This window comes from Dermacentor variabilis, chromosome 11 (assembly GCF_050947875.1).
Source record: "Dermacentor variabilis isolate Ectoservices chromosome 11, ASM5094787v1, whole genome shotgun sequence".
Taxonomy (NCBI): Eukaryota; Metazoa; Arthropoda; class Arachnida; order Ixodida; family Ixodidae; genus Dermacentor; species Dermacentor variabilis.
Genome location: NC_134578.1, coordinates 29950521 through 30011560, shown reverse-complemented (window position 1 = coordinate 30011560; position 61040 = coordinate 29950521). Strand labels below are relative to the sequence as shown.

At 44.5% G+C, this 61040-nt stretch overlaps 3 protein-coding genes across 6 annotated transcripts in view; all 3 read left to right on the top strand.

The window, feature by feature from the left end:
- The first annotated feature begins 3844 nt into the window (after positions 1 to 3844).
- On the top strand, positions 3845 to 11591 carry LOC142564501 (uncharacterized). Its single transcript, XM_075675520.1, has 3 exons — positions 3845 to 4029; positions 7665 to 8776; positions 11431 to 11591. Exons 1-2 carry the CDS (start codon positions 3945 to 3947, stop codon positions 8741 to 8743), a joined length of 1164 nt encoding a protein of 387 aa, XP_075531635.1. The 5' UTR covers positions 3845 to 3944; the 3' UTR covers positions 8744 to 8776; positions 11431 to 11591.
- An 8159-nt stretch (positions 11592 to 19750) lies between these two features.
- LOC142563941 (uncharacterized) lies at positions 19751 to 49281 on the top strand. Of its 4 annotated transcripts, none has more exons than XM_075674686.1 (13): positions 19751 to 19929; positions 22361 to 22516; positions 26066 to 26182; positions 28045 to 28188; positions 28995 to 29075; positions 29727 to 29810; positions 30042 to 30161; positions 32496 to 32786; positions 33996 to 34082; positions 39264 to 39374; positions 39935 to 40078; positions 46755 to 47076; positions 48520 to 49281. In XM_075674686.1, exons 1-13 carry the CDS (start codon positions 19842 to 19844, stop codon positions 48983 to 48985), a joined length of 2211 nt encoding a protein of 736 aa, XP_075530801.1. In that variant the 5' UTR covers positions 19751 to 19841; the 3' UTR covers positions 48986 to 49281. The 4 variants fall into 4 exon arrangements, with proteins under 4 accessions (XP_075530801.1, XP_075530800.1, XP_075530803.1 ...); XM_075674685.1 differs by having other exon boundaries at positions 32484 to 32786; XM_075674688.1 differs by lacking the exon at positions 28045 to 28188 and having other exon boundaries at positions 19752 to 19929; positions 32484 to 32786.
- Positions 49282 to 57976: 8695 nt separating this feature from the next.
- The window catches only part of LOC142563942 (zonadhesin-like), a 9567-nt gene continuing 6503 nt past the window's right edge, over positions 57977 to 61040 (top strand). The window contains exon 1 of the mRNA XM_075674689.1: positions 57977 to 58118. The gene's annotated coding sequence lies outside the window, so the exon portion shown is untranslated. The remainder of the gene's footprint in view (positions 58119 to 61040) is intronic.

The window sequence follows — 61040 nt, the reverse complement described above, 5'->3', positions numbered from 1 at the left end:
GCGGCACTTATACGCCAACGTTCTGTATTGCACAGTGGGTGGCGCAATATGCGAGTTGTGGAAGGCAATGTAATGCGAAGTATCGCTCCACAGACACAATCACCAAATAAAACATGAAAATACTGGTCATTTTGAACACAAGTACTTGGAAGGAAATTACCAAAGCGTCCACAAGAGGACGTTCACAGAATTGATTTAGACACTCAAATTGTCGTATACATGTTTCCGGCGTTTCGAAAATCCCCCCTGCCGCAAAATCTATTAACCATTCTCCCTGTATATCATCACAATAACACTTGAAGGCTGAAAATAATATCACCCGCAATGAACATGAAATGTGTTTAACAAATTTTCATCAATCACAATACTGATAGACAAGTTCTTGCTGCGCTCCGGAAAGTACTGGTTGAGGCGTATTTCCAGAAGAGTAGAATGAAAAAATGTACACTGCTTAGTACATTCATTTTGTACAAAATGTGCAATAACAATAGATACATACGTCTCTAACAGCCCAGTGTGGGCACACAGATATTTAAGATGTATACACATTTATGTATATAGTGTAAACAACCAGTCAGGTCAGAAAGAGATGAGCACTATCACCTTGTAGCAGCTTTGTTATTTCTATAGTGGCTGCGTAAAACAACAATTAGTGCAAACATTAAGGTTCACCGATAAGCTCCCAAAAAACGACTGCGCTTTAACGATTTTTCTGCGAACCTTAGAATGTGCTAATGAACCCTGAAGTGCACATACTGTCAGCGTAAACTGTCGCTTGATTTTTTCTTCAACCTTTTCCCTAGCAAAGTTTAGCCACATGGACTTCTTTCTGGTTATATTCTCTGACTTGCTCGATTTAGCTCGCTCTCTCTCTCGCTAACTGACTATCGATTTACTAAAGTCTGGCGATCGAAAAGCTGCGCCTCTTTTGGAAGGCATCACGCATCGAAGTGATAACTTGTAGACTTTTACTTGTAAGCTAGCTGTTGGGTGCGTACATGGTATCATGTGGTTTTAGGTTAATCTTGTCAAGACTGTGAGACACGAATAAATTCTTTCATGATGCCGGTCTGACAAGTCAGTTTCTCTGTCGGAGACTTTAGGCGGCTCGAGCCACTGCAACTTGGCGGAACATGAATGTGCTTCAATACTATGTGGTCCTGAAGTAGCGTAAACTTGGTATCATAGTCCTAAATTTATATTCAAAAGAAAGCAGGTGCATTGAGGAATAGCAAACTTAGGTACCATATTTGCCTCTCAGGATCGTTTACAAGAAGAAAAAAATTGCTCGCGAAAGAAGTTTCATTGCTGGCTTGCAAGTATCATGTAGGGTGCTTTTTCTAGCGGCACCAATGTTCTAAAACTTTTCTGTAGCAGATAGTCCAGTTGTAATCCTTGAGCTACATTTCTTGATGAGGTGGTCATTACTTCTTCGAGAAATCAAAACGTTTAATTGAATTGTCAACACAATTACTCTCAGTATTTTCTAAAAGTCTTACTTTTTGGTGCATATTTCAAACTACGAATTGTAGCTAGGGAGTATGCAGGGCATATCGACATGGAATGAATTCTGAGGGATGCACCAATTTCCAGATATGTGTCGTTAAAATTGCGGTAAAAACGAAGTGTTGTTCTGTTATCATAAGAAAACGATGTTTAAAACACTGAAGCCCAACAGTATCTGAAACGCTAACGCATTTCGTCGGACCATTTGAAAATTCATATCTCGAAACTGCTGGAGTTCTGTGAATTTGTTCCAAGTGGATGCAGCTTACGAGCTCACTGTCTACAACTCGCAACTTAATAATATGCTGTAAAGTAAAAAATAAAAGGTGAAAAACTGCCGTTAATCGGGGCCGCAAAACAAGAAAGCCTGGTATATGTGGCAGGACCATTTATGTGACCACTCTTGTGCAAATAGAAAAGCTGCCACGCACGGTCTTGCAAAAAAGAACTTTGAGAAATTGCAGTCTACTTGCACAGTAGTGGTTATGGTAAAAAAGAAGTGGACACCAACCACATAATTTTAAGAGTTTTCTAAGAGAACAAAAAAGGATGTTTTGTTAAATGCAGTTACATTTTCGTGTTTCCCGTCGTTCCACAATGTATGTAGTGAATTCGTAAATGTGCTGAAACACTAAAACAGCGCAAACGCCAGGCTCCGGGAAAATATTGGACAGATAACTCTTTATAATTACAACGTCGACAATTCGAAACTATGCACATGAAGCACAAGTGATGCGGCCAGTAAGCGGCACAACATTAATCGACTGGTGGCAGCGTCGTCTTGAGCTTCACGAAGCTCAGGTGGCTTCCCGTATGCACAGTTTAGGGTAGCCGAACAGGTGCCGCCAAATTAACCTCCCTGGCCAACCAAGAAACAGGCGGTGGCCTGCCGCATCCTGCAGAGAAACATGTATCCTAACAGGGTGGCCTACAGCAGATTATATCCAGGGCAATGCAATGATCAATGTAAATTATGTAAGGGTAGAGATACATATTAGGAGCATGCCACAAATTTTATGGGCATGCTGGAAGGTGGCTCCTGGTGAGGGCGGCAAAATTTGAAACCGGCAGCAGAGGGGGACTTTGCTGCTCAGCTCAGACCAGCGAGACCAGGCCTGGGCCGTCCAGCTAGTCGAGGCAGCCGCTGAGACCCAAGGGATCTCAGACACAGGGAAACTGTGTCTGCCCCCGTGATCCCTGGCACCAGTAAAAGTTGACTCTTGCTCTCTCTATCCACCTGACATCAGCTATATTGAAATCTTGCAGTCTTTTGCTTGTAAGTTATTGTTGTAAACATGGGCTAAAGTTTTTCTGTAATAAACAAGACATCAGCGTAGACTATAAGCGGTGCTGTACTTTTCGCCCAAATAAAACGATCCTCAATAAACTAGAACTCAGCTGCATCTCCATTAAAAGCCTACTTCATTCAAAATGAGCTAACTACTGGAATGAACACAACTGAGCTTACATTTTAATTTTCTGTAGTTAAAATTATTTTATACGGATGGACATTTGACAGACATTGAAACAATTTTTGTGCTTCTTTTTAACCGGTGCAGCAACTCTTAGGACAGCGATTGTAGTCATCTTTTCATGTGGCCCCCCATATATATTTCGATAAACCTATACAAAAATGCCAGAAAAAAGAAACAGGCGCTGGCCTTCATCACCTGAAATTTCCTGTATTTTCTAAAGTCACATCACGTCCGACATCGCCCCCCCCCCCACGAACTTAAGCCAGTTTGGCTTAATGGAAACACCACAAGATTTTTCGGCAACACCACAATATTTTCCTGCAATCTGCCGTCAAGATGTTTTATTCGATAAGCAAATGGGGGCTCTTTCATAAAATGGTACACAGAAGGAGCTGGCAAAGCCTTTCTCTTCATACTGCTACTGACGGCAACAATGGCGCACCTGCTGCAATACTCATAACAGTAGAATTGAAAGGAGGCTTTGAAAAAACAATAAAGAGATTGATCACTATGCAGGTTTTGTACGTGTCAACATCGAATACACGCTCCGGCAAGCGGACGCTGTTCTGTCAACAAGGCTGCACAGATAAAGAAAAAGTCGTTTTGTGGCAAGTGCAGTTCTCTACTGGAGGGTCCGATGACATGGCTACAGTTGTTAGTGTAGACTGTTACCATTCCCCCCGAGGATTCTTTATACTAACGACGAGGAAAAATAGCGTGACGTTGGCGCATACTCAGGTACCGCTGCTGACGTCCTCAGAATTGTCATCCATTATATCCTCCTTCACAACGACAATAGCCCGACGCACTGCCTTCGTCCGACCCTGACTCGCTTTATCCCATTGTTGAGGAGTCCGTCATCGACATTTTGTGGCATTCGCGTGACAGGCTCGATGTAGACCTTGGAACGACTAGTGCTTCTCATTCGTCTTTGAGAAACAGCAGGACTGTGCTGATCATGGAATGAAGGCGCCAGGCAGGAGGATGAGGAGAACTGTCGATTTGAAGGTTCTCCTGGTGCTAGCGGCTCTGGCGGAGTTGAGCCATGGTAAGCTGAGACCTGAGCGTGCTACGCGAGCCTGTCTATAGGCACTCGCATTTTGTAGCAGATAAGCATTGCGCTCAACCATGAGGTTCTGAAGTTGCGCGTACATGGGGTCCGAGAAAGTGTGTAGCACAAAGTGCAAACTCAGTGGGGTCTTTAATGTTAAAGGTCAAAATTTTCGTGCGTCATCGTACTAATATATACCGCAAATCTCAATCGACATTCCTTAAACGCATCAAAGGGACTTTGCTCCGAGAAGTTTATCAAGCAAGACACAAATAATTGATTTTTTAATGTCATTGTAGTATTTGTCATGTATATTTATGTCTGTTGACTTGTGTAAATCTTGCGTTACAAATAAATTTTATGCCCACCGCGGCAACGCAGTGCCTATGGCGCTGAGCTGTGGAGCTCCTGGTGGCCGGATAGAATCCCGGTTACGGGGACCGCATTTCGTACTTGGTGAAATGCAATAACACTCGCGGGTGCTTAGATATGCGTTCACTTTATTAAACCACAGGTGGCTAAAGTTATTTCGGACCGCCTTTTACCACAGGCAAGATATGTGTTGGGAAATATTAGACATACTCTAAATACAAGGACACGAAATAGCGGTTAATTCGTTAGTGGCTAAATCCTAATTTCATTATTCCAATTACGTTATCGTCATGATGTAAATGTTCGGATGTCGCACGCCTTCATATTGGCACTGCAATGAATCATAAACATAAAAGTGGAACCGTGGAACACCCGAGGCAGCACGGGCCCAGTGCCTTAATCTAAACCGGAAGCTACTATATAAGTTCATTGACGAATTTCTTTCGATGAATTATTGTTTAAAGCCGATGACGCTGGAGCCTGATATGTTCCGTTTTATCAATGCTCAATCGTGTGCTCCACAATTAATTCTTCTTAAAGAAGTATGCCCGTTGCGTAAGAAAAAAGCTATGTTAAACTACGAAAAGCCACTTCTTTTCTTTCTCATGATCATCAGCCTAATTTTATGTCCCCTGCATTGCGAAGGCCTCTCCTAGTGATCTCCAGTCGCCCATGTCTAGAGCTGTCTGGCTTTAAGTTGAGTATGTAAATTTCCTACGTTACAAATTGTCAACCATCCTAGACTGCAATTCCGCTTTCCTAGGCGCCCTTTCTGTAACTAAAGCAGCTCACAGGCCCAACGCATTACATGGGCTGCCCAGCACCACATTCTAATGTTAATGCCTACTAGAATATAGGCTACGACAGTTTGCTCTCTGACCCACGTCGTCGTCTTTTTCTCTCATGAGCATTGCGCTTGACATTTTTCGTTTATATCCACTGTTTCGCGGTCTTTCGCTTCTCAAGTTTCTTTGTTAACCTCCAATATTCTGTCCAATACGTTAGTACCGTGTAGAATGCAATGAGTGTACATTTTCCTTTTGAAAGGTTGCAGTAAGCTGCCGCCCATAATTACATAATACCTGCCATACGCGCTCCAACCTATTGTTATTCGTCTGCAAATCTCCTTCTCATGATCAGTGCCCCCTGTTAGCAATTGGCCCAGATAAATGTACTCTTGCACCGACTATGAAAATGAAATTTCGTATGCCTCACAAGTTCAAAGGAAGCCACACGAGCATGGTGCACCGGATTCGCCTTGGTAGCGCATTCATCAACCGTTACAGACATATGATAGGCGCCAGTGATGCGAGCCCAAACTGTGAATACTGTGAGGTGCCAGAAACACTTGAAGATATATTTTGGGTGTGTCCCGCGTACGTGCAAGAACGAAATCAACTGGTCTCTTGCATTGCAAAGATCCATATTATGCCACTATCAGACGAGTTTCTTTTAGGTCCTTGGCCTAATGCAAACAGCGCAGCCGTGGTAACAAGTGCCGCTATCGGGCTTTTTTCCAAGCCACTGGGCTGGAGGCACGGCTTTAGAGATGCTACAACTCTGTGAATTTGTGTATACAAATCTCTTTCTTATACCATCATCATAATTCATCAGCCCTTTCCCTCCCCATCCCTTTTCCCCAGTGCAGAGTTGCAGGCCAGAGTAAGTTATAGCTCAGGCCAACCTCTCCGCCTTTCTGTAACTAAATTCCTTCTCTCTCTCTCTGCACCGACTATAGAGGCGCACTGTCAATGGAAAATTATTGTGCGCTTTTGCGGCGATTGTAAATAACCTTTTTATTCTGCACAATGACCTGCAACCCTACTCGATCCGTCCCTTAGGTAAATTCATCAATAATTTGTTGCGATTAATCCTCATCGTTGCTGAATAGGCCAACATCACCTGCAAACCGTTGCTTCAAGTATATTTGCCGTTGATAATGACTCGTAATTCTAACCAGCCTAGTAGCTTGAATGCTTCCTCTAAGCATGCAATTCTCTCTCTCTCCTAATCATGCGGTGAATAGCCTTAGAGGAATCGTGTCTCTTGTCCTGACCCCTACTTGAAAAGGATTTCCCACTTTTCATACAGAAGCCCATATATGATTATGCCACCCTTACATTGCTCGGTTTTGTAACATGTGGTTTCATTTTATTAGCAGCATTACGCCAGGCGTGATCCGACTGACATCAGGAACCGCGAAGAAAAGTGTTCTTGTTCGGAAAGTTGGTTGACATTTGGAAGAACCGTCGTACCCACATTAATAGATGAACACAAGGTGCTGTATCATCTTCTGTGCCTTGTTTTGTCTAATATGCGCGACCACGCATCATCTCGTTACACTAATTTCGTTACAACGCAACGCTATCTACCTCGTGGCTCAAGAGAATAAATGGACCGGATAATTTTGGTCTCTATACGGTGGGAGATGACGGCAGATTTACGGATACACTGTACAAATTCAGAGGTTTTATACGCAGAGACAAGAACACTGGTACTGCAGCATCGCGTTCAGCCATTGGAATTAGTGTGCAGCGAAGTATTAAGAAAAAGCTTCCGCAGCTTCAGAATTTCGTATTTCTAGAAGTACCGTTCAACAATTATGGCACTACGTAGCTGCTTGCTGCAGCAACCAGCAGATAAGTCGCCCATAAATTCTCTTCAACCGAAGCAGGAATTCAGTCCCTAACTATTCCAAAGCTTCTTGCTTTAAATTTATTACGTGCTTATCTTCTTCCGGCCACGGAGGCTATTTCCAAAATAAACCCTTCAGAGATGTTTCTTGTATTTCCTGACCAGGTGATCATTTCATCTATACAATGTTTATGTTCTGAGTGATTTCCACAGTAAATTCCACTTCCATTTCATGACAAGAAAGTAAAAAAGATGAAACACGAAAAGCCCTTTCTGGAAGTATCAAATTACGATGTATATAAAAACGCATTCTTTTAAAAGAACGCCCGTTTGGTTCTACAAGAATATTGGACAAAAAAAGAGCATTGGAAAATTTGACACGTGGTTTGCAAGGTGTAATTATTGAGCTGTGTGCGGTCGTTTCAGAAAAAAAAATGAAGTACATGAGAATCGAATAGCGGCTCAGGGAGCTATACTCGACATTGATGCACATGGTTACATTAGTACGAGAGGTCACTGAATTGCACGATTGTTCTGGCCGCTGGGCGATCGAGCCCTTCCGCAAGCTAAGGGTGAAGCTATTGTATAGCGGAGCGTCGTCACTCTCGCTTAACCTAATTTTGCAGGGGCCCACAGCACCAGCAGCTATGGGACGTCGGATGGGTCCCTGACCATGGCACGGTTGCGTCGATCTGTGTTTGACCAGCCAGCTGTCCTCCACAACCGAGTAAAAAGAGAGGCGAGAAAAATTAGAGGCGAAAAAGGACCTTGGGGTTTTCATACACTTTACATAGGAGACGAAGAAGGTGACGAAGACGAGGATGAAGCAGAAGAAGCCCCAGTGAAGAAAGCGGCGACTACGACGACGACCACGACTACAACAACTGCTAGGCCCACTCGTCGCCGTGGTGATGACAGCGATGAGGAAGAAGAGGAGGAACGACAGAGGAAGCGTTCGAAGAAGCGTCCGAAGAAGCGGAAACACACCAGCAGTGAAGAGAGCACTGAACGCCGCGGTAGTAGACGCCGGGGTTCACGGCGCCGCGAAGAATCGGAAGAGGATTCATCGGAACGAAGAAGACGCAGGAAGAAGAAGCAGAAGAAAGAGAGCGAGGAAGAGAGCCCCAACAAACGTGGCTCTCAGGTGGGTCGTCCTAACGGAGGTGCGCCAGCGGGAAAAACTTTTAATCCCAAGAGCACTTCCGGAATGAGCGTGACCGGCTTCCATCCTTTGTATATCGGCGGCGAGGAGGGTGAAGAGGATGAAGAGGAGGAAGGGGCTCCGAAAAAACGCGGCAGCGGAGGCGGTGGCCGTAAGAGAGAGGAAGAGGGCTCTGATGAGGGTGGCCGGCGAAAACGTCCCGATCGCAGAAGAAAGGAGTCGGAGGAAGAAGAAAGCGGAGAAAAGAGAAGACGCCGCAAGAAAGGCGGCAGGGGTTCCTCAGAGGAAGAACAAGAGGGCGCTAAAAAGAAGAAGTCTCGTGGCGGAGGTGCTGGAAGAGGAGGTGGTGGCGGCGGCGGTGGCGGTGGTGGCGGAGGCGGCGGCGGAGGTGGTGGCGGAGGTGGCGGTAGAGCCGTCCCCAAGGGTGGTAGCCCCCCTGCAGGCGCAGGTGGTATCAAAGGTTATGGCAGAGGTTTCGGTCGTGCCACGGCTTCCGCAGAGAACGATGACAAGGAAGATGAGGACGACGACATGGGCTTCTAGGCCAGAACAGCACAGAAACGCAATGGAAAGGAGGTGATGTCTAGAGTTATCTAATTTGTCGTGGCCTTGTTCATTGTGAAGTTTTACATTTAGGTGATGCTAAATGAACACAAAATCAGGATTGTCGTAAACACCTCTAAAAACCCACCCTGTAATACTTCAGAAAGTGGTTTACTTATGGTTCATTTGCTCGCATCAATGCTAGCAATTAGCTAGATACAATATACAGAAAAAAATATTGCGGACTAGAATCACGCATTCAGGTAAATGCCATGGGCCACCAAATCAAGATTACAGTGTTAGATTTAGATGAATAAGGCAGCCACGCAAAGAAAAAAATCGAGTTATAACACTTGTAAGAATCATGTCTGCAAATACATCCGCGCAAAATACGTGGTGATATAGTAGGAAACAAAGTGCAGCACGATAGGCACAAGGAAACAGACAATTATGTGCATTTGAGGAGAAAGACTTAGAGCACCTTGATATAAATATAGCGAAAATGGTAACCTCATAGAAAGTTCATAAAACACATAGCAGTGAATGGTGCAGTTTCGAAACCATAATAATTGCACACATGTGACAACATACTGCTCTCATATGAAAAAATGAGGGCTGTGAGTGGGAGCACCACAGCTTTATTCTTCTGTTGAAAAAAAACGTGCATTATGAATGACTCCAAACGATACAAAAATAATGTAGTTTTGAAATGACTTGCCCATGGGCAAAATGCGACAATCATGGAGCAAGCGGGGATCACTAAAATAGCATGAGCTGCATGTCATAATTTGACTATCCTGCCTCTAGTCGTGCTTTTGGTTCTGTGAATGTGAGGAAAAATAAGTGAGTATTTTTTATTGGAGCGCAGGGATCGTGTCGGCGCGATGTCGCGGTGGCATGTATTGCACGATGATTTCTTCGATTTAAATTCTTAATATTATAGTTTGCGGGTTTAAACGTGTAAACGTTTGCAGGTTCGTTGCCTGTGCTATCTCTTGTTTATTTCAAACAAAATTGAAGGAGAAACTGCTACTTAGCTTTAATTCCGTGCCAAGATCTGGAGTGGCGAAAGACAATAAATTATTGGCGTGACGCAGTTGTGTGAATTGGCTCATTAAAAATTCTTAACATGGGTCTTTTTCTTCAAAGCTTTGGGCACTGCCGCGCTTGTTCCACAACTTTTATTTGTCGAATAACAAAATTAAGCCTAATAAATCGAACACTTTCGAATGCTCCTAAATACTCGGATCTAGGTGCAAATATCAGTTCCCAATATTACTGTTGAGGAAGCACTATTACCTTGATTGATTTATGTCAATGCTTTTTTTTTCTCGCTTCTGCTATAATGTGCAAATTATGGTGACTTATTCAACAATACAATGCATATTCATAGGCATTTTCATTTTCATTTTCATTATTTTATGCCTTTTTCAAGCAGCCTTGGCGAAATTCGCTTTAACGTGATCTGGACTGCTCACACAAATATGTGTTTATTATTATTAGAAATCAAAAAATCTTAAAATGCGTGCTAGTTACACGGGAAGTGTAATGTACCAGTTAGGTGAATTAGAATGCTGAATCTAGAATCTAGTTGCACGTCTTCATGCCACTATAGCTTGCTGTGGAACTCGGTTCTCCGGGAAAATCTAAATTTAATTTTTTTAGTTTTTATTCGTTTTGCCCTCGAAGACCCACAGTGATTCCAAACTGGAGCGATGAAACAGACAGCCCAACAGTGAAAGACTGCTAATAAAGCAAACAACATAGCATACCATAACTGATAGTTGTACTTGTTTAGTAGTGTATACTAAGAGTATAGCTATTACATGAGAAAAAAATTCATTTTGTCTTCAGTTTAATAAAATAACAAAGGCTGCAAGTCTTTATTAGGTATAACTGTTGCGCCAGTTCATGGCACATACGTCAGTCGGATGAAGCAGAAGGTGGGCGTGAAGATTATGTAAACGTCGTGTAGGGTATAATAACATACAGTAAGACAAACCATAAAGACACAAGGTTAGGTTTCGCGATAGCAAATTTGCTTTGATGTCAGACACTGCACATTGAAACTCAACAAATTAGACAAACCCATGATCCCTTTTAAAAAAATTGCAAGGTAACCTCGAGTAAACTTTAAAACATATACAGTACTGGTGAAATAGAACAATGTATTTGTTCTAGCTATGACCTTAGCTAATGATGCAGAGCTTTGTTGGATGATGTAGAAGACCGGTAGTATACTCAAACGTTTTGTATGCAATAAAGTAGGTTTCTTCATTTAGCAAGATAAGCCTTCATTATGAAGGGAACTGACAAATTGGCACATATGCGAGATATGTCCATAAAACAAGGTAAACAGAGTCGTAATGCATCACATTAAAATGGCAGACTGGGTGTTAGTAAACTGGCATTTATACCTCAGACAAAAATGTGATTGCTTCTTGTAAGTTCCCACAGAAGCATTCTACCTAATTTTATTGCATTTTCTTCTGACTAACTTTCCTCAAACATTTTCGTCAAGAATTACATGCTGCCTTCACCCCATAATGCTTCGCAGGTTGCTTCCTCTTTTGCCCTCATTGTATTGTTCTAGAATGCCCTGGCGTAAAATTTTACGGCAGACCTGAATTGAAAAGGCAGCACCAGATAAACTTCCTTATTCTCTCTTTTTTCCTATCTTGTTACAGAGGAAGAGCAACATTATTACAAGCTATGGTGTTCCACCTATTGACAAGCTTCCCACATCGCTTGATCGATCCGTCGAGTTACGCAGTTAACAATAAGATTTGGTTACGCTCTTACGGACGTATGGAATGTCTTATGTCAATAAAGAGCGAAAGCGATCGAATACCCTGAGTGGATTCTCTTCAGATACAGAAAGTACGTGGCATTGTGCACCACGCGCGAATCTTATCGGTGCATACAAACGAACGACAATCATGGTCCAATAAGCCTACTTCAGGAGGAACGATCCATGTGATCGTCACATCCAAAGCCTTGATCAACATAAAGCTTGACCAGTAGTCGGACTAAGATATTTCTCGCTGTCGTATTTACTGCGACAACCTTTAGCATTGGTGGTGATTTTTGGCCACTTTTCTTATTTGCATTATTCCTTGGCATGCTAGTTACATCATTATATATATTATTATTGAATCATATGAGAACTAGTTATCATCCATGCTGTTCGTGAAGCTACTGCACAAGATGACGTTTCCTGGATTTAGGATAACGGCTTTGAATTGGGCCTTCAGTGGTTTGGGGTTGATGGAAATCGAGTGCGACTAAGAGATGCGGCCTTAAAATTCATTACAAATTCTCGCATCTTTAGGGTGCCTTTGAGACTTATGCCTTAGTCGAACAGCAAACCGTCCCTTATGATCACACCCTTCGGTATGACGTCGCATTATTAGCAGACCACCAAAGTTGCATACGTACACAATGTCATCAGCTACAACGTCAAAATTACGACAGGGCAGACTTGAGCGGCGAGAAAGGTCCACCACAGTGTCGTGAGCCTTGTCACTGTGTCCTTAGGTGGGGTTCACAGGGTTCTGCCCCAGCGTTACGGACCTTACCTCGGAAGCAAGAACTATAAGAGGAATACAATCAGCATTGTCGCGTTTCAGAACGACGGGCATCCGTGAATGACATATTTTCTAGAGATTTTGACGAAGTTCACGCAAACTAACTCATGGAACTAGGTCATCTTTATGCTAATATTGTCGCGCCCCTACTGAACTTTCCATTTTATTATTAAGATCGTAGGACCAATGGTAGGCATGACACGCCAGCATTGCTCCTCTGGCCGTGATTACCACCTTGTTTTTCAATTACCGATTTTCTATTGAAGCACGAACGCTCACCACAAAACGGTGTTTCAGCGAAAATGTGATTACATTCGTTCGCTGACCTACTTCTTTAGTAGGGAAAGTTTAAGAGAAATTATATTCTACTGAAAAGGTAAGTGCTGTCCTTTTTTCTACCGGACTAACCTGTCGAGAAAATAAATTTTTGATAAAGCAGCTGGGGACACTCGCATTGTCTCACACAAACAATCGTTGAAATGCAGAGGCACGCCACCTGCATTGCAAGCCGTTCCACGAGTACTTGCTCATGCACGTGAATAAAAATAATCTTTGAAAACTGCAACGGACAACTGCGCTGACATACATGACATGATAGCAATGATATAAGATCCATCACTTTTCTTTTTATTCATTGCATTAGGGTATAATAGGTAGTCACGTGTGTACATTTCTTGCATAATCAATTTCACCATATGGAATCGGAAAATTTTTTTAAATGACAAGACAACCCTACTGAAGAACAAACCCGTACTCGCCGTAACACGTATACCCAATTGCATCGTAATACATATGAAAAAAAAAGGTTTTGATGCAGGAATCTGTTTCCTATCGGATTATTGTATATGTGGGTTAGGGAGTGCGTGGTTTTTTTTATAGAGAAGTGCTGTTGCAAAAAGGACTGCACATCTCAATAGTCTATAGGCGGGCCACGAGAGTTACAAAATCTGTTTAGGAACGAGGAAAGTTTCTTTTTGGAGGTCAGCTTGTAGACAGAGTAACACGTGACCTTCTCTCAGTCTTCTGAGCGCAAGACATCCGGGTTCTATGCAGAGATCTCAGTTCCCCTAGACGTGCCCTCCTTAACTCCTTGCGGCTCTGCACCGCGAAGCTTTAATTTTTTGTAACGGCACCAAGTATGATCAAGTGCTTAGAGCCTCTTTTCTTGTCCTAGGCTTAGTGTTCTTGCAGCATTGAAGAGGGACGGCGGAGGAGATAAAAAAATAACATGTTTTAATCATCACCACAATGTACGTGCAGTTCAGTCAGGCGCACTACATTACTTAGTGCAATATGCTGCATGTACTGGAGTAATGTTTGGGAGTTGTTACGCGGAAAGTTGATGCGCAATATGGAGAGGAGGGTGAGGATTACTTGGGTCATATTTTTGGCAGAGCATTCTAGGTGGTGAATAGACAAATGAAAATGCAGCGGCTGCAAATAAGCGTTATTAAGCATATGGTTTACACAAGCACCAAATGCAAAAGTCATTTATTTGCAGGCACTAGCTCAAAAGCATTCCAGGTCCTATGATTATCCAGTAAATACCATTCAGAATCAGAATCAGAATCAGAATCAGAATCAGAATCGGTTTTTATTGAGATCATTAGAATGATTACAAGTTGTTAATATTCAGGAGGAGGTCCCGGAGTCAAAGACTGCAATGGGACCTCCTTTACAAAGTAAACGTAATAAAACAAAAGTACAGCAGTTTTCAACAAATTGTTAAAAAATTACAGGTTTTAGTATGAATACCATGATTGAAGAATTACATATGCATAAATGTCATGAAAAAAAGCTCTGTAACACAATCTCGTTGACAACTGATGAAGTAACTGCGTAGATGACGTGACGAACACAGTAGAATTTGTTAACTCGAATGTATATGTGATGCAAAAACAGAAACCTAACGGTATGGCAATGAAAATGAAATGAAGGGACCTAACTATGAGCAAATACCACTCCGACCTCACCAACCTCCCAAGTCGCACCCTACATTAATAGTAAACTTTAGCTCGGGTCCAGCTCTGATGCCGCCTATTAAGATGCATGTAAAAGGTCGAGACGCATTTTTCTACGATAACCACTTGGCAGATGTTAATGAAATTTGTTGCATTTGAAAGAGAAATTTAAAATTTTAGTGACTACTCAAAGCAGAATTTCTATACAAGGCATCAATTTTTTATGTTATTTAAGCATTGGTATGGTTGTGAAAATAGTAGCACTAAGTTTAGAATTTCGTAGCTCTGCGCCAAGAATATATATCGTAGTTCACCAAGCTGCACCCGTTACAGCATCCGATGCGGATAAATTTTATATGCCAATTTATATCTTATGGGAAAATGTTCGACTGTATACAAGTGATTTCCAAAACATACTAACATATTACTGGCGTAATTAAGAACCATCTATAATAATCAATTTTATCCTGTTTAGTTCTACTGATAAATGCGATTGACAGAATTTTGATTTGTTTTTATTGTTGAATTACATTGTTGTAAAGTTCATATTCTTGCTTCCTTTGTAAATTTTAGATTTTCAATAACTTTAATATACAATTGATGGTCTAAATAAAAATATTTGCTAACAGCAGTCACCTAGTATTACCTTTCTTATTGAAGTGGTACAGATATGGCGCTAAAGCTTCACCTAAATCAGAGAGCACACCACGATCTTATGGAGGACACAAACTAGTACACTGAGAAGTCGCATCCGACTGTACCGCTATAAAGGACGACCAGGGACTCGCCCTGAGGACCCCTAGTGGAAAGGCTATCCAGACCAACACCACATACTATGGGTATGTCATCCCCCACCCACTACCCTCCCACCTGGCTCCAGCCTCAATTTCCCCGTGTCCTGGACAAGCACATCCTCGCTGAGGCATAGCATACCCAGTGGTACCAGGTGAATGGCGTCCAGAAGTGCCTGGAAATGTTCACCAGCGGAGCGCTGGAGTGGTCTCCCTAACCTAACGACTCCTCTTTATATGAATAAAGTTTTCGTTCATTCATTCACCCTAAGTGTCACTGATTAACACTGAAAGCGACTCTGGCCCAACCTATTCAGTAATTGTCAACAGTGACGACGCTACAGAGACGTCGTTAAGTCGCGCAAAAACATGTCTGCATTACCAATGTCGCCAGCTTTCAGCTCAAAATGAGTCGCATAGCTTCGACATCGCCCCGTGGCGAAGAGGCGTGTAGAAAAAACAATGCATGCCTTAGCTACCCATGTGCAACACACGGACTTTCGTGAAATGCCAGAAGCCTCTCCATTTGATTTTCGTCTTGAAGTGAATCGAGGCTGCGTGTGCTGTAGTGCGCATGACTCGCAGCAGATGGCGCCCGAGTCCCGTTCGCTTCATGCTGATCGACAAGAACAAGCGAGCGACAGCCAATGAAATAATTTTGGAGGTTTCGATAATTGCTGGAGGATAAAGAAGCATTCCAAAATTTTCATGGCAATGTAGTAGGCGGGAACATTATGCGAGTATAAGAATCATGCGAGTAGCTACGGTAAATGATTATGTTGCAAAGAAACGAGAAAATCTGGCTTGCAATATTACTAAGCCTTGCGAAACTTTTGGGTGTTTTTGCTCTAAGGGATTTGGCAGCAAGACGAATGATCAACAGGCACATTACGAACCGCCGACTCTGCAGACGCGCCTTGTCATATGTAATTTTGTAAGTACGCAAACTACTTTGACTCAAATAAAATTTCAGGCTATATATCAACCATACACCTAATTCTTCTGTGCCAGAGTATTCACCAGTATTATTGCTCTGTTCAGTGAGCTCAGGCAACATATGAACGTGAATTACTCGTGCCTAAATTAAATTTATTACACGCTCAGAAATACATGAAAGAAAAAATGTGGCTGTCTAATTGGAACACCTAATGAGGGCCATACATATATTTATATGGAGGGTGATTTCTTCTTTCGTACCTAACTTTCGTTCATAACTTGCACATATTCGTTTTTCAGATTTCACTACATGCACAGTCGTCTATCCCGAAACTAGTAATGAATTTCTCTGGCTTAATTGTGCTCTCCGACTTTACGGGTCATCTTAGCGAATTTTCCCCGCTGTTCAGTGCTTTCAATATTTAAGTATGAGCGATTGCCATAAAAGACCAGGCAACTTCTATGCAAAATTTCTTTTTCACATTTGGTTTAAGCGATAGAGGAAGTACAATCTGCGCGAACAAGTTTATATATTTGTAATACACAACATTTTGTTCAGTTTTTAATCACTTCATTCAGGTATATGCAGTTGCAGAGAACCTCTCAAGACAGCTCGTTTTGTCTGACCCTTCTAGAGTGCACATGTTCCTATATCTTCTTCGTCAAAGTGACAAACAGTTACGGACCCGCCGTAGCTGCTTAGTGGCTATGGCGTTGGGCCGCTAAGCACGAGGTTGCGGGATCGAATCCCGGCCACGGCGGACGCATTTCGAAGCGCACGAAATGCGAAAACGCCCGTGTGCTTGGTTTAGGTGCAAGTGAAAGAAACCGAGGTGGTTCAAATTTCCGGAGTGTCCCACTACGGCGTGCCCCATAATCAGATCGTGGTTATGGCATGTAAAACCCCATAATATATCTGCAACCAGCTATACAGTTTAGCCTTCAGGGGGGCTAGCCTCTACACAATGACCAGGCCTGCATGTGACGTAGCTGATATTGTGCTGGGTGCACTTGCAAGACTGGGACTATAATAATATTTGGGGTTTTACGTGCCAAAACCACTTTCTGATTATGAGGCACGCCGTAGTGGAGGACTCCGGAAATTTTGACCACCTGGGGTTCTTTAACGTGCACCTAAATCTAAGCAAACGGGTGTTTTCGCATTTGGCCCCCATCGAAATGCGGCTGCCGTGGCCGGGATTCGATCCCGCGACCTCGTGCTCAGGAGCCCAACACCATAGCCACTGAGCAACCACTGAGCCACTGAGCAAGTGAGGGAAACAAACGTACAGGCGAGAGAGCTCTAGCAGCTGAATTTTATTTGAAATTTAATGTGATCATAAATACATTGCCTTACAGCCACATGACGGACATTTTACTACCGAGTTTTAGAAGGAAATAATCTTTTTCAGCAACACTGATTGTGTACTGACACACTAGGAAGCTTCGCTGATTATAGCAAGTGCTTCTATAATTTCTCAATAACTTCTGTTCCTGTTAATTGCAGCTGGTTATGATGCAGCCTAAAGAAAAGCAGGTAGAAACCTTCATCATTGCTATGTGTACTTAGCACTGTCAACTGATTACAATACCTATGATTGCTCCACGTTTGGCTATTTTTCACAGTGCTGTGTAATCAGCCCCCCACAAACGTAAACGAACGCGAGAAACTATACAGGCAAGAACCATATTCCCGTGAAGGTTCCAAGTGCACTTTCACTTTCGCTATATCCTTCCGAGCCTCTACCAAAAAATGTTTGTCACTAAATCACTTTTTTTATAATTTTTTGTGGATTTTTAGTCAATTCGCACAAATACTACAATTGTGTTAAACGTACCGAATATCAGCGCTCAACAACCCAATGCATTTATGGAATATTTTGACTGCACCGAAACATGTAAAAAAGATTTCAGATAACTAGAAAGCACCCCATCGCAAGTAGAATAAGATATACTCATACTTTAGGAAAATTAATGCAGTGATTAAAATGGCAACTAGTGCAGCCGCAACAAGTAAGCAGAAAGTCCAACTTAAGTAAAATAAAAAGCCCTAACGAAGCAGTTATTAGATCGTTGCATGTGAAAGCGCATTACCTCGCGAAGCAACAATGCAAGCGATTATTGGAAGATTTTACTTGAGTACTTGTCACAAGGAGCAGAAAGGATAGATCGCATGGCTCAGACATACAGTCGACTAGTTCATACGACCCTTGTGGTATCGTTAGGCTTGGTTGAGTTATTCAAGAAGACGAATTAACGAACGGCGCCAAAATGAACTAATTAAAATAAAATTAAATTCTGCTTGATGAAGTGTGTCATCGTCAACTGAACACAACAATAAAGTATTAGAATACTCATAGACCTACATGCCGTCGTCAGACCTTGACACACAGACCGGAGCACTTTCGATGGCGCTGACAAAATCCTCAAAGGAGGCATCGCCCAATGCACAGCGAATATTGTCATAATCAATGTAGGACAGACTGCCGTCATCACCACCATCCCTTCGGGGGAGGCGTAGCGCCATTTGCTAAATTTTGTTTTCAAGGTTTCAGTAGACGGCGCATGCATGTATGCAGGGGATGCCGGCGGACTTCGTATTCCGGCTAAATGAGTTAGTTTTCCGCGCCAATGTGTGGTTCCTCGCCGGGACGTTCTAGCGTGTTCCGATTAGGAGATGAGTCGAATTAACCGAGATCAAACTAAAGGAGCCCAATATGGTCATCTTTCATTTTTGTTGATCTTATTACCAGTGGGAATTTTATGCGTGCCATTTTATACTTTAAGCAATGGCTACGTTGTCATATTTTTTATGCAATGTGTGCGTACGCGTGCGTGAATCCCAGGGGAAATGTACGTGGCGCTCGTAGGCTAGAATTATTTGTAAGAGAAAATTCCAGCCAATCCTGATGCTGGGCCCATTATTAGTGAAGGCAACCGGCCAGTGGTGAAGATCACTTATGAAAGAAAAGATTTTGGAATAGGGCCCTAGTTTTAAATAATTTTATTGCGTGAGAAACTCCTCCATACAAAACATAAAGTGTGGTTCTGATTAGACACTACACGCCAAAACCAGTGTGCCTAATACTAAGTGAAAATAACTTTTAAATAACCACGCTGACAACTGATGCAGTTTTGATTGACATTATGAAATCGTGTACCACAGGTCTATTCCTATTCACAACAGATAGCGAAGATATGTTGGCGCGGTAATTGTTGCGCAGGTGGTTTTCATCAACCTGCCGGAAGTATAGAACTGTGAAATTCATAAAAATGTGTCGTAGATTGCTCAGTTAGTCGGAACACGCAACTATCGAAGTGGTAATGGGATAGCTATAAATAAAAGTTCCTGTGAAGGAATTCTCACCACGACATGCAAGCTCTCACTATCGAAGAAAGAGCTGATTTTATGATTGTCGGCGGGTTTTTTTACTCAAATTTCCTCTGAGATACTTATAATGACAGCGTAACGTCGGCCCAATGTACACAACACATAGGTTGCTCTTATACAGCTTGTGCTGAACAGCCATTCGAGTCTGAAAGTTTTGCCACCAAGAAACAGGCACTGCGCCTTGCGTGTTGAGCAGAATCATCAAAGATGCAGGTATGTGTTTTCTCAGTCGGAAGGAGTCCATTTCTTTCCTGCGGCTCGTTTTGATGATGACAATAGGGAGCGAAGACATGGTTGACCTTGGCTGGCGCTAGACATTGTGAAGGGAGTGCTCAGGCCTGCCCTTCATGCGTCAACACACAGCGTTCTGCACAAAGGAGTGCCTGCTAGGCCTGCAACAGAGGGTCCGCTCCCGTTGCATGAGGCTTCACGATGCAACTAGCCCCGGACGAAATGATAAAATCCTCAGCTCTGTGCGCTTTTGTGTTTTTGACGATATCTTTGACAAGACATTGTTATGGTAAGTGCTGCATGTGCGCGCGAATTCGATTTCACGCCTACAGTTAAAGTACTAACGTGCCGCCGTGGGCTGTATATTTTCTGAAACCACTGCGCAAGGCATAATTCTCGAAATCGATCTTTTTGTACGCGCGCATGTTTATATTTAGGTTTTTGCCCAAAGCCAGTATTTTGGTGAAGTTGTACATGTAATGCGCTTCAGAAATCGGTTTTCTTTCGTGAAATATCGAGCGAACTCTGAGAAATGCTAGATGAGGGTATCAACGTACGTGAAAATGAACGCGGTTCATGATTTTATTAAATTTGGTGCGAAATCTGCAACAACTGCCAATTAGGGAGGTCATCTAAATCAGGCACGCTGTAAAACTGTGTCTATATTTATTTTGGTCATGTAGCCACACCCGCTGATGGAGATTTCGCCAGTGTGAACTGTTGTTCTTGCGCCTTGGCAACAAAGACTAAGAAAATGCTTTTTTACATAAATTTTTTGAGGGTGCATTGAAATTTCTGCCTAGAAGATAGCATCTATTATTGAAAGGTAATTTTTATATCTTAAGTAAGAAAAAAGTCAATTGTACGTGCTGATTCAACGAAACTCGTTATTCAAAACAATTTCTATGTAGGCAACTATTAACCTCTCTGATCATTTCGCGAGAATCACGGCGATTTGAGCAAGTCGCAAGAATTAAAATGTCCTTAAGACCCGAAGCGACAGATTGATGCGAAATGACGCCTTTCTTTTTTAAACGACTCTTAGCAGCTTGAGATTTTCAATGATCAATTCAGGCACATGTGCTTTCAAAGCTTACATGGTGTGTTTTGCTAGAAACGGGGCTTCTCTCTCCGTTGCTATCATGCCAACCAGCTGCACTGTTTATCACGTAGAAAGGCAGCTGAATGTTCCAGAACCTCACATCAGCTATAGCTGTGAATTCGTTACGCTATTTTTGTTCCAGCGCTGCCACGCGAAGTCAAGCACACACGCAGCAGCTAAGCCTAACTGTGGGCTAGGGGAGCAGCGGCTTACAAACCACGAGTTTCGAGCGATTTATAAAAAAAGAATAGCTGCCAATGAGTGCGCTTCTGCTTGGTCCTTGTGATGTAGAAGAGCTAGTGATAAAATGCTGAGAACATTTATGAGAATTTCTTGGGCACGACATGTAGTGTATAAATTTTACGTGACATCGCTGTGGGCTCATATGTGGATGACAAAGTGGCACCGCGTTTGCGGCACAGGAGCAGTGGAAAAGCATATTTCACGATGGCGTCTAAATCAAGCTTATTATACCTTGTTAAGAACAGCCAGCTGCAGTGCAAGTTTTGCCAACCAGTTGCGACTGTGGAGGCAACATTCCGGGAGCGTCACCGCACACCTCTAGCCACGGCGTGACTAAGTCGACTGTGTGTGAACAACAATACGTGCGTCCTCGACTCTCTGTCGCTGGAGCCGAGTTTGATGAAGTCGCTATTGTAAGTAAACGGGCTCGACGGACCAGCTATTGTTACTGAGCCGCGGGAACGTCTACTCACACCCCCTCCCACGCGCCGACCAAGACGCCAGACAATAGGCAACCGGCGGGCGCGCTGCAGTTCGGGGAATAAATGCCCCTACGGTGCCGGGTCGTCTCCCCTGCGGTGCCTGGTCAACTCGCCTACGGTGATCAGACGGCCGTTTCCGTCACCTGGGTATCGGGGGAGGACCGAATGTTTAAAAACCGCTCTTGTGCGGCTGCTCAGTACACTCTCTCTCAAGGAGTCATGTTATACTGACGTACTTTCTCAAACAGTCATGTTAGACTGATATAAATACTGTATATAAACCCATATTCCTCGTTCTCGATGAGAAGCAGTCCTTCCCTTCATCAACGTCCTCAGCGTGGATAAGTTGGACGACGGCATGGGCCAGCTACCTTCTAATTCATGCCCGACTCCAATCTTGACAACGGATCAGGAGCGATGGGATTGAACCCCCAATCATAAGAAGCTTTACAAGCTATGGACAACCGACACACGAACACACACACATACATACAGAAAAAGTAAGGCCCACAAGCAAAAGTGTACTGCACTGCGCCACGCTTTACAAGCCATCAGGAATCAAAATTAGGCTACCCAAAGTGTTTTATTAAAGCTCTAAGATTTCACTACAAGCGCGAACGCTGCGGTACGTTAAATGTTGTAGGTATTGAAGCTAAGTTAAAGCTCTTAATCTTCGCGAAGCCTGATTTTCTCAATATTTTTGGAGGTTTCAAACTGAATTATCTACGCACGATTCAAGACAGCAACACATCTTTTTGAGCACTGAAACAGCTAACAATCGAAATACATATACAAATACAATCAAAAAGTCACATATGTACGTGCAGAAACATACGATCGCACGATATATGTGCTCTTCAATTTGGTTTATTTATTTCTTTCCTTCGACGCAGTCGCAAGCGGAGAAATAGAGATTCTTGGCTTCGGTGTTAGACCTGCGAACGAACCGATGGGTGGACCAGGACCCATGTCTGGTGGCATGAATGAACCTATGACCAGAGGTAGGGGATTTTCTGAGTTGAACGGTGAAAGCTCATCTGGGGATTCTGGTAAGTAACATTTAAAAAAGAAGCATTCGCACGTGAGACTCATTACTGAAGTGTTTAGTAGTTTATGTAAATAGTTTCAGGTCACTGGAACGCAATCGTTTAGCACTTAGTGACAGAGAGACGTGACAGCCCAAACAAGACAGTGACAGGTTTTCTCTCACGTGGTTTTAACACTACTTTCTTTAGATGAAAAAAATGCAATAATCGATTGCATTCTTCCAAATGTTGAATTCTTTACAATTATTTTCAGGAAAAATCCTATTCCTACAATGCTAGACACTTACCTGCGTTCATACGGTTAGTCCTGCAATGCATGAAACTGCCGCGGGTACTTCATTCCGCTTCCTACTTCAACAAAGCCTGCTAATTTGAAAAAAAAGAAAGATGGTCTGTGCTGCCCTTCTATATGGATACGGTTTACCGAGTGTGAACTAAATTGTTATAGTGAAGTTTCATTTCGTAAACGCGGGTTACGCGCAAGCATATGGACGCCCCCAACATGCACAGTAAACACCATGGCGCCGAAGCTGAAACGCAAAAGGCGCCAAAGTGGTCGCGGACGCTACATTGTTCTCGAGGGTGCGGTGCCTGGCGTGCCAGAAAGTAAGCGCAAGTGCTACAGATGCAAAGAAGAGACGCCGCGAAAATGCATAGCGAGCACCGCGACGTTGAAGCACAAACGCAAAGGGGGCGAATGCGACGATTCTATTCTCCCCCTCCTTGTGCATTTCTCCTCCGGCGTTCCCTTCCCTGGCGGCTTCAAACATAATCTCGCCGATTTCACAGATGGACGGTCTACCCTCACCCGTAAAAAAACGTACAGCAGAAACCATCATCGATTATTTTCCGAGTGAATGCTAAGTCTTTTCTCCTCTGCGCATGGCGCAAAGCCCGAACAAACCCACGTCCTCGCGGGGAAACACTCACTCGAGGACCGCCACATTAGCGTGGGCCGCGACACCCGGCTATATACGACCGGAACCAGAGGCGATCACAGATCCTACATTCCGCACAAAATTCGTTTTCGGCAAAGTGCTTGTTTGCGCATTTGCGTCCCGCATGTGGTTGTACTCCAATCGGTGGCGCTTGGTCTCTGTGGCCTGATCAGCTGCCGCTCGCTCGGCGTAGTGCTGTTCGTCAAACTGGCGTCGCTGCTGCTGCTCGCGCGCATGGTCACGTGTATCTCACCAGCTCGTCGCTTTGCCTCCTTCCTCGCCGCTTCGGTACGCATCGTATAACTCAGTAGTCTCTGCAGAGGCTTCGCGCTCTGATGCTGATCTTCCGCTTCATACTTTTGAGGGCCCATTGTTGTATCTGCAAGTACTGGCCTACGCGCAACATAGCGCTGCTAGAGCAGCGGAAGCACGTCTATTTTTGACGAACATACCCGTACCGGCGAGTGGAGAAGGATGCGCCAAGCGAGTAGCCGTGTGTGAGCAGGCGCGTGGGACAGCGCGCGCATCGGCGACACACTCAGTGACCTTGGACGGCCTAGAGTTTGAACTTGGCTCCAACTAGGCAAAAAAGAAAATGCTTCGCATTTAATAAACCAAGGAAAGACGCAGGGAGTGAAAAAGCGCTGTTTTCCCTCTTTACTAGAGGTATATTTGCTTTGGTTTTTGCGCTCAGTAAATTCCGTTCAAACGCACCTTCACCATGTAAAGAAAGCTTGTAAGCTCTTATGCATGCTGCCGCAGTACGAATAAATTTAGAATATGCATGCTGCTAAACGGGTGACAGTTTAGGAACAGAATAACTGTCCTTTCAGTTGTCATGCTGATTGGTGATACTTTTATTTTGATAAATATTTAGAAAGTTTTCTTATGAGATAGTTTGATAGCCCGCCGCGGCTAACAGCCACGTAGGTATTGCATTTGCGTCATTTGCGTCAGTGCAACACCTATAGCAACAATCGCGATTCACGCAACTATATGCACTGATAGACTATGTCGCAAAGTCTTGTAAGGGTACGAACACAGTACCGCTGTGGCACTTCACCGCCTGTCGCTTGGCGCTCTGTGGTTGCCGTTTGCGACAGCTTTTCGCGCAAAGGCGCCTGGTTATTGTGCCACCAGGCGAATAAACCCGAGTGCTACTTTCAGTGCTGACGCTCAAGCAAAGCACCAATGAGCGAATTGCTCAGGTGTCGTCTTAGCAGCACACTCGTGGAAAGTCGGAGAGTGAGGGTGCCTTGACGTTCCCTTCGCGTGCAGCTCTTTTGGCCGGAGAGGATTTTGAGGAAGCCGAGCCACCCCAGTGAGAGCAGCTGATGACAAAAGAGCTCGGACAGCGCGTGCGCCAGTGGCCTCTACTCCTGCCACGTGCAACGGCAAAATCTAGAATAAAGAGTTGCAGCGTCTGCAGTATTCCGGTAAACGCATGCGCACTGGCCGTTTTACCGGATGAGCGGAGGTGCACTCGTCAACTGCCCGCACGGGGCAGCCACCTGGTGGCGCAGAGATCAACCAGACAAACAGAGGTGATATTGCAGTAACGAAGTGTTTATTACTTTGCTGCTGGTGCAAATTTTCCACAGCAGCATTATTACGCGCCTGTCGAAACTTTACACCCGCGGCAAAGTAGAATGCACTTGATTAAAGCAATATTAGCGATGTGTTTGTTTGGTTGAGGTTTGTGCCACCAGGTGGCTGCACCATGCAGGCCATTCAAGTTTGCCCCTCCGCCCCTCCGGCCAAATCGCCAGTTTCATTGCGTTTAACGGAATACTGGACACGCGAAATATCTCTAATGTTGTAGCCAGCGCGACGCAGCTAGCCGCTTGACGGTGCTGACGCGTGTCACACCAATGCGGCAAGCTTCCTGCCAGTGTGTTACACGCTTAAAATAGTGCATTAAAATTCTTCCCCTGAACTTTCCCTAAACCGAACTTTCAGATAAATAAGTGAGTGCACCGATAAAATTTATTTGCTGTACAGCGATGCCAATTACAAAACAGTTCGTATCATTCACGTTTCCTGGATATTTGGGTTACGAATATCGCTTTAATATGTCCGCGCCGGGTCGTCAACGACAGTAAGTCTCAATGCGAAACAGGCAGGGTACGTGCGCGTAATGTTTGCACAGTTTGCCGAAAGCCTCTTTTGTGACATAGCCAGAATGCATGCTGCACAATAATTACGCAAGGTGCGTCGGGAAAAAATCTATTGCAATCCTACAATTTAAGTTTAATAAAGATGTGTCAATTTGGGAATTGCAAATGCTTTCATAGCCCAAAAACGCAATGGAGCTGGAAGGGCCACTGTCTAAAATGAGAATCTTCCAGCTACGTCCCGTAGACCATATTGTTGTTCTGTTCACTGGTTACGCTGTGCGTGAAAGCGTAACACAGTACAAGCGCAACTTTTTGCCAAGCTGATTTCACAACATGATCGTCCTGATGACGTCCGTGTATAGTGCACACATGCTCATAAGCAATGGTCGGGCTTCAGTTTTTTTAAGCAATTCGTACTACCTGCTCGATGTCTCTAAGCCTTTATGAAACACACATTTTAACCACTTCTACTGAACTATTTTCGCCTTTGCTTCCAGAATTTCGTATGTCCAGCAGTGGCGGCGGTGATTCCGGAATTATGGGACTCAGAAGAGTGGGCCCACTCCTGAACGGTGGTGGTCCTGCAGGCAACATGGGGAGCGGCACCTTTGGAGGTTTGAAATGACTACAGGCTTAATGTCTAGTTCGTGGAAGCACGTCCCGATTCAACAAACAATCAATTTTTTTGCAATGCGCAGTTCACTAAAGCTCGAAAAATGTGCGCCATTCACAAAAGTTCAAAGGAGACGTCTCAAGTGGTGTACCAGCGTCTTACAACACAATGACTATAATTTTTTTAGCACCAGCAGCACTCAAGTCTTAATCTAGGCTTTAGGGCAACGTGACTACCAGCCGGGTAATCAGAACTGGGACAATAAGAACAATGACTACTTTCAACGCGGAGACGCGCTGGAACTGCGCTGAATTCGGTTTTATCGAGACACGGAGTCCGCTTGCATGCAAAAAGATGGAGAACAGAAGTGGACGCAGTCAACAGGCTTGGTGGCGGAACCCCGGACAGCGTTCTGCTTTCCGCTGCTGGCGCGAGCGTCTCGCTAACGGTTGTTCTTTGTGCACTAGCATTCTTGCGTAAAAGCTGTGTTTGTGGACCCCTACTAGAAGGAAGGAACAGGAAATGTCAAGCTAACGTTATCTCTGTGCGCCGACTAAAGCCGATGGTTTCCCATCGGCCTCATTTCTTTAGCAGTGATGGTGCAGTGCCTGGAAAGCCACCGGCGGCACACTTCGTCCAGTTGCAGTGTTGTGTTTCTTTGTTTCTTTGTAGTGTGCACAAAGTGTATTTTGCCCCAAGTATTCTTTGGTACGTCTCATGCATTTCAGTACTATTTAGTTGAGGTTTTTACGAGACTAGCAAATTCGGGCTCCACCGAAACTGATGCGCAGACACCGGGGAAGGCCTCGTCAGAGTGCAAAGCTGTGGGCGACTGAGAGAATATCAGGTATCACTGGAAGTGATCAGAAGGAAACGTGATGCCAGACACCCGGTGTCTGGTGGACTTCGGCACAGCAGCAGTTGCCTGGCGAGCTGAGTGGCGGGATCTTTTGGAACCCGCCGTGTTTCGTGCAACAATGGCTTGTGCAAAAGAAGGTTTGATCGCATCAAAGCAAGGAAAATGGCAGAACATGTTTTGAAGGCCTTCGCAGTTTTCATGCTCGTATTTCAATTGAACTAACTTAAAAAATGAATGAAGCACGTAACTAATGAAGTAGTGATGGGAAGCGCGTTCTCGCACACCTGAACATCAAAACCGTGCTCTGTCAAATATTGTGGCAAAATATAGCTTTGGAGATGTGAGCAACTTAAGGCAACGCTTTATCTTGTTTTTTGTTAGTTGGCTGAGGGCGTCACTTTAAGATCGCGTTTATATACTGCTTCCAGCACTGCTGCTCTGGTGTGTAAAATCTATGCATACAAGAGGAAATTCGTCACGAGAAAGTAGCGCCAGAGTACTTAAGAACTGCCACAGCAAAGCGTTTTGTGGCATCAGGAAGATCCACATCTAAGGATGTCCATACAAGATCAACTTTCAACTGCAAGCGAGTACCTTGGTGCACATTTTTATTGTTTTCTTTGTGTCACAGAGCTGTTGCAAAATATATATGAATTAGCAGGTTACTATATTGCGAGAGTACCATGTGACCTTTCTGTTTAAGACATACCAAGACCGAGAGAAAGCGTAACACAAAATGAGAGGGAAACGACGTTCAGCAAGCCACAACCAGGTCTTAACCACCAGGATTTTAGGTCAATAAACGACTCTTGTGGATGGAACAGTGTATTCTTTTCAACCATTAAAATTGTCAAAAGTACAGTGTACTCCAATTGGTGAATACGCGATAGGAAATTTGTAGGCACAGGTTAGAGCCAACAGGCACATTATAAAGGGCACATCATTGGATAATGCCGTCTCCCTACTATTGAACGAATATGTTTCTGCTACGTATGGTATTGCAGGCAGGTTGACCTCTAACAATCTCAACGATGGTGGAGGCGGAGGCGAAGGTGGAGGCGGAAATGATGGAGATGGAAATGCGTTAGCTAGCCTCGGCCTAGGCCCGGCTGGTTCTGCGTTGGATTTGGGCAACGTTAACTTTGAAGGTTGGTAGCTGTTACTATATGGATTAGCATGCTGCTATAATCTTTTCGATCAAGGAACAGCATGCAAAAAAGACTACAAGGCCAGTGATGTATGAAATTGGGGAATTTGCAGCCGGAGAATAGAGTAGGCTGACTTCTTTAGGTATATTTGTATGCAATACAATAGAAAAGTTCGAAGGCAGACGCAAAAGTCAGGGAACAGCACAGGTTCGCACTATCAGCTGCTGCATTTGAGGAAGCAATACAAACATAGTTGAAGGTCTGCACATGTACGAAAACACGCCCTTTTGATGACCCTCCAGGCGTCATCAAAAATAGAAACGGAAGCTCATCTGCTTTTTGATCAGTAGTAATGACTTTGTCAATTTACCTTACAGGCAAGTTAATTTTTTTTTTAGTTGACAGATTGCGAATGCGTTAGTGGCAAATCTGTCAACATGAAGAACGGCAAAAGGTGGTTGCTGAAAGGTTAATTTGAAAAGGTACTTTGACAAGGACCATCTGAATTTCTTTTTAATCACCCCTGGTTTTGTGTATTTATGCACTAGTGCCACACTGAGCTGCCGCTTTAATTTTATCTCAAGTCGCTCACGAGTTGGTAGGCACTAGTGGTATTGGTGCCCGTGTTACTTTTTGGCCTCTATTATTGATTCGATATAACGAATAAGCTCGCCCAATATCCTGTTTCTTCTAGTGATATTTGTACGGTGAACAAGTTCTCTGTCGTGTTATGGAGCCAAGCGGGTGGTCCCACTGTGATCCTCTACGAGGCTTCGTGATCTACACCAAAGTCAATGCTTGTGCAGGTGGGGGTGACGGAGGTGGTTTCGGTGGCCTTGGCCTAGGCTCGGGTGGTTCATTTCGATCTGGCAGTCGCAGTTTTGAAGGTTGGTGTCGATCTCATTCATGTATTAGGAGCTTGCTACATTTTATTTTCACATATATAACAACATAGAAATTACAGTGCGTATGCGGGTACGAATATACATTTAGAAAATTTGAAGCCAGAGGACTGAGTGGGCTGATGTAAAATACAGATCATTCTACATGTCTGAGAGAGACCTTTGAAGTGCGATGGAGTGATTATGCTGCTATTGCTGATGATGCGACTCTCGCTACGTCCAACAGCCTGTACAGCACAGCTGGTGTAGGTGGAGGCCAAGGCGGCTTGTCGCCTAGCCTTGGCATAGGCTCCGGCGTCTGACCATTGGGATCAGGTGGGGTTGGTTTTGAAGTTTGGTGGCTGCCGTACGTATCGACTAGGATGTTGCTATGACATACGTTTATTGAGTAACAGCGTGACAAATGAAATATGTGCCAATGAGTGAACATGAGAAGAAAATTTGCACTCACAAGCAGCCAGACGACATATGAGAGGGATAACTGTCCATCTGTAGCTCATAAATATTTTGGGGGAAAACAAAATTTTGCAGCTTTAAAGCATGAAGGAAACCTCTTGACGTACAACAAGATCAATTAACAACAACATAGTCTTAATTACAACATAATCAACAAGATCACTGATGCCTCTTGTGCAGGTGGAAACGGTGGAGGTCCATCATCTAATCTCGGTGCGGGCTTTGGTGGCTCGTCCTTCGGGTCAGGCGGAGGTAATTTTGAAGGTTTGTAGCTATAATACTTATGAAACAGGACGTTGCCATGAGCTGTCTTCGATCATGTAAAAGCATAGATATAGGTTGTGCATGTACGTGCGAGAATAGATTACGAAATTTGCAGTAAATTCTCACCAAACTCATATCTCACCCAACGCGAGATATGCTTAATTGTAGGTCTCTGGGAGAGGTCTTAATCCTGTTGTCTACATAAACATTTCACTTGCACTGATTTTGTAGGCTCCCTGGAGTCTAGCAACATCAACCGTGAACGAGGTAGAGACGGTGGAGGTGTGTCGCCGAACTTTGGCGCAGGCTTTCGTGGCTCATCGTTCGGCTCAAGCGGCGGAAATTTTGAAGGTTGGTAACGGTCCAAATTATGGATTATCAAATTGTTCTGAGCTATTTTTGATTCCTAATGAACATCGAAAATAAGGCCTGCAGGTGGGCTGAATAAGATCAGTAAGTTAAAAGCACTGATACCTTTGAAACGAGGTAATGCATGAGTGCAATCACCTGCCTGCTTATGCAGCGGCAAATTTTGGTGAGAAGCTCGCTGTGACATGGGCGGGCCAAGTGAGGTGCGCTTTCTTTGTCCGAGTAAGTTGCACATCTCACTCCTTATTCGAATCAACCAGATTTAATCAGGCATAGGGCGACGCGTCAGTCCTGGTTTGAGGGAGCCCACGTGATTCGACTCAATGTCAGCGGGGCGCCGAATGAGAGCAGACGTGCCGAAGCGGGCATAAGTAGACGAGACACCGATAATTCGGAGCTAATCTTGCCCAACTTGTGTACGTAAAAGTGGGGTAAGTTGCAACAGGAGCCAATAAACCTGATTGATTCAACGTGAAGAAGAGGTTGGTATCCGTTTTATCAAATTTCACAGACGCAAGGTGCTCGCTTTTAGTCTGGACATGTTGGCTATGCATTGAATTCGTTCGAATACCATTATACAGCAGCTAAGTATAATTTAAACGGTATAAAGTATTTAAAAATATGGCAGAGTGGGCCCTCTATAGCGCTGCCCTCTAAACTCACGCGCATGAAGACAGAAGCATCTATATGCTGCACCTGAAACGAGCCAATGGTTTCACGCTATTAGATGTACATCTACCATTACATGTCTAGCGGCTACAATTACTGTGCGCTGCTCATTCTGAACCACTGTAAGTTGTGATACGACGAGTACAAATGAAGTGAGCACTCTCAATGAGTCGGAACGTTCTATTCTGTCCACGCCATTGAGTCTGAGCTCCTGATTACGTGAGCCTGAACCGCTGATCTTGTCCATTTGAGTGAAATTAATATAGTAGGGTTTAGTCATCGCACGAGCTAAATGAGAATGCATGTGTTCAATTTTGGTGAGACTGTTTTCGAGTGAGAACGGCGGCATTTCATTTTTGGCGCGTCTGAGTAAGCAAGGCTGTGCGTGATTTTGTCAGTCCGGGTGAGCCTTAAGCTAAATATTTATTTTATGACTGAGCATGAGCGAGCTTTATTTATTTTGCTGACCTAGGCCTGCTGTGACTATGTCCGTTGCATTGACGCTGGCATATTTGTTTTTATTTATGCGCACAAAAATTAAGCCTAAATTAAAGAAGCCCTCTTAGAGCAAATTTCCAACATATAGCGAAAGACTTCCTACACTCAGACACCTTCTTACACTTACTTTTGTGGCTAGTGTTACAACTGGAACTGGTTGCTCATAGTCTTCCTTTGTGCTGTTTTCAAAATGACGAATGCAAACTTGCCAGTCAGTTCCTGCTTCATTATGTTATCAAAGTGTTTGCAGTGGTGAACACTTCATTGCAGTTATCTCGATGTATTGATCAAGAACGTATGTTACGCTCAAAAGGCATATTACATTCGAGTAAGACACGACATTAATAAATTCGATTAATGTCTGCATTTACCGCACAATTGTTGTTCATATTGATACATTACGAGCAGTTATGTTAAGCAAGGATGACGCACAAAAGAACAATTCGTATTATGTTTAACAAGTACCTGCAGGTTATGGTGTGAATAGATGCCTCGAAGACAAAGCTCATTAAATGGTAATAGTTTAATGAAAAAGTTAAATGACAATAGAAAAGACTTAACTCTGAAACACTCGCTTGAAGGTGTGAATTCTAGACATTTTATAATTATCAGTAGCCCAGATGCAATAAGATCACCTGCGAAACATTTTTCGTGATGCACGTGATGCCAGAAATGCCTTTCAATATTTTGTTTCTCAACTGCCATAATTTACAGGCGGTTATCTCATAAAAATTAAGGACTACAGAATATGCTACTGCTGCGAACATGCATAGCTGCTGCTAGAAGTGCTCGCGAAGTATACCGGCATGAGTGACACAAACCTACGAATGTGAGAAGTGTTCCCATTGTTGCTAGGTTTCCCATATGTGTGAGCGACTATATGCCATGTGAAATACTGTCGCTGTCAAATATGGCACCACATTGCATGAAAAGATTGCGGCGCAAACTCTATATGCATTTTAAGGTTCATCACTTCAATGAAACCTGACAATCGTACTTGCAACAATGTGGAGGCGCAGCAGCGTGATAGCGGGGAAAAATGAGATGGGCGCACATGCGGCTTATTATCATTCTTTTTCTGAAATTGAGGCAAGAGATTTTACTTTTAGATGTCGAACCTATCTATCTACACTCAAGATACCTTTACAGGATATGGCGAATTATCAAGAGGCCCACAAGGAGGTCCAGGGGGTGACGTCGACAGAGAAGGGCCACCTTCGAATGCACAGCCCTCGGGTGGATTCAGCGGAGCTGGTGGCAACTTTGGAGGTGGCGGTTTTGGCGGTGATGGAGGTGTCTTCAGTGGAACCGCTTCAGATCGCGGTTATGGTGGTTATGGCGGTGCCACCATGCCGGCGCGGGCACGACCATCGCAAAGAACGCGAGAACTGCAGCCAGAAACGTCAAGAGGCAGCAGCGAAGAAAATTCGGAAGAGGCAGGTGAGAATTTTGTAGAGAAACTGAGCGCAAACTTCCTGTTACATACTTCAGTGTGTCATGGAACCCGCAATGGGTGTATGCCAATATTATCGCAGGGAAGCGTTAAGCTTCATTATCGGCAGAAACCTGCCGCCGTTCAAGTTAAAAAATGGCAGGAAAGGGAACTAATCGTCATGAGTGTCACTCAACACCTATTTGATTTTGATCTGGGTAACACTGAAAGCGCATTTGATTTTAAAAGTAAGAGAGAAGTGAAGAGCAAACAAAATTACCTATGCTGAAATGCTAACTCATGATAATGTTCATTATCTTGATGAGAAGATTCAAATATCTGACTAGATTGACAGATGATTGTCTTACTTTCAGCATCAGTAGGCGAAGTAGTAGAATGCAGTGTAGAGTGCAGAGAAATGTGTACACATGAGCATGTCCATTCGCTGTAATCCTGTACTAATATTTTTTAGCCCACCAGCATGCGAATGCTGGTGAATTAATGTCAAATTCCTTTTATCCTACTGGGTACTTTCAAGGTATGGTCAGCTAACTTGTATAAGGCAAAATGCGAATGTAGCAGCAGACCAGCCTGCCCCTAGATAGTGCATAGAAAATATAGCATACAGTCGCCTCTTTTCAAGAGCAGTTCATAGTGTTCATCATGCGTGCAGTGACATGGCTAAGTTTAAATTCGGGAAATTCACGCTTCGCTTTTATTTTGATCTTTAGACAAGAATAGCCTTGAGAGGTCTCAGTAATAATTGATGGTAACTATGAATTATTCACTGACATTCAGACGCGCATTTTAGAATAATAAGTAGAAAAGTATTTCCTAGCAAAATTTGTGTACTTACACACCGTATAGATGTCACCACTATACAGCCTCCACCCCTTTTGGGGACGTAAACGAGGAAAATGAAGAAAAGAAAGGTTTTGTTGAGGCGTTGTGGCCGATGATCTGACATCTTTTGAGTCGGCCGTAAACAGTGTGATGAATGACTTCAGTGGGGCGACGACGATTGAAAGGCCTGTGAGCTTGACATTCTGCGATGTTATTTAGAATGATTGGTAATTCTGCAGTTGAAAGCTTCAATGTTTTATCCCCGTGTCCATGGCCACAAAACTTGAACCTCCCTCAAGTATATGTGCATAGCTTATCGAGCTCTTGTTCACGACCCTTACATGTACCAGATAACCAACACTTGCTCATAACAGGCCAGGGCGGAGGAGGTGGAGGAGATAGTGGAGGTGCTTCGACATCCCGGAGGAGAACCTCGCTCTCGGACTTGTTCGACATGAATGGTAAGCGAACTTGTCTGCGCCTGACGTTTCTCAAATGATCGACTCGTACCTTTGCTCTTATAATACCAAATCCTTTTATGAAGCCAATTTCAGTGACATCCTTCAGATCTGGGTCACGCATTAGGATCTCGGTCAAATGAAGTTGGCTGGCCTCTCCCAAGCTAACCCACACTCACTCTCGCTCTTCAGAGTTTGCCAAGGCTCGAACCTGACTTGAAATTTGTGGATACCGACGTAGGAATTACTTCATTAACCTGTGTGTATTTGTGTGGCAAGAATAGTAACCTCATTCAGCTCGCCATTGCCAAAACTCATTGGATGCCTTTACCGCAATTCTATGTCGACCAATGCATAGCTCCTTTCCGCATGCGCTCTAAGAAGTTTACAACCTTCGAGCATGTGTTGTCCTCGAACGATAATCGTCAATGGTCTTGCTGGCACTTCCTTTCCTGAAAACTCTACACTTGCTACTTTCCTGTCAAGAATGATACGTCACCCTGACAACGCGCATGCCGGTTGTTACCTGGAAGTTACGGGCGCAGGGCTAAAGAAAGGAGAGGCACGAACAATTGATGAAGATTATTGTTTCAGGACAAGATAAGGTGCCAAGAAAGCGAACATGATTAGAGTGTGCGTGAAGGAGCGACAACTCCAATACGCCCTTTTGCTTAGCCTGAAAGCCGTTCATACGTTTCTAGACAGGTTTTTGCGTCCCGCCTGTTCAGCTTTCATTTTTCTGGCTGCGGAGTACCAATTATAGAGTTTGAATGATGCAGGAATCATTCCACACTTTGAAACCTGCCGAATGGAATGGGAGTGGAATGGTGGTGCCAGTCGACGCATTGGAATGGGCGCGCAGTGAGATACAGAAATTACGGGGTGAAGATGGAATGAAATGTGCACATATGGCCGGAGCGCTAAACATTCAGCGCGAAGGCAGGGGCTTCCTTCTTGATTTGAGCAGCAGAAACAAAAAGACCTATTACGAAGGCCAGGAAGACGGAGACAGCGCCTACCTTCGCAATGAGTGCATGTTTTTTCATGCTGCTCCTTTCAATATTGGAATACAAACTAGCCCAAAAAAGCATTCTTCAGTAGGTCCTCTTTGCTGACCTAATACTTGTTTGGTGTGCCTGAGAATCTGCTATTCACTTGTATAATTCCTTAATAAAAGCGGTAATTTTGTTACATTGAAAATGCCGTAGCAAGTCGGAAAAGGTATCAAAATGGAAGTATCAATAACTCAAAAGCCAATATTTAGTCTCACAAATGCTCAAATTAAAGGCTGAAGCGTAATTAGCATCCAATATAGTCTAAAATAACCGGATTGTACATTGACTTCGCTCTATCTCGGTTCATGCCACCTTACCTGTTGGTCATAATATAAACGGAAAGGCACTTCAACCGAAGTCGGCACGAAAGAATAGAATGTCGACGTATGTACAGTAAACTACAAAAATTTACGGAACACGGGATCTCAGAAAAATGTGAATATTTGCGCAACGTTACAACGCAGCATGGAATTCGCTTTTCCAGTCTCTACTAGTACTTCCGAACAACATTGCGACATACGCTTTTACTGGCTACAGTTACGCGCTGTTAGAATATTCAACGTTAACTGAGAGTCCATCGTCCGTAAACTTTGCTGTTCGACTGCACATATGCATAAGAAAAAGCGAATGACATAACTTGACAAGAATGAAAGAAATAGAGCGTGTCGAAGAAGTGTAAGGTCTGGCAATAAAATGATGAAAATATGCAAATGATGAAATAAAATAATGAATATGATGAATATGATGAAAATAAATGATGAATGATGAATGATGAAATGATCAATAAAATGATGAAAATGATGCAAATCTGCAGCATTAAAATGTTTGAAACGCCGCCTCTCCCCTCACCCCCTCCTCCGATTTCAGTACTCTTAGATACATATAAAATGCAGGTCGACTTTATCTTCTTTAGCATCGACTTCGGTCGATACGTGTTTGTTCGTTACACATGACTACATGAACGCTATATTTGTTCATCATCATCATCAGTCTGGTTACGCCCACTGCAGGGCTAAGGCCTCTCCCATACTTCTCCAACTACCACGGTCATGTACTAATTGTGGCCACGTCGTCCCTGCAAACTACTTAATAATCTCATCCGCCCACCTAACTTTCTGCCGCCCCCTGCTAAGCTTCCCTTCCCTTGGAATCCAGTCTGTAGCCTTTAATGACCATCGGTTATCTTCCCTCCTCATTACATGTGCTGCCCATGCCCCCCCCACCCATTTCTTTTTCTTGATTTTAACTAAGATGTCATTAACTCGCGTTTGTTCCCTCACCCAATCTTCTCTTTTCTTATCCCTTAACATTACACCTATCATTCTTCTTTCCATAGCTCGTTGCGCCGTCCTCAATTTAAGTACAACACTTTTCGTAAGCCTCCAGGTTACTGCCCCACAGGTGAGTGCTGGTAAGACACAGCTGTTACACATTTTTACCTTGAGGGATTATGGCAACCTGCTGCTCATTATCTGAGAATTCCTGCCAAACGCACCCCAGCCTATTCTTATTCTTCTGATTATTTCCGCCTCATGATTCGGATCCGCAGTCACTACCTGTCCTAAGTAGATGTATTCCCTTACCACTTCCAGTGCCTCGCTACCTATCGCAAACTGCTGTTCTTTTCCGAGACTGTTAAAGATTACTTTGGTTTTCTGAAGATTAAATTTTAGACCCACCCTTCTGCTTTGCCTCTCCAGGTCAGTGAGCATGCGTTGCAATTGGTCGCCTGAGTTACTAAGCAAGGCAATATCATCAGCGAATCGCAAGTTACTAAGGAATTCTCCATTAACTCTTATCCTCAATTCTACCCGATCCAGGTCTCTGAATACCTCCTGTAAACACGCTGCGAATAGCATTGGAGAGATCGTATCTTCCTGCCTGACGCCTTTCTTTAGTTGGATTTCGTTGCTTTCTTTGTGGAGGACTACGCTGGCTGTGGAGCCGCTATAGATATCTTTCAGTATTTTTACATACGGCTTGTCTACACCCTGATTCCGTAATGCCTCTATGACTGCTGAGGTTTTGACAGAATCAAACGCTTTCTAGTAATCAATGAAAGCTACATACAAGGGTTGGTTATATTCCGCACATTTCTCTGTCACCTGAGTGCTAGTGTGAATATGGTCGATTGTTGAGTAGCCTTTACAGAATCCTGCCTGGTCCTTTCGTTCACGGAAGTCTAAAGTGTTGCTGATTCTATTTGCAATTACCTTAGTAAATACTTTGTAGGCAACTGACAGTAAGCTGATCGGTCTATAATTTTTCAAGTCTTTGGCGTCTCCTTTCTTATGTATTAGGATTATGCCAGCGTTCTTCCATGATTCCGGTACGCTCGAAGTCATGAGGCACAGCGTATACAGGGTGGCCAGTTTTTCTAGAACAATCTGTCCACCATCCTTCAACAAATCTGCTGTTACCTGATCCTCCCCAAGCTGCCTTCCCACTTTGCATAGCTCCCAAGGCTTTCTCTACTTCTTCCGGCGTTACTTGTGGGATTTCAAATTTCTCTAGACTATTCTCTCTTCCATGATCGCCGTGGGTGCCACTGGTACTGTATAAATCTCTATAGAACTGCTCAGCCACTTGAACGATCTCATCCATATTAGTGATGATATTGCCGGCTTTGTCTCTTAACGCATACATCTGATTCTTGCCTATTCCTAGTTTCTTCTTCACTGTTTTTGGCTTCCTCCATTCCTGAGAGCATGTTCAATTTTATCCATATTACACTTCTTTATGTCAGCTGTCTTACGCTTGTTGATTAACTTGGAAAGTTGTGCCAGTTCTATTCTAGCTGTAGGGTTAGAAGCTTTCATACATTGGCGTTTCTTCATCAGATCATTAGTCTCCTGCAATAGCTTACTGGCATCCTGTCTAACGGAGTTACCCTCGACTTCTATTGCACATTCCTTAATGATGCCCATAAGATTGTCGTTCATATCTTCAACAGTAAGGTCCTCTTCCTGAGTTAAGGCCGAATACCTGTTCTGTAGCTGGATCCGGAATTCCTCTATTTTCCTTCTTACCGGTAACTCCTTGATCGGCTTCTTGTGCACCAGTTTCTTCCGTTCCCTCCTCAAGTCTAGGCTAATTCGAGTTATTACCATCCTAAGGTCCTCCTGTATTTGTTAATAACCCTGTACTCCGGCATCTTCCACTGTTTATCTACAGGAAAAACAGCATCTGCTGCGGTAATAGAAATAAAGCAGTATTCTACAGACGCTACACTTCCGAAGACTTCGAACACTTGTTTTCATTTCGAGGCAGACGCAAATTTATTGACAGGAACTTTTAGTGGCCAAGAATGATTTGACTTAGCAAGATCTTGCGGGGTTCATGATACATGTACGGAGATAAAAACAACGTTAGGAAATAGTTGATGGTGATGCATGTGTTTTTTTTTTCGCATACAATTTAGTATCGAGAAAGCGTGAGAACAGGCGGCCAGGAAGGCTTTCATGAAAAACATGACACCAATTAGAATATGTCTCTAATTATGGAACAAAATATATCTTAGAGCAAAACCTCATTATGCATTTCGCTTTTCAAAGTGAAGTCTAGTACTGCGCACGCGAAAAAAAGTAGCAGTGTTTTCTTGTTTTTAACGTTGCTAACTATTCAAAAATATGCTTCTGCAATGAGGCAGGCGAGCGCAAGCAGAAAAAAATACAGATATCGCGTTTCATTCACTGTACTTGGAGGATGTGATTGGACCAGCTGAACCACTTGAAGAGTGGGAATTGTCCAACTTTCACCATTGTGAGTTAAAAGCAGTGAAACTAACCGGTATTTACAAGCTCCGGAGTAGAGTTGGAATGCAATGTCAGGCCCAACTTCGCAACTCTGTTGCCCACAGATGTGCAGTGTGCAGGCGGCTGTATTAAATGGTAATGCCTGCTACGCAGCGAGTTGTCGTGCTTCTGTTATTTTTTTTCCTTGGGCCGGCATAGATGCAATCGCAACACCGGGTAAATATATATACCAATGGCCCGAAATTGGCACTAGTTTATTTTCGTGACAGGATATTACTCATAATTGGCAGCACTAATATTTTCAGATAAACTAGACGCCCTTGTGTGCTTTGTTTTTATCTTTTTCTCACACCCGCAATAACCTATCATCGCAGCCGTACGTGGTCTTCTTGGGGGTTCTCGCGGCGCAGCCGACATGGCGGGAACCGGATTGAGCCTGTTACAAGGAACCAGAACCGGCAGACGCATTGGACGCTTCGGAAGACGTGAGTCGCATACGCTAGTCGGCAGAGTGAAGGAAGACTAATTCCCCTAACGTAAGAAGTTAAGCCAGAAAATTAGGCACAAACAATCGGCAATGCTATTCAAAGTAAGGGATTAGCCTGACGCTTCTTAAAAGCCTTGAATTGTTTTTCATGCTATGCAACCAGCATATATTGCAAGTGGCTGCATAGAGGTGCTTCCCAGTAACCTCGACAAGAAGCAGCTAATGTTGTCAAATATAACGTTCATATAGATAGTCCGCGCATACAGTCCAAATTATGTAAAATTTAACGTAACTTACTTAAGAAACTAAAATTCGTGATGCGTCCCGCAGCAGAAAACTTTCCGTGATTCCAGAGATTCAAGAAAATGGGGTGAAACAAAATTTTTAGCACCCAAAATATTTGTTGCATTAAGGCGATGTGATATGATCTTACCTGCCGCAAACCGGCCATCTCTGGCGCGGGGCGCAACAGGATCCAAGCGTGTGAACGTCATTCATTGTGGTTTGCGGCGTGCCGGTGAATATTGCTTCTTTAATACGTATTCTGTTCTTTCATAGGCCTGACACTACGTTTAGTTCGAAATAGGGACTCCTTGGAAAGAAGACTAGGGCGCCGCAGTGAGAGAAAACGGCGGTCTGTTCCGGTAAATTTGAAGTTGCCTGCAACCATGCTATCCACAAGCATCATGGATGAGGTTCCAGGTATGTAGGCCCATGTAGGCCTTCTGCGGCAGTATTTCTATTGTATTTGCGATCACGGCTTCAGTAGGTGCGAAAGTGTCTGCGCCAAATTTTTACCGTTACATGCAGGTTAGTTTAGGCGTTCATCGTTTCCAGAAAGTCCAATCTACTGATCAATGGCCGGTGGTGTTTGCAGGCTGTGGCAGATTCACGAATTCGGGCTTGATGCTTATCTTGCATGCCGTTAGTTGAAGCAGCCACATCCTCCTTTTTAGGCCGTTTAGGCAATCATGTTGCAGAAAAGTAGCAACTTGTTAATAATTTGAAATAGATCGTTCTCGTCACATTTATTGAGACGTGCTTTGGATGAATGCTGTGATGTTTGCAACAATTGAGGCTACACAGAGCCTACGACAAGGAGAATGTGTTTTTAATGCTTATTACATACTTCACCTACATATAATGGGGGATATAGTTTATTGTGGTGGTCACTCAATTTTTTCCTCCATTGCGTTATTCTTTTTCTTTTTTTCTGTTTTCACATTTTACACTGACTGCATTGGGATTCTGTTCTGGCTTGTGAGCCCCCGTTGCTTGTGTGATGTTTCACAACAAGTCCGAGAACGTGAATAACAAGACTTTCAAGAGCCCTTTGGTGCATTGGCAACGTGTAAAAAATATGGAACAGCTTTGTGGGCATCTTTGAGGTAATTAAGTGAAATGAAATGGAATTTAAATCACCCATAAGGGCGTTTGTAATGTTCACGTCGTGATAATACCTACTGAACAGCATAATAATACAACTTTGGCTTCGTTTAGGGTCTCTAAAGTACAATAAATATCCATCTTTGGACATGCATTGCCCGCGCAGGCCCGATTGGATTAGGCTACAATACTACAAAAAAACAACAAAGAGCGATAGGCGTGGTTGGGATCGGTTCAGAGATTAGTATGGGTCAACGTGCGTGGTTACTTACTTGTGCAGAAAATACTGGATGTAAACACCATGCAGATGATAAAAGCTATCGGTAATGTCAAAGCACGGAACACGGTATAGTAGTCGAGACTGATAAGGTAATGATCTAGCCATTCAACTAACAACCCCCCAAATAACGTACAATCGGCGTCAAAAGCTTGCGGGCCACGACATTTGTAAAGACGTGAAATACACGATCGCTTGCTAACCATAACGAGAAAAACAGTGAAACCCTATGCACTTTTTCTACAGGCTGTATTTCTGTTACAGCTGCATCATTTTTTAGAGCGCAGCTCTTTGGCGTCCGTTCCTGGGTTTCGCGTCGTCGTCGGCGTTGTCGTCGGCCTCGTAACCAGCTCCGCCCCCCTTTCATCCCCCCAGCGCTAGCAGCGACCGACTGATACCGCTGGATGCCGCTGACGCCGCTAGAGAGTCAAGATAACGTGACTGCATAGAACACCGTCGCCACCATGCAGAAAGAGGAGGAAAGGGTCCCCCCCCCCCCCCTGTTCTTGTGTGGCGGATAGGGTGCTCTTCAGTTGCCGACGCGCCAGTTATTTCACGTAGGCCCCGGCACGTCGACGAATACGTGACCACCTTCCCACGGCTAGACCTGGTTCTTAGCGCTGCGGAAGCGAGGGTATCATATTGTTTGTGTCGGCATCGGCGGCGTTGTCCCTGAAACCAACTCCGCAGCTGGGGTTGACTCACTATCGGCGTCAGCGGCATCAGTCAGTCGCTGCTATCTCTTCCCTCCTCCCTTTATCGTGTTGTCCGCTTGCTGCGCGCGCTTCTGCCCCCATCGTTTGCCGCTGGGTGTACACGCCGCCCCCCTCCCCCCTCTTCCTGCGAGTCTCCGGTTGTCAAAGCGCCGGCTCGAACTTAATTCCTTTCTTCGCTCCTCCTCCAATGCAACCCCTGTGCGGTGGCAATCAGAGAGCCAGATCGGTGGCGGCGGATCTGTATATGTGCACCGCCCGAGCCGAAATTGCCGCTGCCGTTCGCCCTGTGCGGTGGCAATCAGAGAGCCAGATCGGTGGCGGCGGATCTGTATATGTGCACCGCCCGAGCCGAAATTGCCGCTGCCGTTCGCCACTGCGAAATTATCTGCCAGTTCTTTCTGAGCCATGAGCGAGACGACCGATGGAAGTCCTCCGTCTGCTGCTGCTGCTGCTGCTGCTAAACGAGCTGCCAGAGCAGAGGCCCAGCGCCGTCGCCGTCAGAATCCAGAGGTGCGTGCCGCCGAAGCAGAAGCTTACCGTCGCCGCCGTCGAGATGATCCAGGAGTACGGGAAATATAAAAAAAAAATTCTGTGATAGCGCATACATGTGTTGCTCGATTTCTTTGCCTCAATCTATCGAAAAGGTGAAACAGCTTATTTGCTGCGCTCAAATTTCGCATTAGGAAGTAACGTAATCGTCGGTAATTTTTTTTGTTACCCGGTTGATAGCACAATTCCAACTACTGAGATAAATTACTTGACGAGGCGGCCACAGCTTTAGGAGAAATCAAAATGCTCAATTAAATAAATACCATAATTACGCTACTTACCTTTTCAGATGACCACATTACGACACATTTTTCATTCAACAACGTGTAGCTAGTGGGTATGCAAGGCATAGTGACTTGAAACATATTGGGAAGATGACACTGATTCCGAGATTCCCTCCGTCAAACTTGTGGACCATATAAACTGTTTATTTCACTTCATATATTAACAAAACGCTATCTTAATCATTTAGGCGCGAAAGTAACAGGAACGGCAATGCATATTGTCAGGCACTTTGAAAATAATATAACGAAAGTGATGTAGTCTGCAGAATTCTTTCCAAGTTCATAAGCCTTGCCAACCTACCGCCTACAATTTCTCAATGGAAATATGTGCCGGATACGTCAAATAATAAAGATAATTTTTACAGTTGTGCGTAATTAAGTCAGACGGCGCGATTCTGATAATTACTCAAATAAGAAGTTTGATTTCTCGTAGAAGTAATGGCCACCTCATCGCGTAATTTATCTGAAGGGTTTGAATTGTGATATCTTCCAGAGGACTTTGTTTTTAAATTTGGTGTAGGTAAAAGAAGCACCTAGTATACTAGATTGTGAGTCCGAGTACCAGGCTATGCATCGAGACTACCGCAATAAGCTTTTGATGCCGGCTCTACTTAACAAAGGCGATGACGTAGTTACAGTGTATAGAAACATTCCTTGTGAACAGTAACTAGTGCGTCACTCATTCTTCTATATGATTGCACCGACTTGTGCATGCTTTTATTTTAACAGTCCTAAATCTTTTCTTTTGTACTTTGCTCCGTGACATCTGGACATGCTTTGCTTCTGCTTTAATGATGTGTTAGATACATTTGAAATTGCTAAATTTCACTAACATTTTCACTAAATGTTCTGCCTTTCTTGTTATTTTCACATGTGATTGCGGCATTGCCAGCCCTAACAATGGCCAACCTTCTCGTACTTTACATTTATTCAAGGATAAGAAAACACAGAGAACTGAAGAAAGAAAGCAGGGAGCATTACAAATTCCAGGTCCGCTTGGCCGCCCTGGGTGTCTACCAAGTTTACATTTCCTAATTCCCCGAGTTTTCCAAGTTTTGCCTGAGCAACTTTGCAAATTTCCCTGAAGGAGCCAGAACTTTGTTTTATGTCAAGACAGGTTGACACCATGTTGCCCGATGCTGTAACTCTCTAGTAAGCATGTTGAAACAAAAAAAAATGACTTAGTCTAGTTTGAATAATAAGGAGTAATATCTATTTCATTTAAAAAGAAAACAAAAGGAAGGCGTTAGTAAAATGCACAGCGAAAAAAAATGGTAAAACCCATCCCAAATTGAGTCCAACATCTTCAAATACGAATGAAAAGGAGATGCATAAAAAAGTAAATATTTTTCAATATGAGCTATTTCTATTAACTGATAGCAAGCCCATCGGTATGAGGCCTGAACTTTGTCACAACTAAGATTCTCTTTCAGCAGCTGGGAAGCCAACCTCAACTGTCGTGACATACTCTCAGCCCGTACACAACGTCTCAGTGTTGGGTTTCACTGCTTTAAAGAGTTTATTTTGGTTTGGATGAGGAACACGGGCATCTCAGCGTCAGCCAACACTGTTTCTTGAGCTCAAGCTCCTTCAAAGAGGCGGTGGCACGCTTCCTTTCCCTGTAATTCCGCAGTGCGTCGATCCTTTCTGTTCTCATCTTCCTTCTGCCCCGCGTTCACCCTATGGATGATTTGAAGCATCCTCTAGGTCAGTTGTACAGTCAAGGTCCGATTTTTCGTATCCCCTGGGGGCCGCAAAAACATCCGAAAAATCGGGCACCCCGCAAAAATGAATGCATGTCTTTAACTGTCCTTAAAGGTTAAAATTGCCACAGACACATCGGAAAAAGCTCTTAAGGCCTGCCAATACACCTATTAGGCATATCGGCGCTCGTACTTTGACAGGGGATGGGCGTGCAGGCGTGTATAATTAAGGAATACATACTCTGTCCCGTGACAATTGCCCCTTCCCACGCTTGTTATGCTTCACTGCCTAACACTGCTGTACGGAGGCTAAGCTAACTTTCGGAGACTGGCATTACGCAACGCGTTGTGCTCTGTGACCTTCGAAGCCAATCACGAGGATTACAAAGGCGGAGTCGGTGCCATTGCTGACAGCGGCGAATTCTTTCAATGAAAAACACAGCACCGCACGGCAAGAAGCTTAATAGCGAACGTACAAGCAGCTAGGACTAACGTTGCCGCGGTGGTGGCGGCTGCCAGCGGATCTGCGTGCGAGAGTGCCGGTTCGGGGCGGCGAGATAATCCAAATAGCGGCGGTGGTGGCTTTGATTAATGCCATTTCAGACCTGCAGCCCGGCCATATACATTGACTATATGCAGTACGTGGTCGTGCCGCAAAGCCGTGCGAATTATCGGGCATGGCCGAAAAATCGGGCGTCTGGAAAATCGGTCGTTAACTACTCTGGCAATACCTCGTGCTGATGACACGGCGTGAATGACGATTCGCTGCGATTACTCTGTTACTGGAGCCAGCATTAACACAGATTTCGTTCCCTTTCAATGAAGTTACAGCTAATTTTCGCTGATAGAAGCACAAATTCCCTGAGTTTTTTTTTTAGTATTTCCAGACTATTCAATTTCCCTGAGAATTCCCGGTTTTCTCGGTTTTCCCGGTTTTCCCGGTTAGTAGACATCCTTTTACCCTATGTTCAGGGACGGGGACGGGGGAAAGAAAGATGAGAACGAGAACACAGGGTCGTACACGGCCAGACAAGCGTGCACTGGCACACTCACTGTCAGTCGTGGACTTAAGGTTGCCTTGCCAAGACCCCAACATTTTCTTCACAACCTGGTCTGACATTGAAACGCATAACTGACGTTAAAACGAAGGTCACCAAAAAAGCAAACATGAAAACAACAAGATAAAAAAAAACATCCATGAAGACACGGGGCGTCCAAGTTTTCGTGCGCATTCTTTCAGCAGCAATTACGTCTCACAGCAGGTACCAACAAGGCTAACAAGTTCTTCGGGTCTAGCGCTGCTGAGCATGGTGTCACGAGTTCGATCCCCGCTGCGATGCCGCCGCCTTTCGATGGGCGTGGTATGAAAACAGGCCCGTGAATAAAGCTTGCCATGGACGTTAATGATTCGGAGGTGGTCAAAAGTAAAACAGAACACTCAACTAAGGCGTGCTTTATAACAGACTGTACAGTTACGGAACACTACGCCCCATAATTCGATTTTTGAATAATTATATGTCGCTTAGGGGCGGCTGAGCCTTTGAGATGGAAAATCTAGCTGAGAAGCGAACGAGGAGCAACGGCATAGGATGGGGCCTATAGCTTTATCAGCGCAAACCGGTGATGCCACTCAGATACTTTGGTGAGCGGTTGTTGGGGAAGAACCAGGCAGCAAGTTCAAGTTACGATTTCGTGGTCGCCTGCAGACGGGGATATATTGCAGGAAAACGAAGAACCCTTTACTAAGATTATTATGCAACTGAAATAACTTTACGTTGTTAGAGCTAATTCCTTACCATATAATAGTGTCTATCATTACCCTTAGATTACTTCCCACGGCTTTAAATCCTAGTTACTAAAGCATCGCTGCATTTGCGTACTTTACCGGGTTCGGAGTCACTGCCTGGTTGCTTGGTCAGCCACTATGTCGCCGGTTATAGTTCTTAATGTAAACGCAAAGGTTATAAGAAAGCACCCGCGAATTGGCTTGTATTACCCTTATATGTTAGAGAAGTATGCCCACCTTTGGCCTGCGTAAGCAATGACGTGAACCAGCAGACCCCCCCCCCCCCATCTCCAAACAATACCCATCTCCTAATGAAATGATAAAATATCATTTAATGCTTCATTTAATCACTTTATTTTTTTGTTTACCCACTGATTATGTGGCACTGGCTGTGTGCCTGTCCTTCGGCAATCTTCCAGAATGGGCGTGTCTCACCGATTCCTGCATCAAACTGATCAAACGAAACCAAAGCAGTCTTCGTATAGCATCAAATAGGCCTTATGACTCACCAAAGCTTGCGTTCACATTTATTCGGAGGTGTACTTTGCACCTGCATAACTTCATTGCATTTTTGCAACTTCACTGCATTTGCAACTTCACTGCATTTCAACTTCATTGCAACTTCATTGCAACTTCATTGCAACTTCACTGCATTTTTTTGCGTTTTTCTCAAACAGATCACTTGAAGATGGTGCACTGCGGTCATCACGAAGTGCCCAACCGTGGACACGACAGAGACCGCTTCTGTCATCCGGAGGCCACTTGGAGGACAGTACTGCGCATGCGCCCAGAGTGTGTCTGCGCGCCAGGATACGTACGCAATTCATGGGGCGACTGCATAAGCTACGACCAGTGTTACCACTGCATCGACAAGCACCACCTCAACATGGACTACAACTTGTGCGAATCGCAGTGCCCTCTCGTGTGCAACCAGCCCATAAACACAAACTGCCCGGACACGTGCTACCAGGAGTGCGCCTGCAGACCGGGCTACATTAGGTACGCTCGTTTATATGCACTCTTTGAGCTTTTTCGCAGCGATAATGCCGCCGTATACGCTAATCGACCAAGTCCGCCATAAGACTTAGGCTTTTGCGTATTTCTGCGCCCTTATCAACGCACCTACCTGTATTATTTTGTCTGACAATACCCTCAGTATTTACGCAGCTTAAAAAGTAGTGGTGGAACGAAAAAAATATTACGGGTAACGTTAGAAAACATGAAAACTGCGGTGAGGATTCGAGAGAGAGGGGGTAGCTGACATCCTTGTTGTAGAAATGGAGCTGGGCAGGGCCATGGAAGCAATAAGACAGAACATTGTTGGTCTATTAGTCAATGAGTGCCAAGAAAAAGCAAAATTACTTCATGACGGCAGAGAGGTGATGTGCTGTAATTGGAAACTTCGCTGGCCTGGTATGGGGACGGCTGCCGCAATACAGAGGTAGTGAGAGACCGCTCGGATCGTTTACGGGGTAGCGTTCGTTCCACGCGCGCGTTGTTTGCACGCGCGCCTGACTCAGCGACAGCCGATCGCGGCGCTGCTGTGGGCCATGCAATCGACGCGCCGAATTACACAGAGGGTGAATTCGGCCGCTGCTGCGTGGGACACCAGAAACAACGGAGTATATTTGCGCCGCAATCGCTATCAGTGCGTGATATAAGAGACGCCAGGCAAGTCCTAAAATGGCCATAAACGTTTTAACGCTAATTAGGGCGCACATTTTTACATTTTATGTGTAACTTGTAGGTATACAATAAGTATAGCGCGAGAACTTCGATGTTCTCAACGCGTATATCTAGGCCTAAATTCGGCGTCAGCCAGAGTGGCACATACGTGAGCGAAACGCAAGTAACTGCAGGGCCAGCTCTCATGTTATAACATGCATGAGATGAAACCTTGCTCGAAAACTGAGTTTGGAATGATCCCATGAAGTTTATTAACCTCGATGCTACCTGCCGATCAAACGAAAAATCACCACAACGTTTAAGCCTGCCTGTTTGGCTGCTAGCACTGCTTTACCCCATAATGGTCAAGTACAGTTACACGTCAAGCTAGGATTAGAACAACTTGCTCACCGTTATTTCTGGCCATGGAAAGTACACTTGTCAAAAAACAATGCAATGTTGTTTTAGTTTGAACTTCAGAAGTACGGTAAAGATTATTCTGTAATTGTTTTACTGAACAATGTACTATTGAAACTTCTCTCCATCGTATAAAAAGCGCAATAAGGGACTATGCCTTCAGTTTCTCAAGCTTAAATCTGAAATTTTAGGTATAAAACTAAGCGCACAACTTAAAATACTTCAGGCATTGTAGCCGACGTATGCAGCTCTTGTTATCTACAAAATCCGAAAAAAGGGCACGCCTTGCGAGTGGCTGTGGCTCCAGTGCACGGTTGACACTTTTTTTCTTGTTTTTTGTTTTTGTTTTAATGCTTGCAGGGTGCATCCCAACGGCGGCCCTTGCGTCAGCATCAAGAAATGCCTGCCGGGATGTTCCGGGCTCAACCAGTACTTCGCTCTCTGCGTCTCTCCATGTCCCGCGACCTGCGCGAACCCGTTCCCAACGCAGTGTGCCAAGTTCTGCGCCGGCGAAGGATGCGTCTGTAAGCCTGGCTACGTCATCTTGCAGCACGAACCGCTCGTGTGCGTTCGGCCGGAAGAGTGCCCAGGATTCCGAAACATGTGCCACGGAGAGAACCAAGTGTACACCCCATGCAGGTCTCGTTGTCCGGAGACTTGTTGGGACAAACAGCCTCTGGCGTGCCCGGCCGGTTGTGCTGGCGCCGGCTGCGCATGCAAGCCGGGATTTGTGATCGAGAATGCCAATCCGCTTGTCTGCGTCCACCGCGAACAGTGCGCCGTGTTTAACCACACTTCCCATTTGATGCACACGAAGACGCCGTAAGCGTGACTTCCTGCTGTGGTGCGGTGGCGGTTTCACGAAGGCCTAGATTTCTTTGTACTGAAAAGGCGCAAGTAAACGAATTCCCTCAGCCTAGTGTGTTCGAAGCGTCAACACCTGTCCTATTTTGGAGCAATAGGTTTAACCCCATGAACCCCCCGAGCAGGTTTGTGTTGAACATGCAAATATCCATAAATATTTCCGATATGCTTTCGTGTATGAATGAGGGAATTCCGCATCTTGAAGGCTCATGGGTCCGCGAAAATAAAGGTCCATATGTATTCCGACATGTTAAGCAATCCTATTTCAAGCACCTTCTTTATGAATTCTTCCTCTGTAGTCACGTTTAGTGCAACTTGGGCGTGAGACACCTACCCAGCAAAAGGGTCTGCCACTTCCAAACTAGGGGCTCTTGAAAATGCTACTAAAAAGCTTTCTAAGAATGATCCATAGACTTCAAACCATGAATATGTCACATTTGCACAAGTATATCATGTTTATCTTGTACAAATATTTGCTTGCGAAAACACATGTTCATATGTTCGAAAGTACACTCAAAATATACTAATTTTTATTATCTTTCAAATTTTTTCTTTCGATTTGCGACGTGGTCAGCCAGCAAACTACTACACGATACCACCAAGCCAAATTCGTAATTTCTGAGTTTGAGCGTTAAATGCTGCAACCGTGTGGTAACGGAAGCAAACGAAACGAGAAAAAGGTCGTTCTAAATACGTAGTTTAATTCGCTCAGCACGCTCACGTAAAATACGCGAGCGCAAATAAAACAGTTCATAGGTTCGCCGCAGCAGGGAGGCGGCACTCACCAGCGACGAGCTGGCCGAACAGCTTTAGGCTGTCCGGAAAGCCGAACATGCCGCCCGCGCCCAAGGACTCCGAGCCGTCATCTGAAGCACCATGACAGTCACAATCATCGACGGAGGGTCCATGGCATGGCGCAGGGACAATCCCCTTTTTCCCCGTCTCAACCCGAAGGAAAACAGCCGGACCAGCTTTCAATAATGTTGATTATCTTTCTTATAGGTTGAAAATTTCTTATCTGAGTACCATTCAGATCAAATCCAGATGGCAACGCACAAACTATCACACTTCTGCGTTTGGCAGTCGGCTCGACCACACTGCGTTATCTGCTCAGATATCAATATTTCATTGGCTCGGCAAGTGTCGATTTTTCTCTTGTAGACTATGTGAGCATTACTATGTAGACTATGTGACCATAAATCTGCAGGCATAGACGAAATTGTATGGGCGTGGCAAGCGCTGTCCTTGCGATGCAAGTCGGCGAGATACCTTTTACCGTCTCAAGCATGAAAAACCGTAATTATCACAAACTGCTTTCACGGCGCCACGTATTCAGACACCTGCCTCGCTGAAGATGGCGTTCCGCTGCCGGGGCACTATAACATACAACTATTCCAATGTAATAATAATAATAATAATAATAATAATAATAATAATAATAATAATCATCATCAACCTGATTACGCCCACTGCAGGGCAAAGGCCTCTCCCATACTTCTCCAACTAACCCAGTCATGTACTAATTGTGGCCATGTTGTCGCCGCAAACTTCTTAATCTCATCCGCCCACCTAACTTTCTGCCGCCACCTGCTATGCTTCCCCTCCCTTGGAAACCAGCCCGTAACCCTTAATGACCATCGGTTATCTTCCCTCCTCATTACATGTCCTGCCCATGCCCCCCCCCCATTTCTTTTTCTTGATTTCAACTAACATGCCATGAACTCGCGTTTCTTCCCTTACCTAATCTGCTTTTTTATTATCCCTTAACCTTACACCCATCATTCTTCTTTCCATAGCTCGTTGCGTCGTCCTCAATTTAAGTAGAACCCTTTTCGTAAGCCTCCAGGTATCTGCCCGGTACGTGAGTACTGGTAAGACACAGCTGTTATACACTGTCCTTTTGAGGGATAATATCAACCTGAGGTTCATGATCTGAGAATGCCTGCCAGACGCACCCCAGCCTAGTCTTATTCTTCTGATGATTTCAGTGTCATGATCCGGATCCCCGGTCACTACCTGCCCTAAGTAGATGCATTGCCTGAACACTTCCAGTGCCTCGCTACCTATCGCAAACTGCTGTTCTTTTCCGAGACTGTTAAACATTACTTTGCTTTTCTGAAGATTAAATTCTAGACCCACCTTTCTGCTTTGCCTCTCCAGGTCAGTGAGCATGCATTGCAATTGGTCCCCTGAGTTACTAAGCGAGGCAATGTCATCAGCGAATCGCAAGTTACTAACGTATTTTCCATTAACTCTTATCCCCAATTATTTCCAATTCAGGTCTCTGAATACCTCCTGTAAACACGCTGTGAATAGCATTGGAGCGATCGTATCTCCCTGTCAGACACCTTTCTTTCTTGGGATTTCGTTGCTTTCTTTATGGAGGACTACGATGGTCGTGGAGCCGCTATCTTTCAGTATTTTTACATACGGCTAGTCTACACCCTCATTCCGTAATGCCTCCATGACTGCTGAGGTTTCTACTGAATCAAACACTTTCTCTTAATCAATGAAAGCTATATATAAGGGTTCGTTTATTCCGCACATTTCTCTATCACCTGATTGATAGTGTGAATATGGTCTATTGTTGAGTAGCCTTTACGAAGTCCTGCCTGGTCCTTTGGTTGACAAAAGTCTAAGGTGTTCTTGATTCTATTTGTGATTACCTTAATCAATACTTTGTAGGCAGCGGACAGAAAGCTGATCGGTCTTTAATTTTCAAGTCTGGCGTCCCCTCTCTTATGGATTAGGATTATGTTAGCGTTCTCCCAAGATTCCAGTACGCTCGAGGTCATGAGGCGATGCGCATACAGGGTGGCCAGTTTTTCTAGAATAATCTGCCCACCATCCTTCAACTATTATGCTGTTACCTGATCCTCCCCCGCTGCCTTCCCCCTTCGCATAGCTCCCATGGCTTCCTTTACTCTTTCCGGCGTTAGTTGTGGGATTTCAAATTCCACTAGACTATTTTCCCTTCCATTGTCGTCGTGGGTGCCACTGGTTCTGTATAAATCTCTACAGAACTCCTCAGCCACCATCCAATCTATTCCAATCTATTCTACGTCATTTATGTCATTAGTACTCCGCCATTGGTTGAAAATTTTAGGCCTACACCCACTTTGTTTGTCTGACACACCACGTTGGGTAAAACGTGAAAACTCTCCACGTAAAAATCGCCTGTACAAACTGATTATGCGCCAAGAAGCCGATAAATATACATACATTTCTTCGAATTCAACGCCTTCGTTGCCATTAGTCCTTCGCTATTGACAAAATGTTTTCTGGGCGCACCCACTTTGCCTTTTCTTCATATGACATGATGAAATCGCGAAAATCTCCCCACGGTAAACGGACGTGTACGCACTAATGCCACACTATTATGTTAAAGTACTGTATTTTATAATAGCCGGAGACTGGCCCTGCTCCAAAAGAATCGATGGTTACCCGCTAGCTATCTCCGGTACTCGAAGCCACCAGGGAGAACATTTTCTGCGTACATGAAAAGTATTGCTTCAAAGTACAGCATTACTAATCGTTTTCGGCACCCATACAACATCCGTCTGCCAGCTCTTCTTCAGTGAGAATTTGTCTTGGAGATATTTCTACCGTCCCACTGAATGCAGCCACGATCGTAGACGAGCCACCGCAAGCTACGCAAGCGGAAGCGGACCAATCGGAGCCCTTGGCACAACTCGCTTCTCCTGCTTATCTATTATCACTGCGCTAGGTTTGCCCGCTTAAAACGCTCACCGCTTCTGCGGCTCCTGCCTCCCGTCAGCCAAATGGATAAGGGAAACCTGTTTCGTAGGCAATGCTATTTGTAAATCAAGCAAACAATAGTCGTCTGCTATAAACGAAGGAGATCATTTTATTCGGCTGTTCAAGCAATGTTGCAAGTCGCCGCCTGTGCTTGCGTAAGCGGTTACATATTTTGCCGTCAGGAGATTGGAACAAAACCAGAAATAAACAGATTTACCTAATAAGGCCCCTGATCCCGTGCTGCACTGTCAGCATTCAATGTGGCCTAAACGGGATCACGCTCGCCTCCTAAGATTTAGGTGCAAGAAAGAGAAATCCACGTAGTCAAAACTAATCCGGAGCCCACCACTTGGGCTTCTAATCGTTTTCTAGAGGCATATGAAATTTCGTGTTGAGCTGTTTCCATTGGCAAAAGCACTAAACTGTCCATGTGACCTTTTAATGTTTGGAGGATTTACGAACAGTGCTCACACAAATAGTTTAACAGGAACATGAAGAATTGAAGTTACCGGAAGTGATCGGAAACACAAGCCTAAGTCTGGGTTTGAAGCTAAGGCTTCCTTGTTTAAAATACTTATGAGCCGCAGGTGTTCATAGAAGAATGTCGACGAATGGTGCCTTGCAATATCTGACTATTATGTCCACAGTCGTTTCCTAAACAGAACGGCAATTCTGCTGTAGTTATTATATTATTTATTCTATTTATGTTCTTTCGAACTTTATTTCCAAACCTTTCGAGCTCAATGTGGCATCGAATAGGTTCCTAAAGCGCCTTTTACATATATGACGCCACATTCTAAAAGAACCTGTATTTTCTGCAGCGCGAGTGGAGTTCCACGCAGTCAGATATCTCTCGGATTCAGCTGTCTCGACTTCCCATGTTAAAAAACAAAGCAGTAGAGTGAATATGGTTAGCTTGAACAATAACTGGCTAACCTGGTGCACGAATCTCAGTTCTCTGTTGAGAATGGTCGATTTTTTTCTCGACATGTCTGAGGAGACACCACGCACTAGTCAACTGCGATTTTGTGAGGAATGCATAATGAATAACAAATGCTTGCATTCAAGCATTCCTCCCAGCTTCAGTAAAGCAATTATGTGCGTGCGTTTGACGAACCATCAAACACGGAATGTTTAGAACTTGACGTTACATGTTTAGTGACAAAAACACATTGCTGTGTCTGCGGAAACCCTGTGACCTATAATATACCATTATACACAGCTTACCCTGAAGCTTGGCAGAGTTTAGGGCAACGTCAGAACAAGCAGCCTAGCGATTGTGACACTTTTGATCCCTCTCAAGTAAAATGGGAGGGACTCTTAACATTCGCCGTGGAATCGCCTCTTGCTTATCACGAGGCAAGAGTATCCAAGACCTAAAATTCCCCAAGTGCGCATGCTACGCATCACTCGTCCTTCATTGGATCGATATTACTCACAGAACGCTGACGATTACCGTTCTTTAGCTCCGCAAAGCCCTTTGCGTAACTATCAAATAAAGGATAAAGTGAGGGACCCGCTCATTTTGTTGCCTAATTTTCTTGAGGTCCCTAGGGGCCGTTGTCGTCGACTCTGGGGTGATAAACGACAGCGTTGTAGTGTCCTCTAGCTGGTGCAAGCTGCCTGTATTGATACATATCAGTCATGTGCATGCGTTGGCCACCCAGATGTGAGCATGCGTTCGACACCTACGTGGACGGGCCAATGAGAAAATTTATCATCAGTCAGCGCTAAGAAGACCTTGCATTTCTATAGGCATTGGCATAGGCTGGCCACTTTTGCTTGATTACCACGACAGGGTGATTTATTAGGTTGTCAAAGCACCCGTCGACTAGCGGCCATTACACAATTCCACGTAGTCAGACACAACATCCAGAATAGAGTTTGAACGTGTTTTTTATCACAATACAGTGCTTAGTTTCCTGGAAATGCCAGAAAACTAGAAATGAAGTGACAGACGTACTGATAGAAACCGGGTAAGACGGTTTTCCAGTAGAAGGAGGTCTCCAAGTCTCGGCTGTGCCACTAATTAAACAGTTAGGGCGTTTGACGCGGCAAAACAACGATATGATTATGACGCACGCGGTAGTTGGGGACTCCAAAATAATTTGGACCTCCTGGGGGACTTTGAACGTGCACCTGAATCCAAGTACACGGGTGGCGCTAACCAGAAAAAACAAGCTCAAGTATTTCCTGGTGTGAGCCTTAGAGGAGACAAAATAACGAAACATTGTACGATAGAGCAACAGCCTTAAAAAGTTCACCGACAGATACGATACATCCTAATGGGAAATATGAGCGCAGCTCTATAGGCGTTTATACTTCGCGATATATTCGCTGGCGTAGACAATCTGTCTCGTGCGTCACGTTGCAAACGGAACGAAGTTTGACGTGACTGCCTCAATAATCGGGGGATCGCGAGAGGCAGCGCATGAAGTCATGAGCGTGATTCACAACTGCCGCCGCAGACAGACATCCGCTCATGGAGCGTTTTCTTCCCATATATTGTATCGGTGGCGTCATCCTTGAGCAGACGACGCGCGCTACTTTGCCGCCATGTCCTGTCCAGCGTCACCGGAGAGTCCGTTTTGGGAGGCACTACGCTTTTCTTCTCACGCTTTCGCCAAAACTCCTCCTCCGTTTCTGCGTCATGGTTCCGCTGCACTCTCCTCTTCCGCTTTTCTTCTCACGCTTTCGCCAAAACTCCTCCTCCGTTTCTGCGTCATGGTTCCGCTGCACTCTCCTCTTCCGCTTTCCTCCTCACGCTCTCTTAGCCATCGCCATCTTTCATCCTCGGCTGCGCTCCACATTCGCTCGTTCATGCTTTTCTGTGCTTTTTCGTTCGGCTACGAGGGACGCCGATGTTCGCTGTAGGAACGGGCGCGCAAGGACTGCGCCCTAAAATATACCAAATCAACAAACCCAGCTTATGTGGCCATTGCAAGTGCGACATAGAAAATAAGTTTCTCTATCGTTTCTTACAACAGTAAGCTGAAACCAGCTAGTGACCTTGCATTACTTAAAGCAGCAATCAGAACAAGAAACATGGAGAGAAGGCACAAGGATGCCAAGGCGTAGGAAGTGCAGATCCCTAAACCGTGCAAAGGGAAAGAAATTGTTTACACAATCTGTGGGTGGGGGCACGACAAACTATACTCTTGCACCCTTTAACGAAGCAATGTCAATGTCAATGTCAACGTACATGGCATGTCAATGCACATGTACGTCATTTAGTAGTCGTGAGCCTGCCGTTGTGTCCAGTCCCAGCCATCATGCAGTCGGAAGAGCAATCAGCGCAGAATATTACGCAAGAACACCAGCATCTGTTTCAGCTGTTGTCACGTGCAACCATTCGCCACAGGCTTCACCGGCTGAAACAGACACCTTTCTCCAAGCGAACAGTCGCGGGTAGCAGGTGACAAAGTCTGAAACCGACACCGCTCTTCTAGAGTAATATTTTGCATTCATCCCAATTCGGACAGTAGACTGGTGAGAAGTCAATGCAATGTCACGCACACTAACACAAAGGACGCGCCTGCACAGTGCCATGCCTCGGCAACAGGCGCTTGCTTCGTTAGATGACTAAAGAGTGCTGTTATGCACGCGCTCGCAGATCGTTGAATCTTTTGTGTCCGCGTGCATTCACGTCTTCATTTAGTAAGGATTTAGCTTCAGGCACGAAAATTTTAATTTACAGGGGATAATCGAAGGATGATCTAAGCACGTACCCACGGAATCTTTGATTTGAAATGGCCAAAAGGGGTCACCTATTTCTTTTCACTATTTGATTACTACCTAGACTACATATGGTAAAAAAAAAGTTAAATTTTAATATTGATAGGGTTCGCTTGCTGTACCCGTTCGCAGCCGTGCAGAAAGACGAACCAGAGTCCTGAATTTGAACAAGAGAGTTTACTAGGGCAATTCGAGTGCCGCGCCGCCGGTCTGACAACAACCGCTGAGGGGCGCAGGCCTCGCCTTTTTTACGCGGATGTATGCCTCGGTGGGCATTGGACCATGACGCGCGCCGTAGAGGAAACTACAAAATAATTTTGGTCACCTGGGCTATCTTAACGTGCACCGAAAGCAAGTCACAAGGGCGTTTCCGCATTTCACCCCAATCGAAATGCGGCTGCCGTTGCCTGGATTTGATCGTGCACCCTAAGGCTTAGCAGCACAACGTCAAAGGAACCATGTCACCACGGCGGGTAACATATGTATAAGGGATGGCGATTCCTTCGACAAAATAGGCATGCATAGTTTCTTTTTCGTTTATTTTTCTCCTGTTTTCTTTCTTCTGTTGCAAGAACAGGAAATTTCAGTAGACATGAATTTCCGGTCACCTCATAGTCAAGTAATTTCTTTGAGTCATGATATATTCACACTGTTGAAAGGCGTGAAAGATCGCAATTTAGACGTCTAACGATACGCCCACATTCTTTATCGTGTGCGCGACAAAGTTTTATACTGGTGTTGTTATTCCCAATTCTGGACCTCACGACTTACAAACCACGGTAGGACTGTCTTCCCCGAAACGCTGGCATTGCTGCGACTTGCAGCGACTGTGCGCCAACAAAGAAATGACTGACAGCTACATCAGTTCCTAGGCCGCCGCAAGCGCACTCGAAAGTTTCCGGACAGGTGCTCAAGACAAATTAGTTATTTCGCCATGGATTTCTTTCTTTCTCCAAAACTTGGAGGACAAATCTATGGTTCAAACAACGTCTGCCCTTGAAACTCGTTCCGAGCAGGGCCTTGTGACTAGAAGATTCACTAGGCGCGAGCGCGATAGAAAACAAGAGTTTCAACCTTCTTTTTTCTTTTTTGCTGTTGCTGTGGAGCCATTTTAGGCCAACGTAGAGATGTTTCACGTACCACATAGACGTATAAGGACGCAGCGAAGAGAAGAAAGCCGGCGGTACATGACGGTTCATGCAGACGTACTAGACATTCCCAGCTGCATCCCGACGGTGTCTATTGTTCGTCTCTCTTCGCTGTTCTTCCTGCAGGGTCACATGGGTCAACTGCATGAATGGTCCGATTCTTCCCAACCGGCCTTCCACGCGTGAGTGACTCGTAAGTATTGTCCGATTAGTTTGTGCAGTATCAACGTCAAGCGTAACCGAACGCGGCTTTGTCCAAAAGAGGAGAAAGATGTCTTGTTGAAAGACAATAGCATGAACGGATTCAACGTTCTGTGCTCAATATTACCAATGACCGCCTGGCCCCCTTTTTTGAAATGGAGCTTGTGGCACAGCCAATGTTTTTTAGAGTGTCAAATAGAGCGTCACTAATTTTGCTTGTCGTCGTTGTCACTTCACATGCAAAACTTACAGGTAGGTGGAGTAATGAAGGTATTGATATTTCTTTCGTTTCACCCTTTAGGAACTACAAATTTAAACAAATGAAAATAAAACCGTTCGGTTAACTTACAGACGAAATGAGACAAAGCGCTGAGCAGGACCTGTGGGCTAATTGGCCTGGTTGCTCGTTTCATGAACGTTTCTCTACGCAGTTTTAGGGCACGTCGAGTAATCGAGACAGTGGAACGTTTCACCGCGCCCTCTGTCAGTGTCCCTCGCCGTAAACAGAGCTGCTTTCAGACGGCTAACTTCTCAGACGCTATCACAGTACTTTGCGTGCAGCCGCAAGCTTCTTGGTGGTCACTCTCACCGTGATGTACCAAGTGTAGTACGTTCTCGCGCTTTAGGTGCAGCTGAAGTTCGCAGAATCTGCAGCGGCGCTTCCTATGCGCACGTTGCTGAAAAAAAAAACTCAGTGACATTAAGCATATTAGGAAGCGCCGGCTGTGTTTACCGAACAATGGGGTAGCGCTTCGCCGCAATAGGAGAACAGTGAGTTTTGACATGACCAAAGTGCATGCCCTACAGCGTGAAAGGTTTCTTCACTGAATCTTCTTGGCGGCGAGATTCGTTATTGAAGGAACGATGGTCTCATTGAGGTGGCAGCGCTCAACGAGCGAAAAACGTGAAAAGGAAATGTGCAGCTCAAGCTTCAACTTTTCTCTGCAAACTAAGTTTGCACAATGCGAAAAGACAGAAGAAGAAGTACGCTTCGGCAGGCTAGCTAGTTCATGCTGAATTCTGCAGTGTACTTTGCAAAAGGTACACCGCATGTACCGAAAAAAAAGAATTGAGAAACCAGAAAGAAAAGAGGAAAACGAAAGCTTACAGCTCTTTCCTTTCGTGTGTCTCCTCTTTCCGCACCTTGTGGTGCAGATTTCTCGCAGTGTATTACGTAATTTAGATAGAACAAATAGGTACACAAAGCACCCGCACCGACCCTGATATTCTACTGCTTGGAATTCAGTGCCCGCATTCGGCTTCTTCCGTTTCTACGTGTCACGTCCATTCCCGTGGCACCAACTCAGTTCTTGAGCACACTTTTACAGTTGCCTCGTGAACGAACCATGTGGGAGGAAACGATCTCGAAACGTCTTCGTCATCACATAATCCACCTTGCTCAAAAGTGTTCGCATCTTGTTTATTTCTTGAAGCAATGAGCAGATTTCAGTAAAAAATAATCCTATTTTCGGTGAAGGATTCCTTGGGGTGTGCGGCGTAGAATTCTTCAATATAGAAAGCTAAAAGCCTAAAGGCAAGAAACAGAAGTCAGTAGCTTCTGACATGCGTCCCCGGCCGCGCGTTAGGTACGTATTAGGTGCGCATTAGGTGTTCAATGCGTGCGCACTTTTGTGCATCTTTGAATAAACAACGGTTTCTTAATAAAGTAACCGGAACGCCAATGCATCTCTTCGGACACTTTAAAAATTAATATCTGGCAACTGGTGCTGTCCAGAGGATTCGCTTTAATTGTACACGCCGTGGCAATTCAGCGGCTATAATTTGTAGATTGAAATATGTGGCATAAAGTAATTAATTAAAAGCGCGAATTAGCGCAATTACGTTAATTATTCAACTGGACATTTTGTTTTCTCGTAGGAGTAATGGCCGCCTGATCGAGTAATCTAGCCCAAGGGTTAGAACTGTGCTATCTGCCAGAGGCTACCTTTAAAAAATTTTTGTGCAGCTAAAAAAATATCCCGCATATTTTGACCTGCCACACACATAATCACATGCACACGCAAACAAACAGCAATGGTAACATTGTTTGTGTGTGCGTACGGGTATGCATATGTCCACTTTGTTTTCGCTCCCGTCGAAATACTGCATCACCGACAAGCAATCACATTGAAATGTGACACGCCGCTGCTGCTTAGCGGCTGTAGCGTTGCGCTATTAAGCAAAAGATCGCAGGATCAAATGCCAGCCGCGGCGGCGACATATGTATGGGCTGAAATGCAAGAACGCCACTGGGCCATGCATTGGGTGCAAGCTAAAGAGCCACAAGTGGTCGAAATTAATGAGAAGCCGCTCACTAGAGCGTGCCTGAAGATAAGATCATGGTTATCGCATGTAAAGCCCCCGAATTTACTTTAACATTGAAATGCCGCAGTAAGCAGCGCGGGAAAACTTCATAGCCAGTGCCGATGATAGCTGAGCGTCAAAGTGCCCCGAAATACTTCTCTAACTATAGAATGGCCTAACTATTTAACGACGGCTTCTCACGAACGTCAAGCCGTACGTTTTTTTTCGAATTGTTCAACTATAAATGGACTTATCACACGGATACCCGGTTTTCTCTCTCTGATTTGCCTCTTCTGCCGAGCTGAAAGCTACACAGCGGAGAAGCCAAGAGGGCGAAGCCCCGGCCAAAAATGTTGACTGTTACGGCGGTGAAAGGGTTCACACCGTGGCAGCAGCGGTAGACTAGGCAGCACGCCGCTGCCATTTCGATAGAATGCGCAGCCGACGCCGCTACGCGTAGTGTAAATAAGGTAATGATTTTCGTCGTATTGAAATTACAAACAAATATAATTTTCATTTATTAAACTGAAAATTGGCAATTATGTCTTTCAGACAATGCTCTCATTATCACGAAATCAGGCAATAGCGTTGGCGGACAAGTTGCTTTTTGATGAAGCTGCATGGCTGCATTGCGGAAGCAATAACAAGTGATTTTTCACTCTTTTCCACACAATACTGCTAATTCCTTGCTGCATATAGTGCAGTAATGTTTGAGCCACACTTTCATAGCCGCCTGTATATACCACAGTTCGGCAACGTTTTCTTAAGATATTCGAAAAGTTCTGCACGGCTCCTTCAAGCAATATTCTTTAGGCACTTCGAAGCAAAGTATACACATTCCCTGTTTCGACACACTTTCTTTTAGGTCAC

Coding starts and splice junctions, on each gene's coding strand:
- LOC142563941 (XM_075674685.1), top strand. CDS start 19,842: ATGCAACTAGCCCCGGACGAAATGATAAAATCCTCAGCTCTGTGCGCT. Junction 29,811..30,041: donor AGGCGGAGGTAATTTTGAAG/GTTTGTAGCTAT, acceptor CTGATTTTGTAG/GCTCCCTGGAGTCTAGCAAC. Junction 40,079..46,754: donor CATCATGGATGAGGTTCCAG/GTATGTAGGCCC, acceptor TTTCTCAAACAG/ATCACTTGAAGATGGTGCAC.
- LOC142564501 (XM_075675520.1), top strand. CDS start 3,945: ATGAAGGCGCCAGGCAGGAGGATGAGGAGAACTGTCGATTTGAAGGTT. Junction 4,030..7,664: donor TCTGGCGGAGTTGAGCCATG/GTAAGCTGAGAC, acceptor CTAATTTTGCAG/GGGCCCACAGCACCAGCAGC.